This window comes from Gossypium raimondii, chromosome 12 (assembly GCF_025698545.1).
Source record: "Gossypium raimondii isolate GPD5lz chromosome 12, ASM2569854v1, whole genome shotgun sequence".
Lineage (NCBI taxonomy): Eukaryota > Viridiplantae > Streptophyta > Magnoliopsida > Malvales > Malvaceae > Gossypium > Gossypium raimondii.
This window is the reverse complement of record NC_068576.1, coordinates 38,807,109-38,879,197: the sequence shown is the minus strand read 5'-3', so window position 1 is coordinate 38,879,197 and position 72,089 is coordinate 38,807,109. Positions and strand designations below refer to the sequence as shown.

The following is a 72,089-nucleotide window of genomic DNA, read 5'->3' as shown; positions in this document are numbered from 1 at the left end:
TCTAAAAAATTTAAATTAGCCACTCTCTTCCATTTCAGCAAAGGTTGCAAATTTTTAGATGCTTACCTACTGCACTGCTGACAAAATCGCTGCATGACATTTCCAACCAGTGCCTTACTAGCTTTGGAATGCATCTCACAAACCTTATGCCGTCTATGATAATCCTTGGCATGGCTCAGATCAGCCCCACAGTCCTCAACCTGACAAACTGCACGATTCCCAGAACCTCCACTCAACTTAGTCTTCTTCCCATTAGTTCCTTCCCAATTTCTCATCCCCCTTTGACTAACTGGATAACCATGGCCACCTTGGGAACCGAGCTTTAAACTGAGGGAACCTGCTTCTTGATTCGGAAGGTCATCTTCAACCACAATAACCCTCCTTTTCTTTTCTAATTCCCTTTTCCCTTTCTCAGTTTCCGGATTCACTTCTTCAGAGCATGAAGATGAACTATTAGACGAATTCCCTGGAATCCCAGACCCGATTGGAAAAAATTGCCTTCCCATGCTATCAGCAGACACTGGATTTATAGAGCTAGCTATGAAAAGGTCACCATCCCATTTCCAATCATTCAAATCCCACTCCAATGTCCTTTTCCCAACTGCCGGCAAACCCACCGGATTCATCATACCATAAAATGGACGAGCTTCGTTTCCAACTCTAACCTCCATTTTTCTAAAACCCAAATAACCAGAAGATCCGAAACCCAGTAAAGTGAACCTAATAGAACTTATAATTTTAACAAAAATAAACCACAACTTTAACCCTATTCCAGCTACAGATCAAAGCTCCAACCCCCCCCCCCAAAAAAAAAACAAATTATACCATCAAATTATAACTAATCAGCTTCAGTTCTCCCCCAAAAGTCCAAAAACAGTACACCGACACATCCATGATTCCAATTAAGCGCAACCCACATGCCAAATTAACTTGCGAGAAAGGGGGGGAACCCAATTATCAATTACCCAAATCTAAAACACTGACCCACTTTTTTTTTTTCCTATTTCCAATCTTACAAGAAACTACCCAATAAAAAAACCTTCAAAAAGTTAAAACTAAACAAGCAGAAAGAATCAGAGATAAAGATTAACAGATTCAAAAAAAGGTAACTTGCTGAGATGATAAGCTGCGGGGAAGAGTAGGGAAAGTGCTAAAACGAAAAGTGAACGCAAGTTTTAGACAAGTTGGGCAAAGGTTTTTTCTCTGATGATGATGAAGGCAACGTGTTTATTTGTTTGCTTTGCTTGTTAGTTCTTTTGGGAAAGCGTTTGGGTAATGGTTTGGTGTGGCATATAACACCAAAATAGACAAGGGAAAAGGAAACCATTAATTTATAAAAGAAATTCACTGAATTTTACAAAGAAAATGTTCTTTTCATTTTTACTTATTCAGTTATTCGAATTCCAATTGTTCGATGAAATGTGAGAGAGAGAGAGAGAGAGAGAGGGGGGGAAGAGTAGAAGGGATGGAAACAGTGCATCATTATTATAACCAAAAGCTTTAAAATATGTCTGTACTAAATTGAGAATCTTTTCATGTATTTTTATTTTTAAATTTTTTATTTATTTTTATTTTTATTTTTATTTTTATTTTTAATAATATTGCTATTAAGTAAGTATTTTTTATTTTAAAATATCACATTAATAAATTTAACAAAAAATTAACAGTTTTAACAATTGGACCTAAATTTTAAAATTTGATAGAAAAATTAAATTCTTGAAAATAAAAGTACAAAATTAAATTCCAAAATTTTCAAGAGTATAAACCTTATTAAAATCAAAAGGCTAAAATATGTCATCAGTTTCTATACTCTTCATAATTTTAAATTTTAGTCTCTATACATTTTAGATTTTAAAATTCAAGTTCAATTATTAATAAAATTAAAATTATTTTATTAAATTTAAATTTATTATAATATTGTCTTTTAATTATTTATTTTATTTCAAAATATCATATTAATAATTTTAATAATTTTAATAATTAAAATTAAATCTGAAAATTAAAAAACTAAATTCTTAAAATTAAAAATACAAAATTTTGAAATTTACAAAAAAAAAAACATATTTTAACCAAACCTAAATGGTGGGGTCACTTGCACACGGCGTGTCTCACCCTGCAGTAGCTATATAGACAAAAGAAGGAATCCAATAAATAATCGGTAATAAAATGTAAAAGTGAACTTTTTGGCCCGGTCTAAATTTTATAGGAGACGAAGACCTAAAAAGGTCAATATCTTACATGGTACAAACCACTCCAAGGTCTGTTACTCTAGATTCTAATCAACATCAGATAGGGACAAACATTGTGAGTACAATTTTTATGCTTAAAGTTTGTGATAATATTATTTTAAAGTTTAAATTTATGTTTTTTTATTGAAAATGTAACTCAGGTTAGTTTTAGTTTTCTTTTCTTTCATGGGTACGAAAAGAGACTCTAGTTTGTAACTTCAATAACTTATTCGTAGCAATCAAGTATGACATAAAGCTTTAGAGTCCTCTCTCATGGAAAGTTGATAGCAAGTCGTCAATGATGAAGCTAGAAATTCTTTTTAAGAGGTTAAAATTAAATTATAAATTTTTTTACAAGGTCAATGTGTGATTTTATTTGGTATGAGTTTATGATTTTATCATTTTTTTAAGGGTTTAAGTATAAATTTTTAAGAGGTCAAGTTGTGGATTTAATCCATATGCTTTTATTTAGTCATTTTTAGTCTCTATACTATCAAATTTTAAAATTATTTTCCTCATCAAATGATAAGTGTTTTTTTAACAATGTCATTATGGATTCTGACCATATCTATTTTTTTCTTTACACAATACCTATAACTACTCATAGCCCTTCCTCAACCATAAATAGGAGGATAATGTGCTTTAACACACCCGAACCCACGTCCTCCAGCATTGGCAACAATGCACATGCTAATTGAGCTAAGACTCAACCGACTCATCAAATGATAACTGTTAAATTCATTAAGTTTTGTCATTTCCAAAATCTAATGAGACAAACATATTATCATATCTATAATGGCATTTCAACTTGTTATTTCCACTTATTACTCACTAAAAATCAAGTTAATTTATTAATGTTTGTCATCTGCGTCAAGACTAAAGCTTCAAAATTCAAAAAAGTATTGGGACTTAAAATTATGTATTTTGTCATTGATTTTTCTTGATTTTCTAAACAATCTAATTATGCATAGAACTATCCATAACCCCTCCCCAACTCTTAAATATGAGGATAATATCATTTAGTACACTTGAACCCACGTCCTCCTGCACTGGCAACAATACTCATGCCAATCGAATTAAAACTCAATCGACAATAATTATTAATTATTATATTTAATAAATAATGTTGATAACGTTAATGAATACCATATGTAAAATTTATTAATTTCAATTATTTATTTAAAATAAGTTAAAATTACTGATGAGTAATTATATTAAATATATATGTTTTTACAAAAATCATTTTAAATTATTATATTATTTATAATTAAAATATAGTTAAGTTTTTATAATTAAAAAAAGTTAAAGTACAAATTCACCATCATATTATGAATAAATACTAAAATTCGCCACTATACTTTATTTTTATTGATATTTGTTGTTGTTGTTTTTAATATAATTAAATTTGACACTCAATTTTTATATTTTTAAAATTTACCACTAAACTTTAAATTTTATTAAATTTTGGCACCAGCTTTTCTTTTTTAATTAAATTCTATTACTCAATATTAATTTTGATGATTTGAAAATAAATTTTAATAATAAAACTACTTTTAAATATTTTATTTCAATAGTTAATTATAAGTTAATTTGTAAAGTATCAAAATTAATAAATTAGCTTGGAGTTTTAAATTAATAAAACAAATACTTGAAAATAATATATATTAAAAATTTATAAAATAGCCATTTTATTAATTTCTATTATTTACTTATTGATGTTAAATATTAAGATAAAATAAAAATATTAAATTGTTTTAAATTCAAATTGAGTAGAATATTTCAATCAACAAAGTGACAAGCTTTAATATAGAGTTAAAATATAGCAGTAAGTTTACCTTTAATATAGTGTCAATTTTCAATATCACCTAGATTTTTACACATAAAATTTATTTTAAAATTAAGTGGTATTTTTAAAATTTACAATATATTTTATTAATAAATACAATCAATATGCGATCGCATCTAATAAGAAAATTAGTTGTGTGTGTATATATACATATATATTAATTTTAATTTTATCATTTACTAAGAGACTAAAAATTTTCAAGTTGAGTAATTACTAAAAAACTAGAACAAATCAAATACATCTTTTTATAAATTTACTTAAAATTTATAGATAAATCCGTTGAATTTTCAAATAAATTGAATTTCATTTCAATAGTCTTTTAGGCTTGATCTTGGAAGTATGTGATTTACTTCAAGTATCTAGGAGGTTTGCTCTTGAAAATGAGTTTAAACTTCCATTCTTTGGTTGAAAAGATCGAAGGGCAATTTATTTTAAATTTAGAATGACTTTCTTCAGAATTTCTTTAAATTATTTGGAAATTTTGGAGAGAATTTCAAGACTTCAAAATATTTTCTTAATAAAATTATTGTGTTTCTAAATTTATAAATTATTGTTTCTTCAAGATTATAGTATTGCTTTAATTTAAAATTATAGTGTAAAGAATATTTTTAACTTTTAGTTTAAAATAAAAAGGTTTTCAATAAATTATTTGATTCTTAAAAAAATACTATTATGATTTGGATTAGTATTCAATACATTAGTAGTGTACATTTTTATTACACAAATAACTTTAATAATTTGTCACGTGTCTCTTTTAAAGATATTTATTTTTTAATATTTTACTATATTTTTATAGGATACTTATCAACTCTCTGACTCTACTTATGGAGTCTAAAAACTCCACAACCATATATTTTCCCTTATAATCTTATTATTGGAGCTTCCCTATCTCATTTAAGTTTTTTTTCAAATTTGCGCAGGGCTTAGAAAATTTTTTAAAGGGTTAATATGTAATTTGCTCATTAAACTTGTTCAAAAATACTTAGTTGGTGCCTGAACTTTTTTTTGTACTTAGTTGATATTTGAACTTGTATTCCATCACCAAGTTGGTACTTCCGCACTAACACCATTAGTTTGTGCTGACATGAAACTGATGGCTAATCTTATAGTGACATGTGGTAGCCTCTCACCATGATACATGGCAAATATAAATTAATTTTAAAAAGTATGATTTTTTGGACAAGTTCAGGTATCGACTTGGTGCTTTTTAGATAAGTTCAAGTACCAACTAAATACTTTTGAACTAGTTCAAAGGGCAAACTACATGTTAACCTTAAAAAAATTAAGATTCTCGACAAATTAGGGCAATGTGTGTAACTGAATACAAGTTTAGGTACCAACTAGGTACAAAAAAAATTTTAAGTACCAGCTAAGTACTTTGGATAGGTTTAGGGGGTAAACAACATACTAACACTTTTTTAAATGTCTTTTGTTTTTTTTTTTAAATACAAGCGAACACTTACATTACAACGGGGAAATAGTTTACAAACACTCAAATCGAACCTTAGACCTCATGTCAATTAAATTGAAATCCACAGAAGTTTACCATTAAGCTAGTGGTGTGTTTGGCTTAAATACATGACGTGTCCCAAATGTTTATATATATACTTATATAATTTAAGTTTTTGATTAAGTTGGTGTCATGAGTTAACTATACACTTACTCATATGGAAAAATTACTAAACTATCCTTATATATTTGAAATAAGTTATATTCTTACAATGATACTTTTATCTTTTACATTTTAAATAAAAACAATCAAATGATGAGATTTTAACCCATACCATCAACATGTACAAAACTTCAACTTTATCACTATAACCAATGCTTCATTTTAAATTTCTTTTTACATTTTAATATTATTACACAAAAGTTTTCACTTGTACGTATTGCATATATGTTGTTGTTATCATTTTTTCAAACCATATATTTTTATTTATTGTATGTTAATTTTAATTGCATAATTGTGTTTTGAATACGTGGTTTCTATATATATAGACACGTGATAGAATTTTAGTAAGTCTATATATATTATTTTTGCTATACCATATAGGGCATATATTGCACTCTAAACCATTTTGCCGGGTTCACAATGTTGTATATGGGATGGTTTTCCTTTAAAAGTAGAGGAAAATAAAAATATTGAAGAAAACATATTTGATTGAAAATTTTGAAAATGATTTATTGTAAATGAAAATTTGTGAAAAGTTTTATTGTTATTATTATTATTATTAATGATTTCTCCCCAGTCCCCACCTCATTAAAATTTTCCAGATTCCTCGGGCATCTTGGCATGTACTGAGAACTCGAGAAAATATAGAAATATTTCCCTGCGACAGACTCTAGAGTAAGATTTTATCCCACATGCCATGATGGAGAAATCACATCCCTTAATCCTTCTCCCATCAATACATGTAGGAAGATTTTTAAAATTAAATTGATGATCAAATCGGTCAAACAATTGATTCAATTAATTTAATCATTTTGATTAGTTTATTTGATTCGATTAAATAAATCATTAAAAAATATAAAAATAACAATAACAATAATTTTAGTTCAATGAATCCGTATCGATTTATGAATCAATGTATTTTTAATCTTTTAGGTTACAAATTAAAAAAGAAGAAGAAAGTTTAAGTGTGTATTATGTTAATTTTCTCTTTGACTAATGTACTATCGAGTTTCTATATTACTATGTAAAGTTCGTTTTAGTTTTTGTACTAAAAATTGCTTCAAATTAACTTTTGTATATTAAAATTTTATGTAAATCACTACACTGTTACAAATTGTTATTAAGTTATTGGTAATTTGAGTAAACTATATTATACTATTGACCAACCCAACCTATAAAAATAGATTTTTTTAGCCATACGATAGTTCAAAAATACATAGATTTTTGAGAGATGGTTGAATTTTTATGTGTTGGGTCGCAGTAAATCAATTGGATATAATGTATTTTCTCTAAATTATTAGTAATTTAATAACAAATCATAACAATGTCATGATTTGATAACATTTTAATGTGCAATGACTAATGTGGAGCAATTTTAGTAGAGGGACTAAAATGAACTTTACACAAGAGTATAAGGACTCCTAGTAGACTTTGACATCATTTTATTGTTTGTGAAGATTAATTATTTCGATATTCATGATTATCCTTCTAACAACATCATCTCTAAAATTTGTTTTATATATTACCATTTAAGCAAGACTTACAGCTCGTAAATCAAGTAACAATAAGAATTAGCAAGAATAAGGTAGCTTTTAACTCCGAATGTCTATCAAAACAATCAATAGAGTATCTTAGTATTAAGTTTAGGAGGACTTAACCAAAAATTTAAAATATTTTAGGGATTTAATGAGAATTTTTTAAAGGTTTAATGAAAATATACAAAATTTTGGAGGAGTAAAATTAAAACTTTCAAAAATTTTAAATGGTTAGTGAGAATTTTAAAATTTTGGGAGCTAAAAGTTAACATCATACAATTATTAAAATGTTATTTTCTTTCAAATTGATTGAACAAACAATGCTAAAATAATTTGGTTTCAATATGAAGTGATATAAGGAGTGTTTTTTATATTTTCTCGTTTTTTATATAATATCTAAAATTATTAATAGTCTTTTTTAATTTATAAATACGAGAATAATTTGCTTCACATTTAAATATATGTCTTCAATTGTATTGACAATAATATTCATATCAATTGAGCTAAGATTCAATGACTACCAACTATTGTTAAACAAAAAGTAAAAAATGTTATTTTGTGTTTCAAAAATATAAAACAAAAGTAAATGTTTTATTTAATGAAATAATTAAGTAAAGAGAAGTCGGTTAAGAAAAAATGGGGTTTTGATTCAGCGCATCTGCATTCAATAATTGTAAGTCAGAATAAAAACTGTAGGACCAATCAGGAAGCGAAGTTGCATTGACTTTGACTTTATCCGAAAAACGAGAACAGTATTTGCTGACATGTCATAAAAGTCAAAACTAAAAGAGTACGCTGGTGATCAAATAATAAAGTGTGGGCCGGCTGAGTCTTCGGACCGGCGACGAAATTTTGTCGGGATCTGAGATCTCTCACACATTTGCCGCGTAAGTGGGCCAGGACTGTTTAAATAATTTAATTTATTTTAATTTTGTTTTGTGAAAATAATTTATTATTTATATTTTGTGAATTTGATATTTATTTTTTCAGTTAAATTTCACGTTTAATCTTAAAAAATTAAATTTTATCAACAACTTTTTAAAAAGAATTGAATTGATTTTTTAAAAAGAAAATGCTATTAAAATATTAAATTTTTAAATATGACAGTCCACATGATAATATACGTATAGTTCATGATAAATATTTTATTTTTATTTTTTATTTTTTTAAAATTATTTGTTGACATACCATATAAGACAAATAGTGTCATGTCAGCATAAAATACACGTTGACTACCACACGAACTGCCAAGCCAACATTGTTAAAAGAATTGATATTTTAGTCAGCATTTTTATTGAATAAAAGTTATTCGACTATTTTTGAAAAGTTAACGATTAAATTTAGCTCAAAAAAGAATAAATGTCAAATCGATAAAAAAATTTATAAATATTGAGGGTTAAATTTATCATTATGACAATAGAAAATAAGTTCAAAGTTTGACGCATATATGTTGGCTTAATACATAATTTGGTATCTGAGTTTGATATTTTTTTCTAATTTAGTACTTGTGTTGTTTTTTGATCCAATGTGGTACTTATATTTGACAAAAGTTATACATTTTGGTACTGAAGGCAATAGTGTTAATTTTAGTGCTTAGATAGGGTTTTAGAGTCGATTTGATGAAAATTCATAAATAACTAATAATATTAACAATTAAATTTCATCGAATCAACCCTAAAATTAAAATTAAATCACACCCTTCAAATGCATTTGAAAGATTAAATGTAAATTTAAGCAAATTCACAATTAACATTAAATTTATTCTATAAACAAAATTATGAAAAATTCAAACCTATTAATATTAGTAATTAACTTTCACCAAATCAACTCTAAAACTTAAATTAAACACTAAAAGTTAACATTGTTACATTTGGGTACCATAATGTATAACTTTTGTCAAATACAAATACCACATTAGACAAAAACAAACATATGTACCATTTAAAAAAATGTCAAACTCAAGTACCAAATCACATATTAAGCCTATTTATGAAACAATAAAGAAGATTGTACTAAATTATTTTTAATATTCTAAAAAATCATAAATTTCCTAAATTATTTATAAACTTTAGAATTTTTAAAGGGTTTAAACTATATCTCATTTTCCAGATTAGTCCTTAATTTTTGTGGGATTAAAACGACATCTAAATTTACAAATTGCCTCAGTTAAAAAAAAATCAACACGTTCTTATTGGACGTTATACATTTTTTAAATGAAACAAAATTAGAGGGTTAATATAGTATATTCACATTATACACACATTATCCAAAACAAATTTCTCAAATAAAAATTTACTATTTACACTAGATTAATTTTACCAATAAATATCTCTTATCCATCAGACCAAACACGCAAAATCCTTACAATCTGAGCCTATAAAAGAAAAAGAAAATTGAAGATTAAGATGGTTATGGGGTACAGGAGCCCACGAATCGAAACAAATCTTCTGCCAATTCTTCTCCAGCATGTCCAAGTTGTTATGTCGACAAACGGTTCAATCAACCCCCACATGATACACCATCACCGAATCTTAACCCCTCAACTATTTGATTATTCCCTAATGAAGTCTTAAAATAGTGAGTAAGGATCCTAATTTGGATCGAGGTATTCATAATTAAATTGGTGGTGGATTAATGAGGTATGAATTTTAATTTGACCAATTAAATAAATTATTAAAAGTAAAAAAAGTCGGTTTAATCGTTTAATTGTTCAATCCGATTTTAAAAATAATGCGATCTCTATAAATATCTAATTTGTTTGATTTTATTTGTGAATTTGAATATTATGAATTTCAATAATATTTGGATTTGGATTTTAAAATTATTATGTATCATGGATTTGAAGCGAATGTGGATAAATATCTTAGATATCTATTATTTGAATATGCAGTACTTATTCGGACAAGGAATGTGGATTTGGATATTCGAATCCACGAGTTACAAAGTACTTATAATTTTGATTTTATATACAGTCAATTGTTTTATAACAATCCCATTCATTTGTCTTAAATTTGGATGTTATGGAGATGTAACTATTCTATACCTATAATTAAATTTGAGACACCTATAATGAATTCGATATTTAAATTATTCTTGAAAATTTAAAATTTTATAAATGAAAATATGGTATAAAGATTATAAATAAAATATAAAAAATGGTTTTAGAACAAGCTTTTCTATTATAATGAAATGGTGTTATAGAGGGTGATTGTTATAAAAGGATGATTATATAAAAAAATATTAGAGGATTCAATTCAAATTTTTGTAGATTTGGATATCCGAAAAATGTGAAACTTTTGAGTTTTTTTTTTTTGTGAATTCAATTATTTGATGGATATTTATATTTATTTTGAATTTAGATTTGGATAGTAATCATCGAATAATATGTATAAATAAATTCAGATTTTTAAGCATAAAATGCATATATAATCTGACCCATTGTCAATCCCAACAACAAGGTCGAGGCTCTAAGAATTTTAAGAATTCAAGTTTGAGTCCTTAATGCATGAAGTTTTCTCCGAACTTTAATATTTATAATGATTAATTCATTTTAAAGAAAATAGTTGACATAACAACAAATTTTTTCCTTAACGTTTAGATTTTGTTGTCAATTAGACCCTTTTTTTTAGCTAAATTTGGCTCTCAATCTTTTTAAAAAGAGTTGAATTTGACCATAATCATTTAAAAAGAGTCAAATTGTTAATTTTTAAAGGAAATACTAAATCACACGTTACATTTGTAAATGGCAGCCCACATAACAATTCACTTATACTTCATGGTAGGTTTTTATTTTTTGATTTTTAGGAAATATTTTGAATATCTTTTGAACATTTTATAAATTTTAAATTATTTGTTAACATGTCATATACGTGGATCTGCTATGTGAGTTTATCACACCAACATCATTAAAGAAATTAACGTTTTAGTCAACATTTTCAATAAAAAAACAATTTGACTCTTTTTGAAAGGTTAATCACCAAATTTATGGTGTGCTTGATAACCCATTGAAAATAAAAATTTCAACATTTAATATTTTAAATGCATTTGATAATTATTTTAATTTTTTATTTAATATAATTTTTTTAAAAAATGTTGAATAAATTATCTTTTTTAAATGAAATATTCAAGTTACCATATGTATCTTTTATTCAAAACTATCTAAAATAATATATAATATAAAAGATTATATTAATAAGTTTAAAATTAAAAAAAATGAATAATCATTTAAAATTGATATTTATTTTTATTGAATAACGTAACTATTCAGAGAAATTATTTTATGGACCCTTCCCACCACATCATTCAAGGTCCCTTTCCAATTGTTTAATGACATTTCAACAATTTTTTTCCATATCATTGATACATAATTTTAGTAATTTTTTTGAGATTCGAGGTAAAAAAAATTGGTTCAGAGTTTCAGGTTGGAGGTTCAGGGTAAAAAAAGTATCAAAATTATGTATTAATGACATAAAAAAATTGTTAAAATATCATTAAATAATTATAAAGGGGCCGTGGATAATATGATGGGAAGGTTCATAAAATAATTTCTCTTATATTCAATACTTATATTTTCTAATTTACGAATAATTTGTAATATAAATTTAACAGTTATAAAATTTAGCACTTAAACTTAACAAACCCTTAATTTAAAAATAAAAAATAAACAGATGAAATTTACAAAATATATAAACAATAAAAACTAAAATTATTATTATCACAAAATAAATTGGTTGTTCTATTATATACAAATTAAACGCTCATCTTCTACCTCGCAACGAAAGATCTCCAAACAAAAGGAATAAAATTATTACTTAAAAAACAGGGCTAGAAACAATGAAACTTTGTTTTGAATCTAAAATATCTTATAACTTATTACATAGTTTTTTGGTTGTATTAGCACCGCCTAAAACTGGCATACAAAACTGAAAACTGTTGATTCTAAAAGAAACAGAAAGTGGTATGATTTTATGTAATGATACCCTCCAACTTGACAAACTGCTTTCAAGACAATCATATGATCAAACAGACAAATCTATGTATATTCATGTTGTCTTAGATCATGCTCCTGTATAATTTCAATCATTTTTTTTTCTTATAATTCAATCCGAATATTGTTTGTCGCTGGCAACAATGGCTGGTCTGGTCTAGCTCTGCCTCTGTATCTTTTGAGTTCTTCAGCTGCAATTAACTCTTTTAATACTTAATTTTATGGCTAATGTTACCTATAAGTAAGTAAGTTCACGTTTCAGTCATTAAATTATTAGAAAGTTTTCATTTAAGTTATTAAATTATTTGAAAGTTTTTAATTAAATCATTAGATTTTTAGTTTTTTTTTTTTTTGAAGTTTGTTATGAGTTATAAGTGACAATTTTACGATTGGTATAGTGGATCAATACTCATCGATAAATAGAAGAACATAGCTTAGATCCAAATCAATCTGACGGGAGATCAAAGAAGAAAACTATTTGGATATTGGTTCTCAGATTTGTGAAGTTTTCATGAAGAAATTGAATTGTGGAATAGAAGGATAAAGAGAAGGAAAAATTTCGAATGGTGCAAGTGGCGTGAACAAATAAGGCCCATAACAACGATTTTAACAGTTCAATGACTTAAATAAAAATTTTCTAATAGTTCAATGACCATTTTGTAACTTTTTGAAGTTGAGTAACCAAAATGTAAACTTATTAATAGTTTAGTGACATTAGGTGCAATTTACCCTAATTTTATAAAAGAAAATTATTTGATACACTGTGAGTGGAGTTTTTTAGACTTCACAAGCGAGTTAAGGATTTGAAAAATGTATTATAAATTTTTTTTAAAAGGTAAATTCATTAATTCATTCAATGAATGGAACCATACAATTCAGAGAGAAAAAAATAGCAAACACTTGTCGTAGATGGTAAAGGACAAGCTCCATTAACACAACAAAGGCTTTAGCCTCAATATCAATAGAACATTATGACACGCTGACAATTGGCTTTGTCACAACTCAAGTACAACATATCTAGAGTGATTGCAAGTACTATAATGAAATCAGTCCCGGATGGTCCAAAGCGGCAAGCAAAAATCAACAAAAGGATTAAGCATTCACCAAACTAAAGAGAACGACAATAAAATCATCCCTAAAATCACTTGTAAAACTAAAATTACATGCATAAGCAAGACTAAAAAATGTGCTATAAGAGCAAACAAAAACTTCCAAAATTGAATACTTATAAACAATGGAAAAACAAACAAAAAACATATAAAACTTAAGACAACACGGGTCCAAATCGACACGTGAGATCATTTATTATTCTGAAATACTCTCAGACTAAAAACAAATTAAGAAGTTGACAAAGAGCCACTCACTTTTCAAGAAAAACTATTGGTGGCCGGTGGAGTTTTAGTGAATAACACATCATCTGTCCATCACAACTTGTGAAGACAATAAAGATACCCACAAAATAGATATGCAAATTGAAAAGAGAGAAGACGTGTGTAGTGAATGAAAAGAATAAAGAAAGAAAAGGTTGATGGGAGAGGAAAAAGACGGGCGATAGCTAGCCTGGAGGTTGACACTGCCGCTAAGCAAAACAAAAGATAAGAAGCAAAAATAACTTGGAGAAAAAAAAGAAATTTTTTTAGGGCTTTTCTTGTAAAAATGTATTATAGAGTTTAATAAAAAAACATAGTACTAATTGTATATCAAATAATTACACTTTTATAAATTATAAATGTATTAAAATTATAATAAGAGCAAAACACCTCACTAAATAGGATTTTCCCCTTAAAGAAGTACTAATTCAATTTAAACATTTTTATCTAAAATATGCGGAGAAAAAAAGATTTTTTTAACTTTAGCCTAAAAATTTTATTTTATCTTTACACTATCAAAACTTGATTATTTATATATATATATATATATATTAGTGTTGAAATAATTTAAGTTGTTGTGGTAGAATTAAAATTAATATAGTGAATTGATTACAACTTGAATTTAATTTCATCTAAAACATAATTCATTATAATTTAAAACCAATAATATATATAAAATATGATATAAATGGATAAATTATATGTTTATTTTTTTAATAGGTTTTGATCATATCTATTATTTTTGATATAATGTCTAAAATCATTTATAACCTCTCCTCAACCACCCATAAATAAGATGATAATGCGCTTCAATGTACTTAAATCCACATTCTCTTGCATTAACAATAACACTCATACCAATCCAACTAAAATTTAATCAACTTATTTTATACCGTGACAATTTATTCTTTTAACGGATGTATGCTATGGGAAGGTGGCTATCACATGGAATTTGGCAACTAATATAAAGAGAGAGAAGTTTAGTGGACGTTTGATTCACGTGAAAAAAAAGCCAAGGGTATAATCGGCATGACACTAATAATTGATAGTGGCTGATGTAGACTTGTCCTAAGCTCACAATGTTTCCAGTTAAATCCATTAAATCTTACCCCTATGAATGGGTAAGGGTTAAAGATTTTTTATTCCAAATCAGTGGATCCTTCAATATTTTTGATATTGTTACGTTCGAGAATTTATTTTTATTTTATAGAGAACCATATGTTTAAGATTGTTTAAATAAGTAGTGAATTTAATAGAATTAGAAAAGGTAGATCATCTGTGGTACATGATCACTTATCAAAGATATGTAAACATTTGTGCTTGATAAAATTAACTTTGTTCTTGCGACATATAAGATACTTACGGATAACTGTCTCACCATTTGGGTTACTTGATTCCGCGACGCGTTCCCATTTTGTTTAACTCTCATCTTTATGTCATGAAAATCCTGTCCCCACATTCAGCATTAGGGCACTCTTTCCTCAACCTTCGGGTCTTTCTTGACTTGTCCACATTGTAGAAGATCAGTTTGACCTTCTTCTTCCTCGACTCGTCCTCTACCAGAGGATGAGGTGAAAGGTTGATTTCTTTTAGATGTTGTAGTCATCCAAGGTGCGGCCATCTTCGAGCTACTTATCGGTGAGGATGAGGTGTTGTCGGTCCGGCGCGATGCCTTCTTGTGCGTTTTGTGTTTTGCAGTTCGTTTGAATTTTGCATAAGAAGCCCATTAAGTCTTTTCTGGGACAAAGAAATGCTCAATCGAGTCTAATGTAAAAGGAAAATTGAAATACAAACATCCCCAAATTATGATCATCATCCTAAATTGATCTCCAAATTTTAGAATATTCTAATTACATCCTAAATTGTCAATGTTATATCAATCTTAAAATAGTTAATTAAACTATTAAATAACACATAAAATATTATGTGATATAATTTAAAACGAAATTTAAAAAAGAAAAACAAACTATTGTATCATAACTTTTAAGATTAGAAACTAACAATAAAATAAAACCGAAAAAGAAAGAGAGTTATTGATAATTTCTATAAAACTTCAAAAACCTCAAAATCAATATTTTACAACATCCATTTTTATAATACTCGTTTTTCTTTAAAATTTTCATGTCATATAAAATTTTTAACAGTTAAATTAAAAATTTAAAACAGGATGACCTTACTGATATAATATCAATAGTTTGAATATTTCAAGATGTACTTAGAATATTTTAAAGTTTAAAACCAATTTAGGGATCTATGGTGGAATTAACTCCTTCAATAATTTTGTTTTTCCGTTTTATGATGATAAAGTAGGCTTAGAATCAGGCAAAATTATATGGTGCAGTGGAATTTTATACTCTATATGCCAAACACACATCGTGTAAAAATATACAAAAATTAAATAGAAAAATGAGACATGCAACAAAAATTTTAAATTTATTTTTAACCGCTAGTAGAATTTCAGACACCCTTTAGAGTGTAATAAAAGAAAATTAAATATAAAAACAAAACATGTAATAGGTTTTTAACTCTATTGGTGTAGTTAAAAGATTCACTACCAACATACCAATTCAAAAAACAAATACTATTTCTTTTATAAGATAACCAAACAAAATAAAACTAAAATGTTTTTTCTTTTAACAAAAATGGATTTATTTATTTAATTTTCTGTTTGATTGATGAAATTAGATATAATCAAATATATAGGAATATTTATAAATTGCTCTTAAATAATTCTGACATATAAACCACCTGTAATATCATCAAGATTGGATGAAAAGATTTGTGTTTAATTGTCCATGATAAAAATTAAAAATCCACCCCCAAACAAAAATAATAATCAAATGAGGATATAAGTAAGAAGACATTATATATATATATATATATATATTAAGGAAAAGAAAGAAACAGCCTCACACATTATGTGTTTGATGGTGTTTCAGCAGCTGCTCCAGGCCGTGCATTTAACAGTGGTTGAAGAGCTTTAACAACGATGCTCATATTTGGCCGAAAATCAGCTTCGTATTGCACACACAATGCAGCAACAGCAGCCATCTGCAATTGAAACAATGAAAGAAATGCTTTAGGCAAAGATTTTTCGGTTCAACTCGCTGGCACAAATTAGAACAATGCTGGCAAAACAGACGTTAGTGCAGGTGATCAAGCATATTAATACCTTTGCAATGGCTTTGGGAGGATAATCGCCTCCTAGTCTTTGATCAATGCATTGCCTTACCTTGTCTTCACTAAGTTTTGGTGTAGCCTAATATAATTCAAAACTCATTAATCAGCCATGTCTGAAAAATTTAAGAATGGAATACAGGCTGAATTATAACAAACTATGTAGCAGAAAAATACCCATGTCACGAGACTTTGCTGACCGCGGGGTAAAGTATGATCAACAGGTTTTCTCCCAGTCAGAAGCTCCAGCAGAACAACACCAAAGCTGTATACATCACTCTTGACATTTAATTGCCCAGTCATTGCATATCTGTCAACCAAACGAACGAGAATAGTCAATATTCAGGGCTACATAGAATGATGACTTTACGATATTAAACTTTACAAAATTTGAGGTTCCAACAAGCAATTCATGATTGTTTTATAAATTATTATGAAGAGTGAAGAACTCCGAATTACATACTCAGGAGCATGATAACCGAAGGTTCCAAGTACACGAGTGGAATGAAGACGAGCTGCCATATCAGGAGCCTGATTAGATAAATCAAAGTCTGCAATCTTAGCAACATCGTCATCAAATATTAGCACATTGCTGGACTTAATGTCACGATGAATGATGTGAGGATCAGCCTTCTCATGTAAGTACTCAAGCCCTTTTGCAGCTCCTACAGCAATTTTTACTCTTTGTGCCCATGTCAAAACAGGACCTGGCTGAGATCCCTTAACACCTTTTCTCCCTGAATTGAAGGAATAAAAATAATGCGATAGTAACAGTAAGACATGTAAATATTACAAACCGGAGATTCCGTTCTCCATAGAGGAAGAAACTTTAACCTAAATTTTATAATAGCATCACAAAGAGATCCTGATTCGAGCATCATTACACTCCTCAACAGTTTTCAACTTCGTGTAACTGGAACAATGAATAAGTGTTATCACACATACCGTGGAGAATATCATGCAACGATCCATTAGATGCAAATTCATAAGCCAGAATACGGGAGCTCCCATCAACACAGTAACCAAGCAATTGAACAAAGTTTTCATGCTTCAACCTAGATGCCAGGGAAACCTGAAAATCGCGAATCAGTCGATATAAATCTTAAACTCCAAAATTACTATCGTCAAGATGCGGTGAATGCAATGAATAGCCATTAATCGAACCTGGGCTAAAAAATCATCATCAGGTTGCTTGCTGGCATCTAACTTTTTGATTGCTGCAGCCTGCCTACTTCTAAGAACTCCATAGTAGACTCTACCATATGAGCCTTCTCCAATCAAAGAATTTGCACCAAAATTATCTGTGACTTCTTTCAATTCATCTACCAGAATATCAGGGACTTCAATAGGCTGAACCTTCAAAGTTTGAGCACTCTTTGATGCAGTTTCAGATGAATGGTAAACTCCATCGCTTCCTGATTCGTCAACTTCAACCCATATTACACCAATAGATTCACTAAAGCTAACAGAAACCATAGCAATCCATAGCATGCAAAAGAAAATATTGGAATAACATGTAACAGTTACAAGTAGTAAAAAAAATTCGGTGGGAAAAAAAGAATAGCAAATGAATTTCCTGCTAATAAAAATTTGAAAATATATAAATAAAACAAGCAAAGAGATACAGGTTAAATTTTGACTGATTATGGGAACCAAAGGAGTTTATGCAATCACACCTATCATCTTTCATTCAACTAGTTCACGATATTGATAATGCAGAAATATCCAATGAAGTTCATGAAGATGCAATGTTATCAGCTTTGATGTGAATTTCAACCATTGGATTACCGATTACCTGCTGAAATTTTAACCATGTGTTGGCCTCCATTATCAGTGGTTTTGTGGATATTGTCCTCTTCACAACAGCCAAAACAACTCATGGTTCAATCCCTTGAGAATTGTTGCTAATTTCTAAAATCCAAACATAAAAATTCAAGGAAACATATATGAGTAAGTGCAAATGTTAAACAAAAATGTTAAATCAAAGAAATAGAATAGCTTAACCACCACCAAGTTTTACAAGCATTGCAGGCAAAGAAGTCACAAACCAATGCAGCAAAATGCATATAGGCAGAGCACATAGATTTGGTTAGATAGATGAATTAACTATGATAAAAGGCAGGTGTGAAAAGCATTCGGTTTCTCCACTATATGTTGGTTTGTGGTTCATATATTAAAGCACTGCAAATCTTTTCATCTTGTCTCAACTCTTACCATTTGTCTATGTGAGGAGTTTCTCTAGGCTTCTAAAACATAGAACACATTTTGCAATCCTAAACAGTCGACTCTAGAGCAGACTCTCAGTTCTTTTTCATAATTAGCATTTCCATTCAATCTGTTGGTCGAGGCATACGACCACCTTCCAGGATGAATTTGACATCAATTTCACAATACAAATTCAAGAGTTAAACCCTTCATTGGATCCTCCAAATGCAGCCGGGCATACAAAAATCCGAAGAAATCATAGATTATTCATGCTCACAAATGGCATACGCATGGAAACATATTGGAAATAAAGTTTGGTCCAGTTTTTAAGCCGCGATAACTGCTAATTCTAAAATGGCGTAAATCTACAGCTCACACATTTTTTACACCTAAAAGTTTCCAGCACAGTTCTTCATTTCCAAGAAGTTTAAAACAGAGCTACAATCACAAACTCTATTCAATAAACTCTTTCGAGTACAACCAAACACAATACTCCAAGTCAAATCTTCTTATCAATAAAAGTTCAACCGCTCCTCAAAATGAATCATAAGGTCAACTTCTCGGCAAGAATATTTCAACGCACAAAAAGCACAGTTAAACTCAAAATTCAACAAAACTTGATCATAATTTTCCAAAATCTAACGATTTCACGAATCCTCAACTTCAACTAGTTACATTAATCCGCATGCATGTTAATCAATACCTACTATCGAAATCAAAGAAGAACAGATAAAGAAAATAAAAAAAAAATGAGTTAAAGATATCATACAGTATAAAATGTTATGTCTCCTAAAATTTGGTCGCCGACTGTCGGTATTACTTGAGCAGGAGATCCGAAACGACGACGCCGGCGAAAGGTGCGCACGTTAAGAGAATCGAGTGGTGCGTAGGATAAAAGGGAAAACAGGAGTCTTAATGACTTAATTGACAGAGTTCTTAGAATGCATTATTACATGATTTTTTTTAATGAACGTTGTATTTTTATGGGTAAATTGCACCAAATATCTCAAACTATAATCCAAATTCAAATTGGTCTCTAAACTCCAAAATATTTAATTGAGTCCTTAAATTATTAATTTAGATGTTAAATACTAACTTGGATTTGACTTGGACTATATTTAAAACATGCAAATAAAGTTTAAGATGATTTTGAACCTATTGCATGAGCAACTTAGATCCAACTTGGTAAAGAAAAATAGTTCTTGTAAAATTTAACGACACAGTCTATTTTTAATATTTAGTTCTAAACTACCCATGTAACACGTATATACATTTTTAAAATCTGATATTCATGATCTACATTAAATTTGAACCGATATTTAACATCAAAATTGAAAGAAAATTATTGATGAAAAGACCTTGCTCATATGGTCAGTGGCGGAGCCAAGGGGGCAGGCAGGCCCCGACCCCTCTTAAAATGAAATTTTTTTTATCTAGACCCTTTATAATTTATAAAATTTTAAATTAATAATGGTAAAATTACACTTTCTCCCTAAAAATAATAAAAATTTGATTTAATCTTTTAAAAATTATAATGATATAGTCTATTAAAATGGTGAAATTATATTTTTACTATTGTAAAAATATATAATTTAATTCCGGCCCTCCAAAAAAATTTTTCTGGCTCCGCCCTGCCACTGCATATGGTAATATATTTTTAATAGTAGAACTTGATTAAATTTAGACCGTGTTAAAAACATTGATCATAATTGGGGGACGTATAGCAAAATTGACCCTTGTATTGAAAACAAAATGGAAAATAGTGATTTTCGCCCTATGTTTCGGAGATTTAAATTCCAACTTTCAATAAATTCGAGCAAATTCAATGTCGTGTTGACTAAAGTGTACCTATATTCCGAATCTCTCCTAAGTTCCACAATAATTCGGCTTGAAACATAGGGCTAGAAAGGTAAATCCCTAGAACTTTTATTTTTAGTACAAAGTGGTACCCTAAGGCCTAAACTGCACTCAAAAGATATAAACAAAAGAAGCTTTCCCAAAAATAAAAAAGAGAAAAAGATTAACAGAAGGAGAAAAAAATAAATTGAAAAAAACAACTTAAAAGCAGCAGTGCAGAGCGAAACAAAGAAAAAGAATCAAAGCCAAATCTTCTTAGATGCTATCCTGAGCCTGACTGCTTTCTTTTTTCTTTCTATCGTGCGCCACACATGGGAGGAGATGTAACCGGAGCAATTACCTCTGCCGCCATGGCTGCCGCGTCATACGGTGGAGGTGCGGCGGAACCTCAGTACGTTTCGGCGAAGACGTCGGTATGGTGGGACATAGAGAACTGCCACGTCCCTAAAAACTGTGACCCTCACGCGATCGCGCAGAACATTAGTTCAGCGCTGGCTAAGATGAACTACTGTGGGCCCGTTTCCATCTCCGCCTACGGCGACACTAATCGGATCCCTTCTTCTGTGCAGCAGGCGCTTTCGAGCACTGGCATCGCACTTAATCATGTTCCCGCGGGTAACCTAATCAAAATCTCTAACTCTTGTGTATCTTAATCATAATAGTAGATCAAGATTGAATCGTTGTTTCTTATTGACTGAATTGTGCAATGATTGAGAGGCGTTACTGTAATCTTATAAAAATTTAGGTTTCTTTCTAATAATATTGAAAATTGGCTTACTATGCTGATACTCTGATCTAGGCTTTTAACTTGTTATCTTGATCTTGAAACTAAGGGCTAATATGTTTTGGTAAAAAGGTTGTTGACTAGTTGAGGTTTATACTTGAACAGGTGTGAAAGATGCGAGTGATAAAAAGATTCTAGTTGATATGTTGTTTTGGGCGGTAGATAATCCTGCTCCTGCGAATTATCTGTTGATTTCTGGTGATAGAGATTTTTCTAATGCGCTTCATCAGTTACGAATGAGGAGATATAATATTCTTTTGGCGCAGCCTATGAAGGCATCCGCACCCCTCGTTGCTGCGGCCAAGAGTGTATGGCTTTGGATGAGTCTTTCGGCTGGTGGTCCGCCTCTGTCGAGTGGTGAGTCAACTAAACTCGCTAATGGTCAGAATAGTTTTAACTCTGAAATGTCATATAATCCAATTCCTGAAATGGTTCAGTATAGTCAACCGATGATTTCTAGTTCTGAAAATGTTACCTTGGGGCAAAATGTATCTAATGCTGGAAGGAATGGTGATAACAAATACAAAGGGAAATATATAAGGAAAACCACAAATCAGCCAAGCATCTCAAGGGCCTCTAGTGCGCCAACAACTGCCATTCAAGAAAATATGAACAATGGTTATTCTTACCAGCCAGAGTATGCACAGACAAAGACATTTAAGAAAGCACCACACGAGTTTTTTGGTAGCAATGAGCCAGCTGTTTCTGCAAGCAAGTTTACTCCAAACCTTTTTCCTAGCAATCCTGACCCTTCAGGGAGTAACAATAGTAATTTCATGGGCGTTCCTCAGAATCCTCCTCCTCCTTCAATGAGGCCAATTAATCTTCCTCTGCGACCAGCTTTTGCACAAGATAAATTGCTACCCCCGAATTCACAAAATCATGGTTTCCGCCCAATACCTCCTAGAGTGGAGGGGCCTAGATTTCCGGCCCTATTCTCAAATATGCCTGATGTTGGCAAGTTAAATATCTCTGAACACTCCACTTATCCTCAAAATTCTAATAATTTTCCTCATCAAATTGGAGAAAAGTTTAAAACAAGCTCTGTCGAGTCAATGCCTAATCAAACTGGCCTAAATGCACCACAAAGAAGCCATTTCCACACTGGTCAAGCAAGTCAGCATGATACTTACAGTAACAGGTATCCACGAGGTCCTGAATTTCCGCCCCCATCATCCTCAGCAATTTCTAGTTCTAGCAATGGCGTTTGGGGAGCTGAAGGACGTTCACCACCTTCTGAATATGTGCAAGGTCTTATTGGTGTTATCTTACTTGCATTAAACACACTCAAAAATGAAAAAATTATGCCTACTGAAGCCAACATTACTGATTGCATTCGTTTTGGAGATCCAAAACACCGCAATACTAATGTAAGGAAGGCTTTGGATAGTGCCATTGAGCAGCATATGGTATTGAAGCAAAGTTTAGGAGCAGTGCAGTTGTATGTTGGTAGAAATGAGAAACTGTGGAAGTGTATCAATCCTATTGGGGGGAATCCTAATCAATACCCAAAGACAACGTGGGATGGAATACAAAAGTTCTTGTCATCCCCTGCCGGACGGTCAGCAATGACGGCTTCTCAGTGCAGGTAATGATGCTTGATCTACTCGTCACTGTCTTTCACCTGTTTCCCTTTCCTAGTTGTTGCTAGGTTTTACTGGGGTATTCCCTTAGCTATAGTTATTTACATTACAGATATGAAGCGGCTTTGGCTTTAAGAAAAGGATGCTTGGAAGAATTTGCACTAGGAGATGTTCTCCAAATCTTGAATATGATAATTGCCATGAAGAAATGGATTATACATCATCAGTCAGGATGGCAGCCAATTACAGTAACCCTTCCAGAGGCTAGAACAGAAATAGGCACTGAAACTGCTGCTTGACCTTGTCAAGAGTGGTTTTGGTACTCAAAAGTGATCCAATGGTGGAGGAAGATCATAAGTGTGTTTAGGGAATTGGGAGTAAGAAACAAGGGTCGCTTTGGGAAAAAAAAAGGAAATACAATCCTCAAGTATCAAGAAAAGTAAGGGCAGACGTGATTTTGGGATAACTACAAAAGTAAGGATGGGTTTCTTTTTGTTATGTTATGTTTTTCTTTTCCTTATTTTTCCTTTTTAGTATTGGCTGGGAGACTAAAATTGCAGAGCTGCAGAAGGGGAAAAAGATTTAAGATAAGTCTGGAATTAGACTAGTAATTTTCAGGATTAGGAGCAGGGTTAAGTAACAAGTTTGTTCTCTGCAATCTTGAGCCTGAAGATTTTTGGTAGCTGTGCTTATTTGGGTTTGGTAAATTACAAGCAATCCCTAATACGTTTGGTTGTTGCTGGTATTACTTAATTAGCTATATGCTAAAAGGCTTTCTTCTCTCCAGCACAATATGCTTAGAATTTTACTGCTTGGTATGGTGTCTTTTTGTTTCAGCAGTTGATTCCATCATACTCTTATGAAAATCCTTTGAAGATATACCGAGGCTTCCAGATCTTGTTGGAGAGATTCTTGGTCAGTTGCAGCATAACTGCGCATAATATCGATAGATATGATAAAAAGCAAAAAGGTGAAGATTGACATTATTGGTCAAGGATTGGAAATCTAGACTCAGCATGGAAGTATGATCATGGAGCCTTATTCCTGGCAATACAATGTAAGTACTCTAAACATTTACGGGCAATGAACTGCATGGCGTTAACTATCGATTATTGAACCTTGTGTTGTTTACTATGGAAATGACTGTACCTCTTAATGCCATTTAAGTACATACTTGAAAATATTTTATATTGAAGTTAAACTTGGCTTTAGTAACTATTTGCATTTGGGGAGATACTGATGTTTGATCATGTAATTTCTTGGTCAAATCTAGCTAATTCGTTTTTGCCTCCGATGATCGGAATTACCTTTGTGGGAGATTTTGTTATTACTTGAGCTAGATTCTTAGGTCCTTGGAATGTTGTGTAGGGGTAAGCAAAACTCGATTCGATTCGAAAAAATCGAAAAAAAATTCAAATTTTGAGTTAAACGAATCGAGTTATTCGAATCAACTCGAAATTTTTTTTTTGAATTTCGAGTTCGAATCGAGTTGAGTTTTCGAATTCGAATAACTCGAATAATTCGAATATCAAATTATAATATTTTACATTTTTATCCTAAATTTTCAAACCTTTTTATTTTTCCCTCAAAACTTTTACCCCTTCCCACTTCCCTCAAAACTTTTGCTCCCCTCCCCTCCCAACCCTCAATCTAACCAAAATCTATTTCCCACCAAAATTTTACTCTCCCATTTACCTTTTCTCAAAATTTTACTCCCAAAAACTCTCAAAACTTTTTATTTTTCTCCAAAATTTTTACTTCCTCCCACTTTTCCTCTAAAACTTTTATTCTCTTCCCATCTCACCTCCCTTCTACCCCAAACCCTCCTCCCTCCAATTTTTTTTTTAATATTTGCCCTCCAAAATTTTACTCCCCTATTTACTTTTTCCCTCAAACTTTTTATTTTTCCCCTAAATTTTTACTTCTCACTCTCAAAAAAAAAAATCAAAATTATCCAAAAAAAATCACTAAGCATAAATAGTAATAATTATATTATTAAATTAAATTTCACATTTTATATTATTTATATTATTGAATTGTTTAGTCATATTGAATATTTATATTAAAATTGATTATGCCATAAAATATTCATGTTAAAATTTTATATTGGTATCAATTTCACATTTTATTTTTAAAATAATTTTATTAAAAAATTATATTTTTACATTTAATATATTTTTAATTTTAAAATACATAGTGACAAGAATTTAAAGATAATTGAAACAACTAAGCAAGCAAAGAAGCTAACCAGTATATAAAAAATTAATAAATAAATTATGAGGTGATGAAAGTTAATAAAAAAATTGATTAAGGTGGTCAAATTTTATTACAATGGGTGACACTGGTTACAAGGACCCAAAATTATTTTTTAAAATTTAACTCGAACAAATATATTCGATTCGATTTGAATTTCATTTCACTCGACTCGATTCGAGAAAACTTCAAATAAAGTTAGGATGATAAAATGAAATTCGAAAACTCGATTAACTCGAAAATTTTTGATTCGATTCGATCGAATGTTCACCCCTAATGTAGTGTCACTTTCTTTTTAAGTAGAAGCCTTTGGAGTCTGAATTTTTGGATCACTTTTATTTTCGACTTTGAAAATAAAAAATTATCATAGGCTGCCTTCTAAATATAATGTAAAAAGGTCAAACTATATAGATCCTTGTATAATTGATGCTTAAACTATAGTACAGATTCCGTAAAAGTATAGATTGCATTTTGTCCATTTTATTTAAAAACTAGGTAAATTAGTTTTTGTACGTTGAATGAAAGAACAAATTAGTTTTTTCTGTTAAAAATTTCATTTGTTTTACTATTAAAAACTGGTGTTGTTGATAAAATAATCAAGTAGTTACATATGCCAGTGTATCTCATTCTAGCGGGGGTCAATTTTTTAACAGTAAAAATGAATGAAAATTTTAACAGGATTAGTTTGCCTTCGATCAAGATAATGATTAATTTACTCATTTTTTGAGTAGAGGGGACAAAATGTAATTTGATTCCTAGTATAAAGATCTTCATGGTACTTTTACATTCAATTCTCATATTGGTGTTTCTAAAGATTTATTCTTTTTGAGCAGAAGTGATCTTTAAAATGAATTTTATTTTAAGTTACCAAAATGATATCAATCAATAAGAAGTAGCATATGGCATCTTTTTATAGCATGTTGTACACTATTTTTGGTAAAATGGGACAAGTTGATAGTTTAAAGACCACTAATTTAAAAAAAATTAAGGACCAATTTGATATTTAGGGTATTGCTTGCGAGTCAATTTTCTAATAAAGCTTGTCCTATAATAGATCTCCGTCAAGTAACTTGGATTATTTTTTTTTCTAACATATTATAAGTTGCATACACTTGACAAATTTTTTAAGCGAATGATTTGTGGCTTACACTTTGGGATTCTTTGCACGTTTCTTTTTCACATTTGAGAAAAAGCGAAAAAGGAAAAATGTACAAAATTTATCTAATTGTTAAAAAAAATGCCAAGAGTATAAATTATGTTGAAATAAAAAAGAAAACATGTTTTGAAAAGTTAAATTACTAAAAATTATGTCATGGCAGAGCCACTAAATTTGTCAAAACAACATAAAACATAGACTTCGTATACAAATTGGCCGTGAAAAAGGGTTGTAGAGTGTTATTTGTGGAATTGTTGTATATTTAGAAAAAAGAGTTGCTGTTATGTCATCGGTTTGATTGGTTCAATTAGACTATGATGGTATATTTGATTTGCATATATAGATTTTAAAATTATTATAGTTTAATAATTTAATTAAATTATTATATCATGTTTTTTACAAGTAGTTATAACAAAAATAAAATAAGTTCAAGATAAAAACGCGTATTAAAACTTGATTTTAAATATTAAAATATAGTATAAGCTAGACCAGAAGCACCAAAACAACTAAATATACCAAAATTTTGACTTAATAAAATTTAAACTTGAACGCTCCTAGTGGAGGGTCAAATTTATTTGTTTTAATAAGATTTTTTAATGCTTCAATTTGATTCTCAGTATTTTATACTTTTCTTGATTAAAATAAGCTTTGTTTATTATTATTTGACATTATTTAATAAAATTTAAAAAAAAAACTCTTGCATAGAATTTTTGAAAAATATTTTATATATAAAAATTTTAAGTTACTTTAAATATTTTTTACACCATAAAAAATTAAAATTAATTATAAATCAAATATGAATTTGGTTTGATCCATGTATTTTCAAAATTTTAACTTATATTTCAAAAACACCGCAATTCAGATCGATTTTTAATATCTTAATCTTTTCTCAGCCTTACGACTAGTACCAGAATTGTACCGACTTCGACTACCATGCTCAACGCTACTCCACAATGTGTTCTAGACGTAGAACGCGCGGCTTAACAACTCGCTTTCCATGGAACCAAGCACCGTAACACACCGCACAACCGCCAAGATGTACATTGTTGCCAAAAAGCAAGAGCTACCAAAAATCCGTAACTATTTTAACTTTGTTGATTATATTTCAAACCCATTTAGCAGAAGGCAAATTTGGGAATTTTGTGTAACACTTCCGTTGCAGTTTCCATATGGCAACGGATACCGTACTCCCCGTCTACATACGACCAAACTTCAATACTAAATGTACGTCAATGATCATTCCACTATTATTAGTGTCCAAAGAGTTGTATAAAAACCAGATGCATGGATGCATGAACTTAAGACATTGGCTTAGAGAAAATTTTGCATGCCAACATTTGGACAGTTTAAGATAAGGTAGAATTGAAACCTGTGCCAATACTTGATAGCTCATCCAATACAGACTAGGGCTCACGTTGGCTGAAGCTTTTGCATTGATTTCACGATAAAAACAGCACAATTTCTGGCTCAGAAACTTGGTCCACGAAGGGGAGGAATGGATTGTGAGGACGTTTCGCTTTTTGCTTTCTACAAGTCCTGAGAAGATGGAAAATACAGACTATTTAGATCCTAAATATACGTAATATTCAGCCAAAAAGTGGATCTTCTCATCATCCGGATGGTTACCTGGTAGGATTTAATCACCCAAGTTGAATGGTTCCTAGAACAATTAAGACTAAGGAATCTGAATCAAAACATGATTTCTTCTTCCCCCACAAGCCTTTTGTACCCCCGTTCATACGTGTGAACATGTAGCTAAAGAAAGACAATGTCTAAATAGAAAAACAGCGAAAGAAAATATAGTTACTAATACTTTCGGAACAAGAAATCACCTGAGATGAACCTTCTCCCTCAGTACCTGTGACAATCATAACATGGAATTTCAAGAGCATGAAAAAAATAAACGTTATTGTCATGTTTTCACTCAACTAATGTAAATATAATTATATAAAGATAGAAGGTTTCCAATGGGGCTAGCAAACTCTTCAAGAATACAAGGCTTCTATGTAGGAGTAAGGATAAAAAGAAAGTCCTAGAAAAGGTCAGTGAAAAGAAAAAGGGTGAAAAATGCTAAAATAATCACCAAGAAGAGAATTTTTATCATTGGCATAATACCAAAAACTACGAACCCATCAAGTGCTAAGAGATGAAAAAGATAAATGTTGTGAGGATGCAAAGAAGAGGGCATATAATACCAATTATGACCGATTGATGCAGGCACTATGCACTCACCTACTAGAGCGAATTTAGGATAACAGGTGACCAACCTATAAAATGTAAATGAAAAGAAAGAGCTGCAATGTTTAAAGAGAATGCTGCAAGATCAAGAAGAGCAATTATCATTATTAAGATAACAGGAGTTTTAGTAAAGTAAATTGGAAAATGCCAGACAATCATGTACTAAAAGAGAAAATTAAAATTGGCAACCATAACAGTGTTAAGGAGGCTGTATAAGGTAGACGGTACCGATTGTGGGGATTGATGCAGACAGATGAGCGGACCTACTAAAGAATTGGCATCAAAAGAAAAGTAAATTTGAAATAATGTTGGTGAAATATTAATACTTCCAAAATGATATATGGCACAACAAATTACAATATAAGAATCTGTCTTTTGACAACGCCAAATTACTTTTCTTTCTATTAATATCCAGTTACTGGAAATAGATATCTCATGGCTTACTCCAAGTTTTGATGAGCCACATTGAAGATAAAACTAATCCGTCAAATCATCATCAAGAAAATCGAGACCATCATCATCGGTAGTAACACCTCCAGCAGAAGGGATAACATCCAAAGGTTCAATAAAACCAGCTATTGTGACCATTTCTGCAGGTCTCTTTTCTTCACTCTCATGTTCATCCATATCATCTCCGCAAAATTGTTCCACCTCAGTATAGATGATCTCCTAAATCAGGAAAATTTATGCAAGATAGCATTAAAAATGGGCAATTATTCTATTTCTCCAGACTCTTAAGTTAAATAAAAACAATTTAAATGGAAATGAAAGGTACCTCATCTTCATGCATGGCTAACTTCTCTGTCTCCACAAGCCAGTCATCTAATACACTTTCTAGCATGGCACTGTCAAAGGAAACCAACTCATCCGGCTTCCTTCCTAGTTGGCGTTCTCTCAGTCTCAAGTTGTAGTGAACATAGGTCTGGTCATTCAATCTCTTCCGAGACAAACAGTTGTGTCTTTTGATGTGAACCTGATCAAAAGCACTCCAGTTATGCTCACACCCGATTGATGAACATGTCTGGCTCAGTATGCGTATGGCAATTCGTTGCAGCTCTAAGCAACTTATCCCATGTTGTTGCCACCATGAGGCTAATGATGAAACAGCAATTAGCACAAATTTCAATCAACATGAATTTTGAACAGAAATATTAAAAGCAAAAAAATTGAATTTATCGAATACAAGTTCTTGAACAAACAGGTTTGTACATAAAGTCCTGATTGAATCACCTGGATCAAGTTCGCTTCTAGTACTTATGGCCAGATCAGTTCCAAAATCAGCTTTTGCAGACACAAAATCAGGTATCTGATAAATGAAAAGCAGGAGAGATAAAAATCCATAGTCAGAAAAGTGGGCCAGTTGGCCGCTTTCACAGCAAACAGTGTAGCCCCGTGGATAATTTGATCTTGGAAAACACAGGAAGCAACCAAATAGATTGGAATAAGTCATCAGTTATCATATTAGATGTAAAATCTAGCAGAAATAAGAAACCATTACCTGCATGGATGCAGCAATCTTTTTCCCATTGTCTGCCTCCAACCGAACAATACACCCATTTAGACCACGAATTACTTCAGGATTCTTCAGTAACACAAAGAAAAAGTTGAAATTAAGCACGGGAGAAATACGCAATCAGGAAGATAAGGGTCAAGTCGCTGTATATATAGTTTAGTACCATCAAAAAATCTGGGCGGTAACGATAGGATGGATTGAGAAAGTATGCAGCAACATAAAGAGGATGATGGAACAATGGACTCCAATTACTTTCAATCACACTCCAGAAAGGTCCATATTTACGAACATCGTCACCATGAATGGCTTTAATTGCAAGCTTTGTTCTACAGATGTCATTATATATAAACGGCAATGATCGGATTTTGTCACTACCTATCCTTTGAAGAACTTCAGCAACTGGTTCAAAGGATTTCTTCACATACTGCATTTTCTTCCAAAATGAGACATTTAAGACAATTTTTTCAACCTCTTTTCCTTCATCTGATTTGGAAAAGCGGGATGAAAGCCATCTATTCGATTGGAACATTCTCTTAAGACCAACCCTCTGGTCCAACAAACTCTGTAAAGTGAAAAAGTTAGTGCCAAATTTTGTAACAGCAGGCTGAAGAAGTTCCTGTCCCTTGGTAAATTCTTTCTTCATAAAATTCAACAACCAGGTGTTGTTATAAATAAACCTTGTCACTTTTTTTGCTTTATCTACGCATTCTCCCACCCATTTTATATTCACAAAATCCTCAAGCATTCTATCAATACAATAGACGGCACAAGGTGTCCAAAATAAATTTCTCCTTTTCTCTTCAAGCATCTTTCCAGCATTCCTGAAGCTCAAAGTGTTCCTAGTAATCACCTGCACCAACAGGAGCAGCTCAGAAGGGTGCACACGCATACAGATATAAAAGTAAATTTCACAGAGAAACAAAAGTATAGATATATAACCTGGACTACATATTCCTCACCAACCTCGTCCACTGCTTTGTCTAACAACTTGAAGAGATGAACTGCATCTTCTATGATATCAGTTGCATCAACAGAAGAGAGAAAATAAACACCCCGAGGGCAAGAGACCAAAAAGTTTATCAGCATCCTCCCCTGTGCATCGTTCCAACTGTCAGCCATAACAGAACAACCAGTGATCGCCCAAGATGTCTTAAGCTCCACTAAGTACTCCTTAATATTAGCAATTTCCTCCTGAAGGAGACGACCAGATATCAGTCGACTTGAAGGACCTTGCAAACCTTGCCCGTACTGACCAACCAGTTCCAGCATTTTATGGAAATATGGAGAGTTAGCTGCATTAGAAGGGATTCCTGCATGGTAAAAGAATTTGCAGATGGCAGATATCACTTCTCTGTGAGTTTTCTTCTCAAAGCCTGTTCTAGCCCTTGGTTGTTTGTAGTGTGCTGATGTCTGGCTTTTCAGAGACTTCAAAAATACTGAATCCAGTCTTGATTTTTTGAGTAGTGGTTCAGCACCATTACCACTACTACCAGGAGATCTACCTCTGACATTATTTCTAATATCATTGTCAGAAACTTTATCATCTATAGCCAATATATCCTTGCTTATGCATTGCAAATACCCCTCCTCCTCTCCACCTTCATCCTCATTATCTGAGTGCATGTAGAACGTGGATATCTCCTTGGTATCAGGTTTCCGATGCCTTCTGCCAGTTCGGTGCCATTTCATGTTTTCTTTGATTTTTAGATATACCTCTTCAGGTGCCTTCTCGCAGTAGGCAACTTCTCCAGGGATCCTAGCAAGATGTTGCTTAAACCGATTGATGCCCCCACTTATTATTTTTTCACAATAGTTGCATTTTACTCTTCTCTTCTTCTCATCTTGAGCAACACAATGCTCCCATCCTGGGTCTACATATCCTAATGACCGAAGAGGGGTAAACTTGATAACCAAGTTCTTGTCACCCATCACTTTCTTGCCTTTGTGTTTATAACTTGCAGAAGCATCTTCTCCATCACTGTACTCATTAGATTGGATACTTAGAGCAGCTTGCTCATAATCTAATTGCCTCCGTTTTCTACCAGAACGACATCCTTCCAGATTTTTTCTCATATTCAAGCATACTTCTTCGGGAACCTTTTCACAATGAGTAACTTCACCAGACAATCTGGCTAAATGTTGCTTCAATCTAAATATCCCACCACTGACTACTTTCCCGCAGTAGTTGCATTTAACCTTCTTCTTCCTTTCATCTTGAGCAGTGCCATGCTCCCACCCAGGATCAACATATCCTATGGAACGAAGTGGGGCCATCTCTTCAACCATTCGTTCAGTAGCACAAGAGCAGAAACTTCATATCACAAGGCTGTTCATGATTTGAAATAAACAAAAGTCAACAGAAATTTATAAATCAATACACTAGAATTAAATTTCAACCATAAAGTGAATTTTCCATTTCAGAACACAGGAAATCCTTTTCGAACTGCAAATCACCTGTTGCATATCCCTCAAAGGTAGAGCTTGCTTACTTTATTCCTCAAAACATTGCATGAGTCCTATAAAGCAAGCTTAAGCTAATTATCAAAACTTAACAGGTGAGTTGGTTAAACAAGTTATTACGTTCCCTGATAAACACCAATATAATGATCAAAGTCATTTTGACAGCCAGAGAAGACAATATAAAATGGAAAGAAAGTATAACCTACTGCTTCCTAAGTTCAGACAATAAGTTATTAAGTCCTCATAAACATATGCTACCCTTGAAGAATGTTAAACAAGAGCTCTGTTCCCATATGAGACTGTATAGCCTACTAGAGAGTTTACAAACCAGGATTTCTTAGAAAACTCTTAAAAATTTTCTCAGAAGCATATATGTAGAATGATTAGTTAATTACCAGACTCTAGGCAAGTGTAAACTTGTGCAATTTGAATAAAATGAAAATCTATGGGTCAGATTTCTTACAAGCATAAATGCAATTGAAATTCTTTATCAAAATGCAAAATAAATTATTAAGACATTCATACTATTATCTTATATAGATTAAAATACTCACACTAACATATCTAATCACTCACCAGAACATATCGTTACAAATCCTTCCTTGGACCATGGATTTAACCGAAACAATGTGCAAATATCTGAGCTATCTAGTTCCCTCTATGAACTTAAATGGCAACAAAAGGTCACAAGAAAGCTTTTTGAGGTAGTAGACTAGATACAGTAGAATTACTAATGTTCACTAAACTGTTAGAAAAGCCCTCAAATCACCCTAACATCGTCCAAACCTTGCTTTCTCCAAGTCTACTTCTAAATTCTTAACCTATCTCCAACATGCTCCAACTGTTCCTTTTCATTTACCTAGAAAGCATGTCGATAAATAAGCTAAAACCAATATTACAATAACCAGATTTTCCAAACGAAATAAAAATATTCAAAGTCATCACCAGCGAATTTGTGGAATACAATCAAAGCATTTTAAGAAAAATAAAAATAAAAAGAAGATAAAATGTTTAAAGGCATATCACTGCTCACCAACTTGAACTTAGACTCCGCCAAAGGCTTTTGCTGAACTGGAAACAAGTCAAGATGCAACTCCCATACTTTCTTTCTATAAGCAACTTCAATCTAATCGAATCAAAACAAAAAATCGAGGGAATTTGTTAGTGTAACTGATTGAAAGCAAGCAATTAGAGCTACAAACTACAAAAGAAAAGCAACTCAAATTCATAAATTTCAATCCAAGTCAACAACAACAACAATAAAAATGAGGTTAAAAACCCTAAAATCAAGATTTAAGAACAAAACAAAAGAGGGGAAAAAGAAATGAAAATAAAAAATTAAAAAAATAATTAAAAAAACCTGAGTAGGGCAACGATTAGAGGGGAAACTTAGCAAGAGTCTGGCTTCATCACCCTGCATTTCTGTGAATTAGAGGGGCTGAGTCGCCTCATGTTTTTAGCTTATGGTGTTTTTTAAGGTTTTTCTTTAAAATATATTTTTAATTTTTTTGCTGGTAATATTTGGGAAAGTAATTGGGTGTGAAACGCTCGGATATTTTACAGGTGTTGAATAGCTAATCGACGATCATCAAGATTCGCTGATCATTGATGAGATCGAAATTCCAACCCTTATATCGCTATCATGTCTTGTCTATTAAGAAGATGATGAAGCTTGAAAGGATTTACGAACATAATTCGCTCATTGGTTTGATTTTTAAACTTTATATAAGTAATTCTAAAAAAAAAAACCATTATATAAGTAAAATTAATAAGGGTAAATCATACTAGTAGTTATCTAATTATTAGTAAATTTATTTTTTGTCAAAAAGTTACAAAATGATTACTTAAACATAGATCTGTTCATGGGTCGGGCTACCTGCCTAGGCCAAAAAGCCCACCAGAATTTTGGGAGGGTTTAAATAAAAATATTAGATTCGAAAAATGAGTTTGCATAAAAAACCCATTTAAAATATGGGTTGGGCTCGAGCCTAAACATTCAAGGCTTGAGTTTGGTCTGGCCCGACCCGTTTTTAAGTTTAGAATATTTTATATTATGTTATTTTTATACATTATGTAATTTAAAACATATTAAAAAAAGCCTATACAAAATATATAACACTACCCTAATGTAAATATTAAAATAATATTATAAAAAAGTTCAATAAATAAAATATTATAAAATATTAAAATATTAAAATAATATAATATAAATATTTAAAAATTAAAAATAATATGGGCATGCTTAAAATGAGTTTGGGTTAGTTTTTTGCAAATATGGGCGGGTTTGGACAAAATTTTAATCTCATATTCTGGGTCGGGTAAGGCTTGGGCAAACATAAAATATGTTAATATCATGCTTAGGTCCGGTCTGACTCGACCCACGAACACCTCTAGTCAAATATTAGTAAATTTCTTTTTTGATCACCCAACTATGAAAAATTATAAAATGGTCAATCAACCGTTCAATTTCATCTTTTTTGGTTACCCAACTATATTGCATTTTTGAGTGTTTACATTCTTACATTAGCAAGCTTTGATGAAAAGGACAAAATTGAATAGTTGAGTGATTATTTTATAGCCTTTCATAATTGGATGATCAAAAAAGAAATTCACTAATAGTTGAGTGACTATTTGTGTAGTTTACCCTTAATAAAAACATATACCCCCTTGGCATGGAACAATTTATTATGCATCATTAACTTATCTATACTATTAATAAAACCTCTACTTGAGTTGGTGTCACAAGTCAATCAAACACCAACTCGGTTAGAAAAAATACAAAATATCCTTTTGTATTTAAAATAAATTATATTATTTGATGATACTTCAATCTTTTTAACTTAAAAAATAAAAGTAAAAAAAATCATGGATTTAAACTTATGCCAATTACATTAGGAAAACCTTAAATTTACCACTCAATAAAAGCTTTATTTTTATTTATTTATACATTTTAATTTTATTATACACACTTTATTACATTCATCAATTGTTTAAATCTATGTTCTAAACAAGTGGTTTCCACATAAATCGTATATGATGGAGTTTATAGTATAAATAATTATTGTTGATATTTAAAATTTAAATACAATTTATATTTTAACGAGTAAAGAAAATCTAAGGTGAATATATTTGTTAGGAGAGTTCCACTTACACCAATTCATTTTTTTATACGATTAATATTTTAATGAACCAATTACCATGTTTCATATTTCGTTAATATATGTAATGCATATCAAATTTGATTTAAATTAAAATTCTTAACTATTTACTTTATGTAAAAACTTTCAGTTTTGTATTTATATTATTTTGGCCCTTGTACTTTGTTTTTATTATCAGTTTGGTCCTGTAATTTAATCCTGTAATCTCCATTACCCCAACCCAAATTTCTATTAGAAAAATTAAACTAACCAATAATGACATATTGCCACGTGTAAAAATTTATAAACATAACTTAAAATCTACACCTAACAACACCTAAATCTTTCAAAAGAAAATTATAAACAACTAATAATATACAAATTTGAATGTGCTACACACTTTTATATATTGATTGAATAAACAATAGAAGAAAATAAAAACCCAACAAAATTGAAACAACAAACATAATATCAACTTTACAATTGTTAGACCGAACCCGAAATTAGGCGATAGGCCCATTTTCAATACCCAATATTTAGACCACAATTTAGCTACTTCCAAGTCAACCCTACTCAATTCAAAAGTCAACCATTATATTATATTAGGGACATCTTTCATTGGTATAGATTCCTAAATCAAACATATATTTTATTCAATTCTTTTTTAATTGATATAGATCAAATCTCAATTCATATAGTTGTTTAATATTTTTCTTTGGAATTAATTTAGTATTTTAAAATTATGATTTCAAATTTTAGAATATTTTAATTAAATATTTAAAATATTAATATTATATTAATTATATCATTTTATAAACTTAACCATTACTTTGAGCATAAAATGGGAGCTCAAATCAAATTTAAAGCATGCTATCAAACTATAAACATGTGGGTACGAATTACATGAGCAGATTAGATTAGATGGGTTGAACTAATTGTGGCATGGTTTGACTCAACTCTACTAATTGTGGCAATATTTGACTAATTGATGTAACCCTCGGCTTGTGAACTCGTAGGGCTCTCAATAGAGTCGAGGCAACTTGAACCGTAGCTCAAGTGGTACAATGCTTGAGTCGTCCCATGCTTACCTCAGAAAGCATTGAAATATCAAAGTGAACGAGATATGCTAAACAATATCATGTTATCCCTCGGTAAAAGTACCATGGGGGCCCTTGCAGTAAGAGTTAGATTGTATTTTGTCCTCTCTACTAAAAAAACATGGATAAATTAGTCTCTGCACATTACATCAAAGAGCAAATTGATCATTTCTGTTAAAAATTTCATCTATTTGTTTCGTTAAAAATTGGCGTGACTAACGGAATAGCCAGATGGTGACACATGACGTGCCACATGTAACGTCCAAGGACCAAACTTTAACAATAAAAATTGATGAAATTTTTAACAAAATGGTCAATTTGCTCTTTGATCTAATATATAGGGATTAATTTACTTTTTTTAATACAAGAGCAAAATATAATTGACTCCTAATACAAAGGACTCCATGGTACTTTTATTGTTATCCTTCTTATCATCCATCCATGGATTTTAACTTTGAGATCATGCGATGCAATGATAGAATTTGGATCGTCTTTTTGTTAACACCCTTGTTTTCCAACAGGAAATTGAAGCAATTGCAACCTTAAAATCTGCTCAAACGACCTTTACTTAGCGGTCGTCATGTCTTCCCAGTTGCAGATTATTAATATTTTTTCATTAAACATCATGAAATAGTCAAGATCTTATGTCGTACTCCATTGTTCTCCTGCAACTTGGGCCTACAAAATAATCCTAAAATCTCATTGGTGATGCGTATGTCAACAGAGAGAAACAAAGGCCATGACATCCTCTGCAGACTTGGTTACAATTGACATTTGCTTTGTCCCTACCAAATTTGTAGCACAAAAGAAACCTATTCAAAGTATCGGACAGACTTCAATTATTACAAGTTTGCAACTTATATATTCTTTGTAAAGCTGCAACATTGCTCTCAGAGCATATTTGCATAATTGCATCCCATGGCTCGCTACAAGCCTACAACTACCAATGGGACTGGTATTAATGAGGAATTTATCTCGTCCAAATCTTGGTTTGAGAAGCTTGTGATCGTGAATTTGACAAGTTGTTTATCAATGGTATGTTCCGAACCGTGGCCCTGGTTTTGGACCAATGGTTCGATAGCTTAGCTATTGATTAATTTCAGAGGATGTGAAGTTTCGAAGATAAAATAAGGGTGTTTGTCGACTGACCCGATGGAATAACAAGACTTAATATTATTAAATGTTGAGTTGACACTTGTTATCAATACTTCATTAGAGTAGGTCTCGTAATTCTTATTAATTTCAACCACAATTTTGTATCTCATAAAAAACAAAAATTGAATTGTTATTTACATGAATCATATGTAAAGTTCTATTAAGATCATGTTAATCACGTTATTGCCTATCGAAAGAGCTATCATATTTTTTTAAATGGTCATTCATGACAAGATAGATACATACTACATGTCAAAATCTAAAGCTAAAATATGTCCACTCTCACCTATAAATACCCATATTTGACTTTAGGGGATTTTATCTAACTCTCCGCTTTTATGCTTTATACTTTCTTTTCCTTCTATAGCTTCTCTAAGCATTTTATTATCATGTAAACTTTCACTTTTTACGTTCTTCTTCTTCTATCTCTCAACAACACCAATTTCGAGTTCAATTCTTTGAAAATTTTGTAAATTAGTCGCCTTTATATCATCTGTGGCCATTTGGTCTAAGTAACTCACCTAGACACCTACTTATTTATGTTGTTGAGAAACACTAACTCGATTTAAAGTAGAGATAAGAGGGGGATAATCCTATAGTTCTAGCTCAAAAAATGATATAAATCAAATCGGATCAATTGATTTAATTGTAAATTTGAGATATTTTTTATTTGTTTTATTTAAACCGGTTTAAAATTAATTCTAACTTGTTATCTTTAATCGGATTAAAAGAATATATGATAAAATCTCAATTCTACTTGTGAAGTTAAAATTTTTCCATCGCTTGTATATCAAATAATTACTCATTTATAAATAATGATTTTAATATCCTATCTCTAACCAGTCAATTTCGTTATATTCACATATAATGATTTCTTTGTACTTTTATAAGAACAAATAAAAAGCTTGGAAGAGATTTTGTTTATGTGCCAATTGACCGCGAGGTACAATATTGTTTTTTTTGGAATAAAAATATTTTTTATAGAGATTAATTCTTTAAAATTTTATAGTTATTTCTCGTAACAATATCGTCATTAAACTTTAAATCCGACTTTTTCTATTAAAAGATAATATGTTTTGTTATACACTAATGACCATCAACTCGAAATTTAGATAAGATCCAAGTCGTCTACTCGTGGCCCGGATCGGCCCCGCTAGATGGATTTGTGCGAGAAGTACAATGAGAGGACAATTAGAAGAGTTCGCGGTATCAACTCGCACGAGTCGAGGGGAGTTCACAGTTCAGTTCGCACATACCCAATGAGTTCGCATGTGGTGGGCTGCGAGGTTCATCAGGCGACCTAGAACAATACATATGTTCAGCATGCCTGAGGCCTGCTCAGAATATCAGTTCTATGAATAGTGAGGTAAAGTCCATAAACAGTAGAATCAAAATATAAACAATGATAATATATATAAATACCCAAATATTTCCTTTAATGAGACAAAAAAGATTACTCAACATGTATTATTATCGCAGTAGGTACTGTATAACTTTTCTCATTTAGACTAACTGGTTTCGCTAACCCTAAATAATTTCATAAATCGAAAATTAAAGTCAAGAAAAAAAAAAGTTGGTTTTGGGATGAACATCTTTCGGATTAATGGTGAAAAATTAGTTCCAACATTGAAAGAAACCAAGGTTAGTATTTTTGAAATAAAGAATCTAGTGAATTCATCGTAATCTCTTCCATGAAAATTATGATAAGTTTGAAGTGAAAATTACCATGAAACAGGGGCGTAATTAGGGCGACACTCATAAAATAGTTGATTTAAGTTTTTTTTAATTATAAATTAATTAAAATAAAATTATATTTAACCCTTAAAATATATTTAAGTCTTTCTATCCCATTAATCCAAAGATAAATTTAGAGATTAATTGTACTAAATCATTAAATAAGAGATTATTTCTTCCAGCATTGTATTAAAATGCATTGGTTAATGTGATCCTACCCACAAAAGTCGAAATTTGGAAAAGAAAAACATGAAAAAGAAGGTTGATTGGGTTTAAGGTAAGATGATGTATAGATTAGATTCTAAATCGGTACTTAAATTTTAAAACTTTTAATTGAGTTTTGAAATATTAATATTATATTAATTAAGTTATTTTGTTAGATTAGCTGTCAATGAAGGTATTAAATATAAATTCGATCTAACGTAAATCATATTTAAAACATATATATCAAATTGTAAACAGTATATACCTACCATATAGACATCTTGGATATGATTATTTATATTGTAAATACATACGCGGTTACAATTTGATTTAGATGTTTTAAATAAACTTCACCTATATCAAAATTAGTTTTAAACACCTAAATTGATAAAATGATTTGATTAATACAAACCCAATATGACTGGCAACTCAATCACAACGTTTTGAAGTACGAAAATTAATTTAAAATCCAGACTATAATTCGAGTTTATTGAATGAAATTAACCCTTCAAATTTAAATTTTAGCCACTGGTTAGATATAGATTAATGAAAGCCTTTGTTGTCTCTAACCAAAAGCCTCCCTCAAAAACCACAAACAAAAAAGGGGAAGATTTGCTGCTAGCTTTCTTCATCGATGAATCCTAGAATATGAAAAAGCAATTATTTAACTCTTCCTTTGTTTCCCTCAAAAGAATCATATGGATAACTTTCCCAAAACATTGTGCGTGTAGCTGGAAGGAGAACAAGCTATTCGAGCTGGCTCTAGCAGTACTGGTCGATGCGCGACACCTAGATCATTGGCAAGTGGTTGCCGCCATGGTCGGAGGTGAAAAAACTACACAAGATGTGCACACACATTATGTAATACTTTTGGAGGATTTATAGTTCATTGAATCTGCTATTTGTATGCGATTTAACACAAAGAATGAAGAACATGAAGGCAATCACATTCTGCATATATGAACCTTATTATATTGAAATAATGTGAGTTTTCTGATGTTTGTAGTGTTTTGGGGTTTTACAGTTTGGTGGTTCGAATATTGGCTACGTAAACTGATACTAGCGGCGAATCCAAAAATTGTTTTAGTAGGGTTTGGAATTTAATTGTAATTTTTTATAGAAAAAATATAAGTTTTTTAGGTTTTAATTTATAATTTTATCATTTTTGAAAGGATTAAACACTTTTTTTTTCATTTTTAGAGGGTTAAAGTGTAATTTTACAATATATTAATATATATATTCTTTATTTATAAGAGGATTGAATTGAAAATTTTTTATTTTGGGGAGTCAAAGTGTAATTTCACTATATTAATTTATAGTTTCTTTATATATAAGAGGACAAAATTGAAATTTTTTTCCTTTTTAGGTAACCAAGACCCTTGCCTGTTTTTTTTCAGATTTGCCTCTGATTGATACACAGAGGGAAGAGGTGGTGATAGGTTTATGAAAGTAGATTGATTACTATTGGCTGCTAGAACTGTTATCCATATTAATGAATGTTATACCTTTACCCTTGGACATGCCATTTAGGCATCTGTTCTTCAAAATAATTCAAAAAAATCTTCAAGAACAGCTCCTCGCAACAACTCCTTGGTTGCAAATCACATGGGTCTTGCACATTAATCGCCACCTTTGACGCTAGCTACCACATCCCATCTGAAGTGATTAACAATGTGTCCAATTGCTGCTCTATCTAGATCTACAATGAAAGACCACTTAACTAGCTTGCTTTAAGACCACCAATAAAGGGACAACACATGGCACTTTGGGATAATGAATAAACCCTTTGTGCCCGTGAAAGGGGATCTCTCCCCCCTCCCCGTCTCTCTCTACTACTACTACTACTTACCCGCAACCATTGTCCTCTGACCATAACACATAGCGACCCTTCACCTTACCATAAGCAAAGTGAACCACACTATACCACCGTCATCATAAACTTATCTGATCTTGGTATCAACAATGTAATATGGATTGTTTCAAATGCTATACTTCATGAGTTAATGTCTCCAATATATAATCAATCTCTTCATTGTGAAACATATACAACATCAAAGATTTGTTTATTTATTTTACTTTTTCAGTGGAAATAGGTTAGAGGTCTTGTCAGGATGTTGTAAAATTATGCCACCAACAAGTGTTGAGTACTACGGTAAGGTAAGTTACACAATGGTAAGACACATTGCAATTTCAAGAAAAGAACACAAGTTCGAACCTTAAAAGAGAAAGCCACAAACTCCTGATATAAATGGTAAACAAGACATAAAGAATACAAAAATAAAGAGAATAAAACTATGCAAAATTATTGTTGTTGTTTTACATAAAAAGATGCTATATCAATAATTATATTAATAATTTGTGAGAATCGGTTCAAATCAATATTTTATGTATATGATTAGGCATTAACTAAAGTTGATATAATTTTGAAATTTATTCTTAAAAAACATTAAATCTCAAAATTTAACCTAGATAATAAAAACCATAATTAGACACCGTTAGGAAAATTCCCTTTTCCGGGCTTAATTGAAAATTAAAGTTTGTTATAGAATGTTAACAGAGTTGGGCCTACGAGTTAAAAGCCTAAATTTGGCAAAGCTCTTTCTTGGCAAAAGGCCATGCTATAGAATTAATGATGTAACATAGTATGAGTCCCGTTACGGAAATTGGTTAAGGCAAATGAAAATTTAACAAATGTTTCTTATATTATCTTCAAATATTTTTATTGAATCTATCTTCTATGAATATATGTTGTTTCTTATCCTATCAAATATTGCGGACATTTATTACATTTCATTATGACCATTCAAACAGTTAGGTTCACAAGTAGACTTTCAAGAAAAACCTCTCATAAGAGTCTCTTAGCTCATAACTTGCCTGATAAAAGCACCCACTCATTAACTATCACATCCCATTTGAAATAACCTAGAGCAGATATTATAACGCCACTTTACCTAAACATACGACACCAGGCCACTTACCACTAACTTGCCAATAACAACTCAACATATGACACTTCGGGATAGAGAACAACATGTATATAAGGCCTGTGGTGTAAGGAAAAGACCAAGCAACATGCAACCTCCACTCTCCCCAACTTACCTCCAGCATCATCATCTCTTTCTCTACTCCGATAACTCTTCGCCCTGTGCTAAACAAGATGAACTTCCCATCTTCACTACCTTAATATCAACAACATTGAATATAATTTCTTAAATTATTTAGTTCATTTGATCTTAAACTTGTCTGAGTTTTAAGTGGAGCCTAAAAAGACAGAAGATGTAAAAAGATTAGGTTTCGACATGTGTTTTGATTCCTAAATGAACGGCAATATGTAGAGATGACAGAAAGCAGTTGGTGTTTTTTTCCCTTCTTTGCTCAACGTTTTTGCTTGGTGGTTTTGAGCTTCATGACAAATGTAAATCACGTGTGTTACAGTATAAGAATTTTTCATTTTTGTTCTTTTGGTTGGGAAGATGAGATGGAAACCACAGAGTTTTGGTTGTATCTATATTTCATAGGAAGAAGGGAATGTGAAATGAAAATGGTTAATTAGTGTGACAGGGTAAGGTGCTAGGAACTTTTTATTGGTATCGTGATAAAAATATAAATTGTTGGGGGTCGGTTAATATGACTTATTAATATTTTACAATCCTTTATGTCCATTTTATTCTATATGTTTGGGGTTCGTGATTATCTTTATTAAGAATATTTTTTTAAAGTTCGAACTTACATTCTTTCATTAGAAATACAATATATATTACCATTACACCAAACTAGGGGCGAAGTCAGAACAAATTTTTAGAGGGACCGAATGAAATTTTAATTTTTTATAATTTATATCTTTATAATTTTTAAAGAATTAAATCGAATTTTTATAATTTTAGGGGGGCCAAAGTATAATTTTACTTTTACTAATTTAAAATTTTAAAAAAAATTCAAAGGCCTAAACAAAAATTTTCCATTTTAGGGGGTATCCGCCTCTGCACCCAACACTCGTTGATAAATTACTACCTTTTAAGAGGATCCAAAAACAAATATAACCATTTAATCCAAGAGGAGCCAAGCCAAGACACCCACGTTTTACTTGCTCTAGTTGTCTACTTATATACTATTTTTCTAAGTGCTTTCAAGCCCAATGATGAATGTAAATGTGTAATTCACAAAAAAAATTATTAGAATTTAATTATGATAATTTTTAAAAATTCCATTTATTAATAAACACATAAATTAGATATACAATCTTTTTGTTAATTTATTGCATATAAATTATTGATTTATTTTTTATTAATTATTTATATATAAATTGTTGAACTACTAGTTTTTAGATCAATAATTTAATAAAAGAATGTTAACAGTGTTATTCAATTGGACTAACTTTTAATTTGCATAAAGTAGAAAGATTAGAAAATTCGTCTTCATAAACATGAAGGATTTTTAGTTTATAAAAAAACATTATAGATTTACTTGTTCGATTTTCAGGAAGTAGAGAGATGAATTAGATATAAATCAATTATGCTATAATATAAAAAAATTCATTTTCTTTATATCTATATTTAGAAGAAAAGTAAAAAGGGAAAAGGTGAGTGCTAATGAAGCTTTGCCTCAAAGACAATGTTAAAGAAAAGTGAAAAGAAAAGTAATTGTGTATGAAGCTTTGGCTCAAAGAAAAGTTGAAGAAAGTGTGAAGATAAAAATTGTTTAGATTTTGTTTCGTAAATTTGTAATGTAAAAAAAAAATTAAACTATAAAAGAGAAAGAGAAAAATAGTTCTTAATTGCTACAGATAATGTAAATAGAGAATATAATACAATAATAATTTTAATAATTTAATGACTTAAATGAAAACATTCAAATAGTTTAATAATTATATTATATGATGAAAACGTAAATTTATTAATAATTTCGATACGGTTTACCTAAAAAAAACTGATTAGGTAGGCTGACGAGATGCACATGCTCCAGCTGTAGTGCATCATCATCATCATCATGAGTTCATTCGAAATTCTCTGATCAATCAAGTTATATTGCTACATCCCGCGAACGTTGTACATCTGTTTCGTGTGTGTTTAGACATTATATAATTTGGCAATATAACTTTAGATGCTTCAACCACATGTAATCGACTTTGGACCACTCTACTTATTATTAACCCCCAAAACTAGTATATGATTATGTCAAAACCTTCCACCATGGTCCCATATCTGTACACTTTTAACTTCTGTCAAACCCCCCCAATAATTTGGACTTTGAAATCACCAAAAAAGCATTGAAAAAGAGACGAGAAATTATTAGCTTTGGTTGGATTAGATGGTAGGAAAGTTTCTGGATGATAAATATAATATTAAGAGATATTTATTCTGTTTAAATGTTTGACCTATTTTGACTTCAAATTTAGTTAATGTTGAGGGGGTTTAACTTTTTAGGGAGAAGTCTTTGAAATGTTGTCTTTAAAAACGTCGACTTCATTTCTCAACAATAGAAAGTATTGTCCTCCAAGAGAGGATTCTGCCCCCCTTCCTCAAAAACGATTTTGCTCCAAGGTATTGTACTAGCCAAAAGTGACCTATATTCCATAGGTCAAGGGTTTGAATCTCACCAAGGGCGAGACACTCACGTCTTCGCTTGGTGGGTGACCGTACATCCACGTACGGTCGAGACTTTCCTCTCCATGAGTCGCACACAGCTTTTTGTGAAAGAGGGCAAAACCTTTTTCGAGAACAATATATTCCGTTATTCAGGGGTTAAATCGACGTTTCGAAAATAACATTTTTACGAAGTTAATTGGGAGGTGAAATATTTGACAACAAATAATGGGGTAGCGGGGAGCCTGTCTTTCAGGTTAATTAGTCAATATCTAAACAAAAAGGTAGGCAAGATTGCTGCTCTTTACAACCTCAAAAGCACTTAAATAAAATCGAATCCAACAGCTTTAAATTACTATAAAAACAATAATATCAATTCAATCAACTCTTCATATCGAGCTTTCAATAATGGAAACCTTTCTATCCTATGCACTAATATATTCTCTTGCTCTTATCGAGAGATTAAAAAATAAAGAAAAAAACTAAAAATGAATCTGAATAAATAAATAAATAATCATAAGAGAATAACATCTAAGTCACTAAGGATCCATTCTGCCTCTTCATCTTTGTCACTAACAAAAATTTCAGTGCCCATATCAATAGATGTCCATCTTCTTTCAGCTGGAGGGGTATTCGGATCCTGAAATAGAAAACAATAAATCTTAAACCCTAAACCATCAATGAAATCATTTAGCAATCAAACAAGTACCTGATAGAAGTAAAGTCTACTAGCTAGGCCACCAGTGTCAAGCACCCATGTTCTTGGATCCCCAATCCAACCTTGACCCTTTTCAGTTGGGTAGCCATATTCACCCCATATAGGGTGAGGCAACAATTGAACAATCTCTTGTGCTTGAGGATTGCTGTATGGATCGCAAAGACTAACAGGTTGCTCCAAGTGCTGAGCATTGCCAGGAGCACAATAGTAGTGGTAAGCTCCATATGGGAAATTGGCTGTGTCATTCCTTAAAATCTTTGTGTTGTTAGGAGTAATATGGTATGGTGGGCAATTCACCAATGCTGTGGGACTACACCAAGCTGGTACATCAGGGTTGATGATCATCTCACTATATCTTGTAACATCCGTCAGCACATCACCATCACAAGGCTCACCATTGTTCTTCCAACAACTACCCATGTCGATGAGGTAGAATTGGCTCTTGGGTCCACCTCCTTTTTTTATTTCTAATGAGAACTTGACTTTAAAATTAGATCTTGGGAGCTGAAAGTGAACCAATTGGTCAATTTTTTTTTTCAAAATTGAGTGACTATGTGTGTCAAACAAGAATGCATATGAATCAAAAGTAAGCAAGAGCATTGATTTGGTATGAATTAGTTGTAAAAGTAAGTAAAATGTCTGATTTTAAATTCTAAAATAGAACCAAGGATTGTTTTCAAACTTACAGTGTGGAGCATTCCTCTTGTTTCATAATGGTATCCACCAGAGAATCCTTTGGTTGCATCAGCTCTAAGGTAAAGCATCAACCATGGATATTTCATTGAAGTCTTGAGCCTATGCTTAAATACCCAACTTCCAGAACCAAGCTTTTTCTCCCAAATCACTTCATAAAAGGATAAATTTGTAAGACCTTTCCCAATATCAACATCCAAATCATAAGTTCCATTGAACCATCCCCTCATTGTACCATCACCTAACAGTTGTGTAGGCCGATGGTTCAAAGTGGGTTGATTCATGCACCCTTCTCCAAAGCAAGGGAAGTTCTTTGTAGTAGTAAAAGGAGGTTTGGGTTTCCCATTTTCAGGACACAAACCGGCCTTTGTATCAAAGTTTCCATTTTTCAACATAACCATCCAAAATTGCCATGGCTTTGAACTGTCTGAAACTTCGCATAAAGAACCCAAATACAACTCCTTCTCAACTGCATAAAGATCTGGCCGATGCATTGCTTCTGTAGATAATCCTTTAAATGTTCTGCCTATTCCAAGCTTGTTATCTGCCTCAGATACCTTGTGTAACAGGGTTGAATCTGACCCATTCATAACTCAGAAAAATTAGAACACCAAATAAACATTAAAACAAAATTCATGGACAAAATAACTTTTTTCTACACTTACTTGAAACGTCAAAACAATCAGCAGCTCTCGGACTCCCCATGCCAGGAGCTTCATGGGCAACTTCATTGCAGAAGTTCCAAGCTTCAAAAGCTACCCTCAAACCATTTCTTCTCATTCCTGGATCACCCACTGCCGACATTCCATTTGTATCTATTTCCCTCTCTGCATCCTTATAAAATCTACCATTAACTCCACCTACAAGCAAATTTACACCTACAAATATCACTAACAAATACTTCCTCATTGTCTTTCCCAGTACTACCTCCCTACTCCTTTTTTTACCCTATAAATAGGCAAAAAGAAAGGTAATATCTTTACTAACTATCAGGCGTAGGATTTTGACGGTATCTTTTAAAATGTTTGGTTGCTGTTGTTTTCACTGCTGCTTCAGGCTTCTTTTTCCTCTTCTAACTGTTACTTTAAGCAGCTTAAATGACTTGCAAGTAAAATCTGTCTTGATTTTTTCTTTAAAAGAAACAATGAGATGCCATGTGTTAATAACATTGGCAAACAGAGTAAACAAGTTTAAAATATTTAGAATTTATTGAAAAAGAAAAAAAATGGTGAAAAAATATTTTAATTTATAAAAAAAATTACGAAATGGTTATTGAATTATTTTGAAGTTTTTAAGTAAGTCACTGAATTATATTGGTACAATGGATCAGTATCCATTAACAAATAGAAGAACATATTTTAAATTCAAGTTGATCTGTGCAGTCAATATCGAAGATCTGTGCGGTTCTATTCATATTTATTTTGTGATAAATGTTTAAATATATTTAATACTTGATTGAACATTCTAAATGTGTTTTAAATATTTGAATCTTATTAATTTAAATATTCGAAGGCTTTTTAGTTGCAATAAAAACAAATTGATGTAAAATTCTTTTAAACATGTAAATTATAAATTATTATACATTTTAAAATATATTTTATTAATTTTTAAAAATATATATTTTACTGATTTTTTAGGGTTTAGGATTTTTAAACAGTTTTAAATATTTTATAAAGTATTTAATTTTTAAAAATATTTTTAGACAATTTTAAATTTCATATAGTTTTTATTTTTAATAATATTTTTAAATAGTATTCAATTTTGTTTTAAATTTTAATAGGATTTATAAAAAATACATATAAATATTTTAAAAATTATTTAATTCTATTTTAAAAGGTTTTTAAGTAGTATTTGTTTGTTTTCAAAATTTTGTATAAAATTTAAAAATTTTGTATAAAATTTTAAACATTGTCATATTCTTTTTTTAAATTATGAAATTTTATAAACTCTAATATTTAATTGTGATACTGTTGACCCAAGCTTTATTTGACAAAACCATTTTGATATAACAAACACTATGTTTTGAATAAAAATCATTTTAAACAACACGTGGCAAATTTGTACTTCAAATTATTTCTAAAATATAAAATGTCAAATTTATATTTAGAAAATGTTTTCAAGGCCAAGTAAATTAAAACAATACTTCAAAACAATTTCAAACAAGTTAAAATTGCTCTAGCTCAAAAAGTATCGATCCACTATTGATACTTTTTGTTAGGTATCGATAAATTTATGGAAATCAATACCAAAATAGGCTACTAACTTGTAAATGAGTTACCAAGTATCGATACGATATCGATAACTTTTGTTAGGTATCGATAAAATTTTAAATGGTATCAATTTGGACAAATTTTATAGTTATATTTTTTATTATCAATATGAAATTAACTTTTTGCCATTTTGAGACATTCATTAAGTATCGATCCAATATTGTTACCTTTTATTTGGTATTGATAATTTTATCCTAGTGTTGATTTTATCGATTTTAACGGTCACTGAATCAAGGCATTAAATGCTAAAATTATTGATACTTTTCCAAGTAGTATCGATACATTTTTGTTGCAGGTGAATTAAGTGCACTATCCCAAAGGCTCTATTAACTTCCACAACAGTCCCAACGGTTGAAAATGAATTAGAGGGTATAAATACTATCTTCCAAAGGTCCTAAAATAACAAGAAAGAATATTCAAGCAAAAAGATCAATCAAACAACCTTTGTGCCAAATATTCCCATACTTTTCTTTATACACTTGTGAGCTTCATTGCTATTCTATTAGCTCAAGTGTTTTTCTTTATAATTGAGCTTAATTTGCAAACACCTTAATCTTGTAAGGATTATTTCTTTGTTTGCTTCTTTTTATCTCTTTGAGAAGGTTTGTATCTTAAGGTTTGGGTAGAAATCTTAAGGGAGTTTGTAAGGTTAAGCCTTGTCTTCAAAGGTTATCAAATTAGTGAATTTGGGAAAATCCTTAGTTGTGAAAAGCTAAGGTAGTAGAGTAGGCAGTTGGGGCCGAACAACTCTAAATTCTTGTATTTATTCTCTATCTTTTCTCTCTAGCTTTCGCAAAATTTTTAAAAGCCAAATCACCCCCTCTTGACAATTTTGGTTTGATTATTTGAGCTAACAATTGGTATCAGAGTTAGTCTCTTTTAGACGGTTTAACAACCAAAGAGGAGATCCTTGAGGTAGCTCAACGTTCAGCCAATCAATTCATAAGAAATGACATCTACATCCAATTCAATTTTTCTTGCAAAATCACAATCCATCTCCAAGCCTCTTACTTCAATGGTGCCAACTACTCCTATTAGAAGACAAGAATGATGTTGTTCATACAAGCAAATGATCTTGCCGTATGGGACATCATCATGGACAGTCCCTCTATACCTCTCAAGAAAGAATGAGAGCTCTTTATTCTAAAGAGCAAGAAAGAGTGGAATGTGAAAGATAGAAGAAGTATTCAGTTGAATGTCAAAGCTTTGCACACTCTATTTTGTGCAATTGGTCTGAAATAATATAATAGAGTTTCATCTTGTTTCAATGCCAAGGAGATATGGGATAAGCTCAAAGTCAAACATGAAGGTACCAACCAAGTGAAGAAGTCTAAGGTTGACATTCTTCCTTTAAATTATGAAACCTTCAAAATAAAGCATGAGGAATATATCAAGGCGATGTTCGATCGGTTTACTATCATCATCAATGGGTTGAAGTCTTATGGGGATACATATCCAAATGAAGAGGTGGTAAGGAAGATGCTTCGAAGCTTGCCTAAATCGTGGGAAGCCAAGGTGACTGTAATTGAAGAAGCAAAGAATTTAGAAATGTTGACTTTGGATGAGCTCATCAGTTCTTTGCTTACACATGAGATAAGGCTCAATGAAGGGGTTGAATGAGCCAAATTAAGAAGAAAAATGCTAGTGTTGCACTTAAATCCACCACAAATGAATCAAGTAAAGAGGTGGATGAAGACAAAGAGATGGTTATGTTTGCTAGGAGATTCAAGAAGTTTATGAGGTCCAATAGAGGGAGAAAATTCCAAAAGAAGGAAGGACTCAAGCTTGAATCTACCAAGGAAAATGATCCCATCATATGTTATGAATGCATGAAGATGGGACACATCAAGTTCGATTGTCCCCAATGGAAGAAAAATGGATTAAGCAAACAAAAACTCAAGGAAAAGATGCCCAAATAGCCCAAAATGCAAAAAACCTAGCCCAAAAAGTACAAGCCTACAACACTTAAACATTATCAGAAACCCTAAGCCCTTCCGCGCTGCTTCTCCTCGGGCGCACCACCCGCGCCTCGTCTCAAGGCTTGTCTGACCCCCTCTTCTCAGCCTTGCACCAAAACGACAAAAAGCCAGAATCTTCGCCTCCATTGACTTCGCCAAGACCTGCAAACAAGGCAAAGAAAATGATAGAAAAATAGTAGTAACGTAAAAAACAAAATAAAAAAGAAAGATGTTATTTTAAACGACTATAAAGGCCAATTTCTTGTAATATTCAAAGGACACAAAGGAATAGAGAAATAGATAACAAAAATTTCAAGAAAGGTGATTACTCTTTTTTTTATATTTTAATACAAAGAAAAAGGAAAAGGGTTCAAAAAAAAACTTACCGAGTGCTTGTACTCCGCCACCGTAAGTGGAGGATTTGGTGATTTTTAGGGTTTTCGAAACCCAAAAACCGAAAGTTTTTGGGCATTTTTTGTATGTTTTGAAAGACTTTCGGGAAATATTCCCCTAGATTCAGACTCCAGAAGTCGAGGCGTCCAGAGCGGCATCTTTTGAACTTTTCAACCACCGTGCACGGTGGCGCCGTCGTCGGTGGCCGGCTCGGCGGCGACTAGCCAAACTGATGACCGGCCGAGAGAGAGTTGAGATAGTTTTTTTAGGTTTTTTTTTGAAAGAGAGAATAGAATGAAATACAAAAAAAAAACTTAGTATTTATAGGCAATGTAAACAACGTCGTTTAGGGCTAATTTCAGTAACTCCAAAATGGCGCCGTTTTGGCCTCCGACTCGAAACCTGACCCGCTCCAACCTCAGGATCCGCGTGTTTTTGTGGAAGGGTCTAATTTCCCTTTTAGCCCTTCCGCTTTTTAATTAGTTTGAGATCTAGTATTTTTCATTTTTTATTTTACCTCGTAATTTTATTTTTGTTTCATTTTAGTCCTCTGATGAAATGTTGCGCAGAAGGACCAGAGACATTTTCCCTTTTAGTCCCCATTTTTTAGCGCATTATTATTTTTTAATCTTGGAATCCTTTTTTTAATTATTTTAATTTATTATAATTTATGCCTTTAATTCTATATAAATTTCAATTCAGTCCTTTGATTAATTTTATTACTTATGTTCATTTTGCATATTTGTTTATTATTTATTATTCTTTTAAATACCTGGGTTTAATATTGTTTATATTTTTTCTTTAAAAAATACAATTGTTTATAATCTTTTATTTACGTAAAATGTTATTATTATCATCATTATTTTATTTTATTTTTCTTGTTACTCATTTATTTCTTCTTTTTTTTGATATTTTCATGTTTGTCTTTTATCATGCCTATTCTACCTTTTTTTGCTTCACATTATTATTTAGCTAATATTAGATTTAATTGATTATGGCCATTGCTTATTTGTTGTTTTATTACTATAGATATATCGTCATTTCGCTTATTTTCGCGTAATCATTCTATTATTATTTCAATCATGTCACGAGCCGTGTCCAAACATTCTTTCTTTGCACTATAATCCAAATAAAATAAATATGCATAGTTTTAAACATTACGTGTGTATTTATTCAAAAAAAAAACTTTTGGAAATAAAAGCAATATTCTGTGTTTAGAGCTTCGAGAAATTGTGTAACACCTCTTACCCGTATCCAACACCGGAATTGGGTACGAGGCATTACCAGAACACATACACTTGTAAATGTATTTAACCGAGTTATAAAATTTCATCTAAATTAAAAACTTCAAAATTATTAACATGCTTTTATAACTTTCACAATATATCCTCAAAATATTATAATCTTAATAAATATGGCCTATGAGACCCGATACATACTCATGCAAGTCAATGTTTCATTTCCATTTTATTCAATTTGCAATTTCTCATGCTCACAATTTAAATCATATCACTAGAAATTTTCCATTTAATTCACGTACAATTCAATGCCACTAAGTTTAACACTAATACGTAATTACCATTTAATTCAATGTTTATTGACTATACCATTCATTAACACGTTTATGAAATTCTCAATTCAATAACTTATTCTATTTCATATCTAAACCTTACAACATTAGTTTTTAGTAATTATTTCACATTCATTTCAATTTCCCATTCCATTTTAATAATTTATCCATCATCAATTTCCATTGTCAATTCGTTTTTTTATAATCAATTTACGTTAGAGTCTTTAAATACTCACTTCATACACTAAATCCATAAATATTTTTCAATAACTTGTATTCAATTAAATTCAAATATTATTTCACTATTTCAAATTATTTCATTTTCACTTCTCATTTTACATCATTTTATATTATCAAAATTTATTTCATAAAATTTATCATTATCGACATTAAATCACACACATACTTTTCATTACAATTATCACTACTAATAAACAATTCAATCTTTTAATATTATCAACTAATTATATATAACTATCATTCTTATTTCTTTATTTCAAATTTCACTTTTCACATATGTCTTATCATTCGATTTAGTTTTATCAAGTAACTTTATTTCATTTGCCCTATTAACTTGACTCGGACTCGACGGATACAGTTCCAACCAAACACACCAAGATCGATGTCGATGAATGATAGCGATAATGATATTCAACACACAAAGTGCTGAATCATAATAATATGATAACGATATTTGACACACAAAGTCTTGAATCGATAATGATAATAATAATGATGATTCGACACACAAAGTGCCGAGTCGATAATGATAATATAACGATGAGTCGGCACATAAGTGCCTAATCAGTAAGCCGGCAAATACCCCGTACTTTTCCATATCCTATGGCATGCCAACTATATCCGACTAGCCCGACTAGTTAATAGGATATTTAATTCACTTTCCAGTATAAATTTCCATCTTAGTTCAGTATCAATTATAATTTCTTATTTCAATCAGTTTCACAGTATTGCAGTAATTTATTATTTCAGTATTTTCACAGTTCAATGCAGTATACATAACAATATTCAGTATTTCGTAATTCAGTTCAGTATCAGTCTCACATATCAATTTCCACTTTCTCAGTTTCAATTCCAATAAAATCCATATCAATCACCAATTTTAATATTCCAGTTTAATTCAATAATTCTATTCAAACCATTTCAATTTCTATTCAATAATCACATTTCAATGCATAACTTATAAATTTAACGTGACATAATTCAGCCACTACTTGGCCAAAGCCTAAGCATGTATACCAAATATGTTAGCCAAATACACATATAACATAAGCATTATAAGCATGGATGAGCACAACATTTATTAATGTGCCACATTTACCAACATATGTTAATTCAAAAACCATTCATGACATTACTTCATGCCCAATCATATACCAAATGTACTATTCACACGTACTATGAAACTTTATTTTCACACATGAGCTTAAACCATATCCAATAATGCACAAATATAAGCATCATTTCTATTTTATCGTTTATCAATTATAATCAAGCATATGACCAATTATACACAAATCATTCATACATTTCCCAATTTTCCTCCTCCTCCTCTCCATTCCACATCCTTAATGTGTATAATACACTTAAACAACATTAACTATAATTTCACTATTCACTCACATGTATATTCAAAACTGTTTATCCGAGTCAGAGTCACTAAATTATTTTTATCCGGAGCTACAAAGCTCCAAATTAAGATCCGTAAATTTTCCCCGAAACTAGATTCACATATATTCTTACCATAAAATTTTCAGAATTTTTGGTTTAGCAAAATAGTACAGTTTATTCTTTAAAGTTTCCCCTGTTTTGCTGTTTGACAGTTCCGACCACTCTTCACTAAAAATTAATTGTCTCACTGTACAGAACTTGGATAATGTTTCTGTTTATTTCTTCTGAAAATAGACTCATTAAGGATTCTAACCATATAAATTGTAACTCATAATCATTTTTGTACAATTTTTAATGATTTTCCAAAGTCAGAACAGGGGAACCCGAATTTATTCTGACCTTGTCTCACAAAATCCATTATATCTCATGATTTACAATTCCATTGCTTACACTGTTTCTTTTATAAGAAACTAGACTCAATAAGATTTAATTTCATATTTTATTCATCCTCTAATTAAATCTCTACAATTTTTGGTGATTTTTCAAAGTTAGACTACTGCTGCTGTCCAAAACTGTTTTAGTGCAAAATGTTGATTTCTATTTTGCCCCAAATTTCACAGTTTATACAATTCAGTCCTTTCTCAATTAACTCCTCAATTGATCTAATTCTCTCAATTAATACTTTACCTAGACATTATAAGTTATTTCACAACTATTGAAATTCATAATTTCCACATATATCTCTAACTTCAAACTCTTTTACTATTAGGTCCCAAACATTCACTTTCTATTCAATTCTTTCAATAAAATCAGCATGTGAACAATTTAAAGCTATAATTTCATACTAAATCATCATATACTTCCAGCACATATTCATATCAACTTTCAACTTCTTTCATAAAATCAAAAACTAATGAATTCAACAAGTGGGCCTAGTTGTAAAAGTCATAAAAATACAAAAATTTCAAGAAATGATCAAGAATTGAACTTACTTGCAGTAAAAATATGAAGAACCAGCTCGAAGAAACCCTTCCATGGTGTTTTAGCTGATGAGAATGCAGAAAAATGAAGAGAAATCTAGATAATTCCACTTTGGTCCTAACTTTATTAAGTAAATTTTGCAATATTCCAATTTTGCCCTTAATTCTCCTGATTTTCTGCCTTTGCCGTCCAGCCCAAATAGACCTTGGGTCTATTTTACTTTTAAGCCCTCTTCCTTTTATCATTTAAGCTATTTAATCATTTACTATAATTTTGCATTTGTTACAATTTAGTCCTTTTTGTTCAATTAATTATCGGAACTTTAAAAATTCTTGACGAAACTTTAATACTAACTTTTTAACACTCCATAAATATTTATAAAAATATTTATGGCTCGGTTTAAAATCTCTGAGGTCTCAAGACCTCGTTTTTGATTCTAATTATTTTAATATTTATTTCTAGTGCACTATTCACTATTTCAAAATTTTTCCTGACTTCACATTTAACTTATACTCACTAAATTAATAATATTTTCTACTCATTTGTCGAATTTAGTGATCTCAAATCACCATTCCGACACCTTTGAAAATTCAGGCCATTACATTTTTTTTCCTCGTCGGATTTGTGGTCCCGAAACCACTGTTCCGACTAGACCCAAAATCGGGCTATTACAAATTGTACCCTAATTCACGGGGTTTCGATTCTCTCGTTAAACTCAAATAACCAAATATCCTTTTAAAAATCAAAATAATAAGATTTAAAATAAAAAATAAACGCAAGTTCATTATCAAAGGTTAAAGGTGCTGTGTCCTAACTTACGAGATGCGACATTTTGTTACCGCAAGATGAAAGAGTCTTTAACATTCGTTTCGATTTATTCAAGCAAAATTTTTTAAAATAAAATAACATTAATAAAGAGTGATCGTATTTTAAATTCTTTTCGAATTTTTAGTTTTCGACATTAAGACATTAATTAATCAATTAGGTACCAATTTTGGGCGTTACGAGAGTGCTAATCCTTCCTCGTACGTAACTGACTCTTGAATCCATTTTTTTGAATTTCGTAGACTAAAATTATTATTTTAATAAATTAAATCATTACGAGATGACCCGATCACACCTCATAAAAATGATCGGTGGCAACTCCCATGTTTGTTTTTAAATAAAAAGTCGACTCTTTAAAAAAATGGTTTCGACACTCATGTTACTAGTTGAAGTGATGAGGATTCATTCGACGATGAAGATAAAAAAGTAGCTAACCTTTGCCTTATGGTCATTGATGAACCACTAGTATTGCAGGTTAATAAGCTATCGGTAGTTTTGAATACACAACGAGTTTGCAAATAAAAGTTGCCAGTAAAAATTATGGATAAACCACTAGTGTTTGTAGGTTAATACGCTGCCAGTGGTTGTGAATACACAACAAGTTTGCAGATAAAAGTTGCAAGTAATTTGTGGGTAAACCACCAATGTTTGCAGATAAAGATGCCAGTAGTTCCTCCTTTCAAAGCATCCCGCCCCATATAATTCAGAATGACATGTGAGTATCAATACAATAGAGAAACAAGAGACAAGTTTATCATGTATTTAGATCAACAGTAGCAGTAGACATGTTTATCATGTAGTCGGTTTATTGGTAACAATATGCATACTGTTAATGCAATCAGTATTTCAGTAATACGAGTGATAATAATAATTTATCAACGATTCAGTCATAAAAGACATGTACTTAATCACATATCATGTACAAATAGTAATAATCTAATCAACCAAATCATGGATTCCACATTTTTCATAATATCATAAAACTAACTGAAGGAGAAAAAATTCTAAAAATAGTTTAAGGATAATGTAAGAACTAAATTGAATAGTTTACAATTCTGGACAAAACTGTAAAATAAGGGCATATAGTCGTGTGCAATGCCTTAAGCCGTGTTGAGGGGTTACACAGTCGTGTGGCTAGGCCGTGTAACAGACTATGGCCATGTGGAACATGTAAACTTAAGCTTTAGAGGGGACATGATTGTGTGTCAGGCCGTGTGGAGGGTTCTAGGCTGTGTGAGAATCGAAATATCATAGGATTTTAGGGGGACATGGCCGTATGAGGGGTCGTGTGGTCCATACGCCCATATGGCTAACCGTGTGGCTTTAACTCGAAACACGATTTGCCCTAATTCTTTTGTAAAAGAACACACACCTTTCACCAAGATCTCGAATGACATCCCTCATGTTCAAATCTTATCCAAGGTACCTAAATTGAGTCCTTCAAATGATATTTACGCAAGAATAATGATGGATTCTAAGATAAACCAAGATTGTCGAAAGATTTGATGATAAATTTAGAAAGATCGTTTAATCATTTCACAAGATTATCGTTAATTAGGAATTCTATAAAGATTCAATATCAAACATCTGGATTGTGACATACTTATCGATTCTTTGGAATGATCAAAGAATGCTTCGACTAGCGAGTATAAGTCTAGTTGAGAAACAGGTTAAAATCGAGAATAGATTTTAATTCGAGAAACAAGAAGACTTCTCTTCAATGGAATAAAATTTTGATGAAAAGAAAAGAGAATAAAAGAAAGATGGAAGAGATAGATAAGATAGAAGTAAAATTCTAATAGAATTTGAAAAGGAAGCAAAATCCTAGTCTAATTAGAAAAAAATGGATTATATACCTAGGGTTTGGGTACCCTAGGGGTGGTTTGGGCAAATTTCCCTAAGTCTAGCAAATTGAAAAGAAAAAAAAATATGAAGGGGAAAATCTGAGGCTCAAACACAGGTCACTTATGGGGAAGGCTTAATGCAAAACTATTTGGACTGCTGCCGCCTACTAGGGGTGTTCAAACAATTAATCGCTCGGTTAACCGAACTGAATTAGTATTAACTAAATTAACCAAACTTTTTAATCCTTTAACCGTTAATCGAACCAAATTTTTTTTCAAAAAAAAATTAACCGAATCGAAATATTTTGGCTAATTTGGTCGGTTAACCGAATTAACCGAAATTTATATGTTTTTTGGTTAAAACAAGTATAAAATATATAAAAATAAATAAATTGTTAATCATTTGACTGAATTAATCAAATTAAAACTACATATAATTTGTATTATTAATTATTAAGTTCGGTTAATTCGGTTAATTACCCGATTTCAAACTGAATTAACCAACCTCCGACCGAATTAGATCGGTTAATCGGCTGATTAACCAAATTAGATCGGTTCGGTCGGTTAATTTGGTTTTAACCGAAATTTGAACACCCCTACTGCCCACTCTTGTTGAGTTTCTACTTCCAATAATATTTGGTGAAAATGAAATGAAAAGAAATGGCAGTGGAGTGGATAAAACCTATGACCTTTAGGGATTGCATTAACCACTTAACCATCAAGTCTAGGTCAATTTTAGATTTATTATTTCAATTAACCTCATATATTTTGGGACGTGACAACTTTCAAAGGTAAAATGATTAAATTGCTCTGATTTTTTTAGACGCATCAATTTACTCAATATCAAAATTGAGAAAGACTAAAAGTATTTTTATCAAATTTTTTCTCCTATGCATAATTATTTAATAAAAATGAATTTTACAAGAATACTACTATCAAATATGAATAAAGATGACCCATATGAATTGAGTTTCTACTATCAAATTTGATTTGTATTTCTTCAAAAATAAAATAAAATACTCATATTGTATTATTTGATATAAACTCAAAAATCCAAACTATAATTTAAGTCGGTAATGGTATTATTACTTTGACCTATTATAAAAATAAACAAATTAAAGTATCTCAAATTAAGATAAAAAATAAATTTCAAATTTCAAGAGACTAAAACTACAATTAAATTAAATATATATATTCTATAAGTGCAAGAGGACATGGATACGAGTGCGCTGAAGCATATTATCCTTTTATTTAAATCTTAGCTCGATTGACATGGACATTATTGCCAATGCAAGAAGATGTAGACTTGAGTGCGTTAAAGCGCATTATCCTCCTATTTATGAGTTGAGAAGAGGCTATGGGTGGTTTAAGACTTTGTGTAAAAAAAAAAGAGTTGGAAGGTACTATGGGTAGTTTTAGAAATTGTATCAATGTTTAAATTTTTACTAGAATTAAAACAATATTTATCTTTTAGTTTTCTTTCTCTTTTTTTAAGAAATACCAAATAGATAAAATGTATAAAGTTGAAATTAATTCTTTTAAATTAGGGTAAACTACCAAAATAGGCACATTTGTTTGCCTCAGGTTACATTTTAGTCACTTATGTTTAAAATGTTATGTTTTAGTCACTTACGTTATCATGTTGTAACATTTTAGTCTCTGAGCCGTTAATTGCCATTTCAAACAAAAAATTTAGGTTAAATTTTACAACTGGTCCCTATATTTTTTCATTTTGAGTAATTTAATTTTTTTCTTTTATGTTCTTTTAATTTTTATTTTATTTTTCATTCTCTTCTGCTTCTCCCTCTATTTTCCTCTCTTCTTCATTTCTTTTAACATAGTTTTTCTATGTTTTCATTTGTTAAACTAGTCAACAAGCTCGCCTCACTCGAAAAAAAAATTAAATTGTTCAAAAAATAAAAGTATAGGGACTAGTTTTAACAAATGAAAATGTAGAAAAACTATGTTAAAAGAAATGGAGAAAGGAGGAAAATAGAGAATGGAAAAAAGAAAGAAAAAGGGAAGTTAAAAAAACATAAAAGAAAAAAACTAAATTGCTAAAAATGAAAAAAATATGGAGACCGATTGTATAAATTAACCTAAAATATTTGTTTGAAATGATGATTTAACATGCCACATCAACTTACCGTTACACTGTTAACTACAATGAACGGTTCAGTGACTGAAATGTTACAACGCAATAATGCAAGTGACTAAAATGTAACATTTCAAACATAAGTGACTAAAATGTAACTTGAGGTAAACAAAAGTGACTATTTTAATAGTTTACCCTTTAAATAATAATCAAATTAATAACATTTATGAAATGTAATTTAGCCAATAAAAAGATCAGCCAACATTAAAAACATAATAAATGTAATTCATAAACCCTTTGATTAGTCCTTTCTAAGGACTTATAAAAAAAACTAAAACTAAATGAAAAAAATTAAATATAAACCCTAAATCCTAAATAAATAAAACTTTATAGGAGGATAACATCAAAATGGCTAAGGGACCATTCTGCTTCTTCCTCTTTATCACTAACAAAAATTTCGGTTCCAACATCGATAGACGTCCATTTTCTTTTGGCGGGAAGGGTATCTGGATCCTGAAATCCAACCAAAACAGTTAACAATAAAAACCCCTAAACCATCGATGGAATCATTTAAAAGTGACAATTAAACAACTACCTGATAGAAGTAAAGTCTACTAGCTAGGCCGCCAGTGTCAAGCACCCATGTTCTTGGATCCCCAATCCAACCTTGACCCTTTTCAGTTGGGTAGCCATATTCACCCCATGCAGGGTGAGGCAACAATTGTACTATTTCTTGAGGTTGAGGGTTGCTGTATGGATCACAAAGACTAACAGGTTCCTCCAAGTATTTAGCATTGCCAGGAGCACAATAGTAGTGGTAAGCTCCATATGGGAAATTGGCTGTGTCATTCCTTAAAATCTTTGTGTTGTTAGGAGTAATATGGTATGGTGGGCAGTTCACCAATTGTGTGGGGCTACACCAAGCTGGTACATCAGGGTTGATCATCATCTCACTGTATCTTGTAACATCTGTCAACACATCTCCATCACAAGGCTTACCATTGTTCTTCCAACAACTGCCTATGTCAAGCAGGTAAAATTGGCTCTTGGGTCCTCCTCCTTTTTTGATTTCCAATGAGAACTTGACTTTAAAATTAGTCCTTGGGAGCTGAAAGTAAAGCAATTGGTCAGAGAGTGACTATGTATGTTAAAAGTAAGTTAAAATGTTTGATTTCAAAGAGTATATTTCAACTTACGGTGTGGAGCATTCCTCTTGTTTCATAAGGGTACCCACCAGAGAATCCTTTGGTTGCATCAGCTCTAAGGTAAAGCATCAACCATGGATATTTCATTGAAGTCTTGAGCCTATGCTTAAATACCCAACTTCCAGAACCAAGCTTTTTCTCCCAAATCACTTCATAAAAGGATAAATTTGTAAGACCTTTCCCAATATCAGCATCCAAATCATAAGTTCCATTGAACCATCCCCTCATTGTACCATCACCTAACAGTTGTGTAGGCCGATGGTTCAAAGTGGGTTGATTCATGCACCCTTCGCCAAAGCAAGGGAAGTTCTTTGTAGTAGTAAAAGGAGGTTTGGGTTTCCCATTTTCAGGACACAAACTGGCCTTAGTGTCAAAGTTGCCACTTTTCAACATAACCATCCAAAATTGCCATGGCTTTGAAGTCTTCACAAATTGCCATGGTTTTGAACTCTTTGAAACCTCACATAAAGAACCTAAGTATAGTTCCTTCTCAATTGCATAAAGATTTGGGTCATACAATGCTTCTGCAGACAATCCGTTGAATTTTTTACCTATGCCAAGCTTGTTATCTGACTCAGATACTTTGTGTAACAAAGTTAAATCTGACCACATTTATAACAAAAATATTAGAACAGCAGATAAACATAAAAAAAAATAGTAAAAACAAAATTCATGAACAAAATATTTTCTTTTACTTCTTGAAACGTCGAAACAGTCAGCAGCTCTGGGACTTCCCATGTCAGGAGCTTCATGAGCAACTCCATTACAATTATTCCAAGCTTCAAAAGCTATTCTCAATCCGTCTCTTTTCATCCCTGGATCACCCAGGGCCGATATTCCTTTACGTCGTCTACTCCATGGGACCTTAAAAAATCTAGCATTAACTCCAATAAAACACAAATTCACACACAAAAACAAAACTAACAAATATTTCTCCATTTTCATAACTTCCTACCTAGCTTTTAAAATAAATGTTAATTTTTTTTTTTTGTATCTTTACTCTACTATTTATAGGTGTAGTATAGGAGTTGATGTTTGGTTTCAGTTTCTTCGTTTATTTAGACTTCTATTTACTCTTAAACACATATAATTAAATCACTTATAAAATTGAAGCAAACTCATGTACACACAATTAGTCATTTACTACGTAAGTGACTAAAAGATAATATTTCAAACATAAGTGACTAAAATGTAATATGTGGCAAACAAAAGTGACTATTTTTGCAGTTTACCCTATAAATAATTAGTTTTGTTATTAGTTTTTGTTATAATTATAAATAATAGTAAGTATAAAACATATATATTTTAATTAAACCCTATAAAATTAACGTGAATACACATTAGCTAGGGTACAGTAATTTGTTTGTTTAAATTTTAAAATTATACATGAAATTTAGTTTAATATGCAATTATATACATGAACTTTGATTTAGTACAATTTTATACATAGAATTTTGATTTGATCAAATTCTAATTATTAACACAATTATTGATATAACATCATTTTATATTTATAAATTGTATACGAAATAATGGTATTTATCCAATATAAAAATAAATTGAAGTATTTATTTATTTATTTAAATGTGTACGACTAAACCAAAACTAAAATTTCAGATATACATTTGAATCATAATCCAAGTTTTACTTATATAATTGCACCAAATTGAAATTTATGTATGTAATTACATATTAAACTAAAATATCCCTTGGAATAATTGAGATGGTATGTGATACTATGTGTTAAAACAATATCACGTCAGTTATTAGCAAATAAAGAAGCTTAAATTGGTTAGAATTTATAATTCTATCAAACTGACGTAAACTTCACTTAGCATATAATAATTTATTTTTGTCGATCTATTTTGAAAAATAATTAATGATTTAAATTATAATTAAAATTCACTTAGCATATAATTATTTAATTATTTTCAATCTATATTTGAAAAATTAATTAATGATTTAAATTGGGATAAATAGAAGTTACTAACAAGGCAAATAAAAGCAATTTAAATTATTTATAATTTATAAAAAATTAATAAAATATCTTAATAAATAATAAATTTTAATATAAGTTAAAATATAGATTTGGAATTTATTTTAATTACTTCTATTGAATTTACTTTATCTACTTAGGATTTCTTTTAGCCAGATTTTTTTAAAAATTTAGTGGTTTGAATTTAAAAAAAATAAAAAAATAAATCTAAGTAGCACGTCACAAATGAGAGTAACTGTTAATTTGTGAAAAACGGTTGTGCATTAAATTATGATGGCTAGAAATAATTACACACTTGTTGCTCAATTGTTAATCCGCATGGGCTTTCGGCCCCTTAGGGAACGTGTCATAGGTCACCTTAGCCCTTATGGTGGATAAATGAAAACACTAATATGAAGCCAAATTTAATAAAAGATGTTTATGATGTTAACAATTAATTTAAACTAAAAATTGTAAAAAAAATAGAGTGATTAAATCTTACCACCTATTTTAAACTTTAATTTATCACAAAAATAGTTGGCGCAATCCCACAATTATTAGAAGGATATGAGTATGTCATGTTATTACTTAGGAATTATTTTCTTAAATTGTTTCGTGTAAACTTTATAAAGTCATAGTTTGAATTATGGCTTATACAGTAAAAAAAGTAAAGTATCAGCCAATTGGCATATAAGACGCAATAATATCATACATTTTAAAACCCTTGAAACTTTACTCTAACTTTATTAGAAATCAAACATAAGTTTTATATACAAATTCTTTCTCAAAAATAAACATCTTGACATTGACCCCCTCATGTCATGCATAGTACAAAATAATAGAAGTCTCACAACAACAGAGGTCCTCTGGCATAGTTTATTAGAATTTCATTTTCTTCAACAACAAGCTTAAGAAGGAAAGGTAACTAAGTAAATTCAAAAGAACTTAGTGAGTTCCAGAATAAAACATATCAATAGTTACTAATACTTCAAGCAGATCTTTTATAAGATTTAAAAACAATCACACAAATTTGGCAGATGACAAGTACCATACACAGACAATTTATATGTTGGTTTACTTTTTTTTTTTTGGCATATACAATATGCCCATATGACCATACAGACAAACCTTCTTCGTGTCAGCCACGTACCCAAATCCTTAGTCATATCATACATTCCATTCATATTCCTTTGGTTTGTATCCTTTGTCGTATTTTGCCAGTCTAGTTTGCAACATACTTTTGCCCTACTAGAGGCTATATAACCATTTTCATGTATTGCAATATGCCAGTTCAATGTACATTCCATCAAAGACAATGCCATGAATATGCTTCCTTAACATCGTTTCCATGATTCAGTCCATATCATTCTTGACAGAAGCAGAAGGTAGTGGCTTAAGCATGAAGAATGATTCTTACACTTTAACACAGACCTTACAGGCTTAGATTGACAACTCTGAACAACCATTTTTCATATACACACATTTCACTTTTGCAGAGTATAAGTACTTACCTCACACGAAATATAAAGTAAGAATACCACACACATGGAAGTAAGAAAAACTCATTAGAAATACAACAAAGTCTATAAAGCAGGACCTTTACCTTTGTCACTTGGCCTCAATAGCGTCTTGAGCTAAAATGTGGATAATTACACTTATCAAATCATTACTCCATTGAATCTAAACATGCATGCAAGAAACACTAACACATAACCCAGAATCAAGAAGTTCCCTTCCTTACATATAATTTTAACACTTATGCATACAGAGCTAAAAATACGTAAATAACTATGAAAATAACCTAGAGTTCATCAATATTTACCAAAGAGCTAACACAAACGTAGGAGTTGGTTGAATACAGTGAAACCAACCTCAGTAAGGTTTCTGGACTTAAGCTTTGAGAGTGAACGCAGATAAAATAAAGCAGAAGATAAATGCAAAGAAAATGCAAAAGTTTATCGATAAAGACACTGATATCCTTATATACTTAAGCACAGAGATGAGGTTTAGTGGAAGGATAATATTAACTATAGTATCTTAGTTTCACTCTAACCAGTTCTCGCTAAACTAACTAAATAGTCTTATAAAAATAATAAACAAATATATGAAACTACAGATTTGACGACTTCGTCGAAACATCTGGGTGGCATATACTCAACAGAAGAATCTACCAAAACACAGATTTTGCCAATCAGCGCAGACACAAAATCCCATACTTGGCCACAACTAATACTTTATATACTCAGAACTACACTTAATACAATAACCAATAACCATAAATAGAGACTTCGTTGGGTAGGCTGTTACATTGCATTATTACTTTGGACGTCTGATGAGGTGCGGAGCACATTTATTTTAGTTATACCGGTGAGACGCGGAGCTCAATATTTACTTCAAACGTTTTGATGAGGCACTAGGTGGCGTGTTTGTGTGTTGGGTTGGATGATTCTTGTATCTGTCTCGAGTTTGAATTAGGTTAATAGGGGTTAAAAAGTATGAACTCGATAAATGATAATAAATTGAAATGATATAATGTTATGGTACCACATGTATATATATATGATATGTGCTTTATGATAGCATGTGAAAGACCATGCGAACTAATTATACGAGCCTGGAGGGCTAATATGGTATTAAGCGAATCAATAAATTCAATACAAGAATGAACAATGGTATGAATTGAAAAGGAAATGAACATGTCTTTAGTAGTAGAAATTATTGTATGATTTGGTCATTTTGAATTGGAAATATGGTTTGAGTCATGTATATAACTTGTTTAATGTACTTATATGAAAATGGCATAGCAATGGAGATGACTTAAATGGTTAAACTAGTTGTGTAATGTATACGCATATAAGATGTTAAAGGTTAGAAATGAGTATATTGGAATGGTGAAACTGGGTTGATGTAAAAATTTAGGCTTGATTTTTAGGCCCGAGCTTGACCAAAAAAATGAGCTTAAAATTCTGCCTAAGCCTGACCCAGATTAAAAATGCTAACTTAAATTCAATCCGGCCCATACCTATTTTTCGGGATTATATTTTTATCCAAATCCTCCTATTTTTCAAGGGGGCTTTGGGCTTAGGCGGGTGGGTCGGCCTATAATCAAGTCTATTATCTAGCTATCAATTTTTATACTTTTTTTATAAAAAAAATTCTACCTAATAGTTTTTATTATAGGTTATTAAACATGTTTAAAAAATTAAATTATTGAAAATATTAATTTTATGTTGAATTGTTTGAATCCTTTATCAAACCAGGTCTAGATATATATATTCTTTTAGTTTTGATATACTTTAATCTTGGATGATTTGATTTCATATAAAACATGTAAATAATGTTAATAATAAATGATAAAGGGAAGATAAATGTTTAATTAAATAACATTAAAAGGATTTTTTTAAAAACACATTAAAAGAGATGCATTTCACGGCCACAAAAAAAAAAAAAAAAAAAAGAGGAATAATTAAAAGAGTATTTTTAGCTTTTAGGTACTTAAGTATTTTGGGTTTTTGCTTTTTACTACTTAGAATCTTGGATAAATATTATTTCATTTAAATTCATACTTATTTATTTTTGTTCAACCATGCTTATTTATATTTTAATATTACATTATTGGATTTACTATTATTTGATACAATATTGAGAGTGGAGGATGGGATAATACGGTTCAAACCTAATCTAAATAGTTGTCGATAAGAGTTTTAGTCACCACTACATGTAAGTCAAGACATTATTTTTGTTGTTCTTGTTAGCATCTTTATTATTACCTTTTTAAATCATAACTATATGTGATGAATACTTGCATCCTGAAATGTTTTTAACTAATATTTTATGCATAAGACAACATGCTAATTTCTGCAGTAATTTAATTGGTGATGCGTTTACTTCTAGTAAGGTTAAAAACAGTGGTGATGGTGAGATTAGTTACTGTAGCGATGAGATGAGATTAGATAATGTAGCAGTGAGATTAAAAACAATGGTGGGATGTGTGTTTAGATTCAAATGCAACTATAACGGTTTAGTGAGAATAAAATCGGACTGTTAAAGACATTAAATAAAAAATGATATATAATAGAAGTTTTTTAAATTATTTTATTTGTACGAAATTATTAAAAATATATGAATTTATAAATTTATTTAATAAAATGTTAATTAAAACATCCTGTAAAATACAATAAAATATCCATTAAATTAAAAGCAAAACCACCCTGTAAAATATAATAAAAAGCCAAAACAAAACAAGTTAAAATGGTAAAAGGCCAATCCACCACATCTTTTTCTTTACTTAAAATCCAATCGCCTCTATTAAACCACCAGCATAAGCTTTACCTATCCTCTGTTTCACAGCTCCATCAGTATTCGGTTTATACCACTCGTGACGTGGTGGATGCAACTGTACCCGAATGAAATATTGTCCTGATCTCTGCTTTCCCAGCTGTATTGCAGCAACTACTGATCTTGAATAAGCTAAACCTGCCGCGCTGCTACCTCAACAGCATTGCAATGCTTCCCCCCCCCCCCCTCCCCCTCCCCCGAAAAATATTATGACTACGGTGTGTCCGTATCTTCCAAGCTAAAATTCCAAATGTTATGTCCCAGAATGTACTTCCAACAGTCCTTTCATTCAAGACATTTAAATTCTCATTTAACCAATCTACCAAAGGTTTAGAAAAGAAATTCGCCAGTTTACAACTAGGAACTACCTGGAGCCAATTAGCTTTAGCAACTTGACAGTCTCGAACTGCGTGCAATACCGTCTTCTCGGACCATCCACAAATACTGCAAAACTATCATTCGACATACCCCTTCTACACCATTCTGAGTTTGTAAGCAGCCCATTAATCAATGATAACCAAATAAGTATTCGTTGTAGCCTTCTATATTTCCAACAAGGTGAAGTCAGAAAATTTTTATAGGGAGAGTCGAAATTAAATTGTAATTTTTACGATGGTAAAAATGTAATTTCATCATTTTAATAGCTTAATCTTTATAATTTTTAAAGAATTAAATCAAAATTTTATCATTTTTAGAGGGCGAAAATATAATTTTACCTTTACTAATTTAACATTTTAAAAATTTTAAAAGGCCTAAATAAAAAGTTTTCCATTTTAGAGGGGAGTGCGCCTGCCAGCCCCTAGTTATGCCTCTGATTTTCAAGCAACGTTCCATTTTGGATCACGCACATGCTAGCCATCTTTCTTCTATTATTGCCTTGTACCCCCTTGCTATGGTGCACTTTCCGTTCTTAGCCTATTTCCACGTGTATGAGTTCGCACCGGCATCATCCTTAGGACGGCATGTTCCTCCAACATGTAACAAGACATAATTTGGCAGTTCACTCGCAAAACAACTCCAATTCTACTCCATCCAATCGTGGTCATGGCATAAATTGACGCTTCCTTGGAATTTGATTCTTGGCCGATACAATAGATGCACAAAGGACCCAAAGCACTAATCCAATTATTGGACTAGAACTTGGTTTTTCGACCATCCCCAATTTGCCAATGTACGCATCTATAAAGATAATCCTAAACTTTGACAATTGAGTCCTAAATAAACTTACAATTATATGTTTTATACTCAACAGACAATCTTCGTACACCTTGTATTTCGATCTTAGAATTTGCACCAAAAAGAAGTCTTGCTTTGATATTAAAGCAAACCCAAACTATAAAAGAAAAGCCTTATTTTGACAATGGAATTTCCGAAAGTCCAGTCTTCCTCGATCACGTGGTTGACCCCCAGACAAAGCTCTTAATACTTCTTTCAATTTCATTACAAATACTGATTGGAAGAAGAGTCATCGGCATAAAATAAATTGGGATCGCCCGCAGAACAGATTTTGCTAAGGTAACCCTTCAAAAAAACATAAATCCCTCTTGTGACCCCTTTATGAAAGAGAGGGACCCCAGAATATTTACCAAGATCAACCTAGTAATTCTCAGTTGCCGACTAATATTAAACGCCAAGTCTTGAGTCACATTGTCTGAGAAAAACACCTGAGTTTTCTGTGTATTCACTCTCTGTCCGAAAAAGTAACTGAAACGATAGAGTATTTCTTCAACAACCCCAGCTTGGCACATATCAGTTTTACAAAATAAAACCAGATCATCCGCAAAAAGCAGGTGGGAAATAAGAGGTCCATCCGCCGAAAGACAAATCAGTTTCCAACTACCATCCACAACTGCCTTTTTAATGCAATGACTTAGGCGTTCCATACATACCACAAATAGATACGGAGAAATAGGATCTCCTTGACAAACCCCACACGAAGGCTTGAAGTTTGTAGTTAAATCCCTGTTCCATAAGATTCACATGGTAGAAGATGAGACGCAGTTCATAATCAAAGAGTGAATTTCATTTAGCAAACCTGCAAGAAAAAGAGTCTTGTCCAAAATGTCTCAACGAATGTGATCGTGAGCTTTCTCGTGATCCACCGTAATAGCTGTCCACCCTTCCTTTTTCTTAGCATTCCACATTGTATGAATAACTTCCTGGGCGATAATAATATTATTCATAATGGGCCTCCCTGGAACAAATCTCACCTGACTAGCATCAACAAGCTTCAGCATAACTGTTTTAAGTCGATTCGCTATAGTTTATGTGATAACTTTATACAGTACAAAGTAGAGGCTAATGGGACGAAATTGCGAGAGAGATTCAGGGTTTCCTACCTTTGATACCAGTACAATCAGAGCTTTATTAATATTCAGATCAATAGGGTTCCCCCAAAAAGCTTCTTTTACCAATCTGCAAATAAAACCCCCTTATGTGCTCTACAGGCTCTGAAAAATTTTGCGCGTAAACCATCAATACCTGGGGCCTTAAGGGGCGCCATAACATCAAACGCCTTCTTCACTTCTATATCCGTCACCTCGGCACATTACATATCCCAATCATAATAGGGCAAAAGTGGAAATATCTCCTTATCCAGTAAGCTACCCACAACCATACCTTCAACAGAATATAGCTGTAAGACATAATCACTAGCCTCTGCGTTAAGTCTCAACATTGTAACTCCAAGAACCATTATCCATTTTAAGGGGATCGATCCTATAATTGTGCCTGCGGCTCATAGTACGATTATGAAAATACTTTCTGTTTAGGCTCAAGGTCTAAAATACTCTCCAACTCCTCAAGGTCTAAAATACTCTCTAACTCAGTTCTGAGTTTAGGCTCTAATTTGCTCAAATTTCTAGTACCATTTATCTTCATTGCTCACTACACACCCTTAATTCTTGCACCAATATTCCTTTTGTGCACAAATATTCTCAGACACCTCTTTATTTTATTTCTTCATTGCATTAACAAAACCATTCACCGTCTCATTGATGTTACCGATATCAATCCAATTAGACTTAACTAACTCTTGAAAAGAATGATGAGTAAGCCAATCAGCAAAAAAATCTAAAAGGACGATTGCCTCTTTGCTGAGCTTCGCCATCCAAGTGTATAAGCGTTGGACGGTGATCAGATTTAAGGAGGTGGAGATGTCGCAGAAAATTCCACAAAATTATTAATGGGGTAATTTTATAATTTTTAAAATTTTAGAGTCAAGTTGTAAATAAGAAATATATCTCTAGAAATCATCTGGACAGAGAATTTTCTCTTAAATTCAAATGTATGAAAAATAATAACCATGACTCTCTTTATATAGGGAGAGTTTAGAGAGTTCAACTATGATTAAATTTAATCACTTTAATATTAAATTAATATAATACTTATCAAGATAAATATTAGATTAAGTTTAATATTAAATCTATTAAATTTAATACTAAAATAATAACTTTAATATTAAATTAATAAAATACTATCAAGATAAGTATTAAATTTAATATTATATTAAATTTATTAAAATAATATTATTTTTGAAATAGTTAATTTGAAATCAAATTATAAAAAATTAAAATATATAAATTTTTAAAAAATTGTAATATCTTTTTAAAAATTGCAAAAAAGTAGATATAATTTCTATAAAAAAATTTCTAAAATTTCTAAAAATATTAAAAATTCAAATGAGAATTGACAGTCAATTTACGTTTCTTGTTAAAATTAGGCTGATTTCTGAAAAAATTGTAACGTTCAGGATGTCAATCTAAAAAAAAAGATTAATGGCTCAAACCCAAAAACTCATAAACGTTGAAGTTATTTTCGACA

General features: G+C 31.0%; 6 protein-coding genes across 12 annotated transcripts in view; 1 reads left to right on the top strand and 5 right to left on the bottom strand.

The window, feature by feature from the left end:
- Positions 1-1,297, bottom strand: part of LOC105764019 (squamosa promoter-binding-like protein 1) — a 7,374-nt gene extending 6,077 nt beyond the window's left edge. Inside the window, exon 1 of the mRNA XM_012582461.2 lies at positions 67-1,297. Coding sequence (XP_012437915.1) covers positions 67-671 — 605 coding nt within the window. The 5' untranslated portion in view covers positions 672-1,297. The remainder of the gene's footprint in view (positions 1-66) is intronic.
- Positions 1,298-14,866: 13,569 nt separating this feature from the next.
- Positions 14,867-19,953, bottom strand: LOC105764018 (pto-interacting protein 1). 4 transcript variants are annotated; one of them, XM_012582459.2, is made up of 9 exons: positions 19,790-19,953; positions 18,611-18,726; positions 17,980-18,242; positions 17,761-17,887; positions 17,279-17,552; positions 16,993-17,125; positions 16,811-16,897; positions 16,554-16,689; positions 14,867-15,375 (listed from the first exon to the last, which is right to left on the bottom strand). In XM_012582459.2, the coding sequence occupies exons 2-8, from the start codon at positions 18,693-18,695 to the stop codon at positions 16,555-16,557; spliced, it is 1,104 nt and encodes a 367-aa protein (XP_012437913.1). In that variant the 5' UTR covers positions 18,696-18,726; positions 19,790-19,953; the 3' UTR covers positions 14,867-15,375; position 16,554. The 4 variants fall into 4 exon arrangements, with proteins under 4 accessions (XP_012437913.1, XP_052481797.1, XP_052481798.1 ...); XM_052625837.1 differs by having other exon boundaries at positions 14,867-15,370; XM_052625838.1 differs by having other exon boundaries at positions 14,867-15,310.
- Positions 19,954-20,990: 1,037 nt separating this feature from the next.
- LOC105764017 (uncharacterized) lies at positions 20,991-24,459 on the top strand. Of its 2 annotated transcripts, XR_008191936.1 has the most exons (4): positions 20,991-21,492; positions 21,767-23,249; positions 23,357-23,718; positions 24,085-24,459. XR_008191936.1 is itself a non-coding variant. In XM_012582458.2 (3 exons), the coding sequence occupies exons 1-3, from the start codon at positions 21,189-21,191 to the stop codon at positions 23,541-23,543; spliced, it is 1,974 nt and encodes a 657-aa protein (XP_012437912.1). In that variant the 5' UTR covers positions 20,991-21,188; the 3' UTR covers positions 23,544-24,459. The 2 variants fall into 2 exon arrangements, 1 of the variants encoding a protein (XP_012437912.1); XM_012582458.2 differs by having other exon boundaries at positions 23,357-24,459.
- Positions 24,460-29,187: 4,728 nt separating this feature from the next.
- Positions 29,188-34,539, bottom strand: LOC105764015 (uncharacterized). 3 transcript variants are annotated; one of them, XM_052624959.1, is made up of 9 exons: positions 34,225-34,539; positions 33,898-33,990; positions 32,859-32,920; positions 31,368-32,730; positions 30,568-31,254; positions 30,390-30,473; positions 30,122-30,197; positions 29,667-29,983; positions 29,188-29,560 (listed from the first exon to the last, which is right to left on the bottom strand). In XM_052624959.1, exons 4-9 carry the CDS (start codon positions 32,688-32,690, stop codon positions 29,369-29,371), a joined length of 2,679 nt encoding a protein of 892 aa, XP_052480919.1. In that variant the 5' UTR covers positions 32,691-32,730; positions 32,859-32,920; positions 33,898-33,990; positions 34,225-34,539; the 3' UTR covers positions 29,188-29,368. The 3 variants fall into 3 exon arrangements, with proteins under 3 accessions (XP_052480919.1, XP_012437908.1, XP_012437910.1); XM_012582454.2 differs by having other exon boundaries at positions 31,344-32,730; positions 34,225-34,537; XM_012582456.2 differs by lacking the exon at positions 32,859-32,920 and having other exon boundaries at positions 31,344-32,730; positions 34,225-34,537.
- An 11,556-nt stretch (positions 34,540-46,095) lies between these two features.
- On the bottom strand, positions 46,096-48,223 carry LOC105784840 (hypothetical protein). Its single transcript, XM_052624821.1, has 4 exons — positions 47,850-48,223; positions 47,178-47,761; positions 46,483-46,995; positions 46,096-46,413 (listed from the first exon to the last, which is right to left on the bottom strand). Exons 1-4 carry the CDS (start codon positions 48,091-48,093, stop codon positions 46,288-46,290), a joined length of 1,467 nt encoding a protein of 488 aa, XP_052480781.1. The 5' UTR covers positions 48,094-48,223; the 3' UTR covers positions 46,096-46,287.
- Positions 48,224-61,136: 12,913 nt separating this feature from the next.
- LOC105762167 (uncharacterized) lies at positions 61,137-70,150 on the bottom strand. Its single transcript, XM_052625259.1, has 5 exons — positions 69,854-70,150; positions 62,620-62,818; positions 61,946-62,556; positions 61,345-61,857; positions 61,137-61,262 (listed from the first exon to the last, which is right to left on the bottom strand). The coding sequence occupies exons 1-5, from the start codon at positions 70,148-70,150 to the stop codon at positions 61,137-61,139; spliced, it is 1,746 nt and encodes a 581-aa protein (XP_052481219.1).
- Between the last annotated feature and the right edge of the window lie 1,939 nt (positions 70,151-72,089).

What these genes read in the sequence shown, in the direction of transcription:
- LOC105764015 (XM_012582454.2), bottom strand. Translation starts at nt 32,690, where the DNA reads ATGGTTGAAGAGATGGCCCCACTTCGTTCCATAGGATATGTTGATCCT. An exon ending in AGATTGCTGCATCCATGCAG is followed by an intron (nt 30,198 to 30,389) that starts GTAATGGTTTCT and finishes TTCATTTATCAG; the next exon opens with ATACCTGATTTTGTGTCTGC. An exon ending in TAGCCATGCATGAAGATGAG is followed by an intron (nt 29,561 to 29,666) that starts GTACCTTTCATT and finishes TTCCTGATTTAG; the next exon opens with GAGATCATCTATACTGAGGT.
- LOC105784840 (XM_052624821.1), bottom strand. Translation starts at nt 48,093, where the DNA reads ATGAGGAAGTATTTGTTAGTGATATTTGTAGGTGTAAATTTGCTTGTA. An exon ending in TGATTGTTTTGACGTTTCAA is followed by an intron (nt 47,762 to 47,849) that starts GTAAGTGTAGAA and finishes TGAATGGGTCAG; the next exon opens with ATTCAACCCTGTTACACAAG. An exon ending in CAAGAGGAATGCTCCACACT is followed by an intron (nt 46,996 to 47,177) that starts GTAAGTTTGAAA and finishes GTTCACTTTCAG; the next exon opens with CTCCCAAGATCTAATTTTAA.
- LOC105764017 (XM_012582458.2), top strand. Translation starts at nt 21,189, where the DNA reads ATGGGAGGAGATGTAACCGGAGCAATTACCTCTGCCGCCATGGCTGCC. An exon ending in ACTTAATCATGTTCCCGCGG is followed by an intron (nt 21,493 to 21,766) that starts GTAACCTAATCA and finishes ATACTTGAACAG; the next exon opens with GTGTGAAAGATGCGAGTGAT. An exon ending in ATGACGGCTTCTCAGTGCAG is followed by an intron (nt 23,250 to 23,356) that starts GTAATGATGCTT and finishes TTTACATTACAG; the next exon opens with ATATGAAGCGGCTTTGGCTT.
- LOC105762167 (XM_052625259.1), bottom strand. Translation starts at nt 70,150, where the DNA reads ATGGAACGCCTAAGTCATTGCATTAAAAAGGCAGTTGTGGATGGTAGT. An exon ending in ATATTTTGTTCATGAATTTT is followed by an intron (nt 62,557 to 62,619) that starts GTTTTTACTATT and finishes AAATGTGGTCAG; the next exon opens with ATTTAACTTTGTTACACAAA. An exon ending in GTAGACTTTACTTCTATCAG is followed by an intron (nt 61,263 to 61,344) that starts GTAGTTGTTTAA and finishes GTTGGATTTCAG; the next exon opens with GATCCAGATACCCTTCCCGC.
- LOC105764018 (XM_012582459.2), bottom strand. Translation starts at nt 18,695, where the DNA reads ATGAGTTGTTTTGGCTGTTGTGAAGAGGACAATATCCACAAAACCACT. An exon ending in AGCAAAGTCTCGTGACATGG is followed by an intron (nt 16,898 to 16,992) that starts GTATTTTTCTGC and finishes GAATTATATTAG; the next exon opens with GCTACACCAAAACTTAGTGA. An exon ending in CTCCCAAAGCCATTGCAAAG is followed by an intron (nt 16,690 to 16,810) that starts GTATTAATATGC and finishes TTTCAATTGCAG; the next exon opens with ATGGCTGCTGTTGCTGCATT.